The 72,089-nt window shown below is 35.2% G+C and overlaps 3 protein-coding genes and 1 long non-coding RNA gene across 11 annotated transcripts; 2 read left to right on the top strand and 2 right to left on the bottom strand.

Annotated features, from left to right (window-relative positions):
* Positions 1-10,498: 10,498 nt before the first annotated feature.
* LOC113346907 (rab9 effector protein with kelch motifs-like) lies at positions 10,499-15,567 on the bottom strand. Of its 2 annotated transcripts, none has more exons than XM_026590459.1 (9): positions 14,635-15,566; positions 13,258-13,785; positions 13,078-13,143; positions 12,824-12,990; positions 12,500-12,656; positions 12,332-12,407; positions 11,854-12,239; positions 11,649-11,753; positions 10,499-10,523 (listed from the first exon to the last, which is right to left on the bottom strand). In XM_026590459.1, the coding sequence occupies exons 1-9, from the start codon at positions 14,776-14,778 to the stop codon at positions 10,521-10,523; spliced, it is 1,632 nt and encodes a 543-aa protein (XP_026446244.1). In that variant the 5' UTR covers positions 14,779-15,566; the 3' UTR covers positions 10,499-10,520. The 2 variants fall into 2 exon arrangements, with proteins under 2 accessions (XP_026446244.1, XP_026446243.1); XM_026590458.1 differs by lacking the exon at positions 10,499-10,523 and adding an exon at positions 11,145-11,566 and having other exon boundaries at positions 14,635-15,567.
* A 28,378-nt stretch (positions 15,568-43,945) lies between these two features.
* LOC113346906 (solute carrier family 40 member 3, chloroplastic-like) lies at positions 43,946-49,686 on the bottom strand. Its single transcript, XM_026590456.1, has 14 exons — positions 49,212-49,686; positions 48,056-48,272; positions 47,867-47,930; positions 47,503-47,627; positions 47,322-47,411; positions 47,041-47,217; positions 46,881-46,955; positions 46,655-46,756; positions 46,444-46,561; positions 46,213-46,359; positions 45,795-45,901; positions 45,576-45,689; positions 45,086-45,387; positions 43,946-44,377 (listed from the first exon to the last, which is right to left on the bottom strand). Exons 1-13 carry the CDS (start codon positions 49,385-49,387, stop codon positions 45,094-45,096), a joined length of 1,806 nt encoding a protein of 601 aa, XP_026446241.1. The 5' UTR covers positions 49,388-49,686; the 3' UTR covers positions 43,946-44,377; positions 45,086-45,093.
* A 6,491-nt stretch (positions 49,687-56,177) lies between these two features.
* On the top strand, positions 56,178-58,114 carry LOC113346905 (aquaporin TIP4-1-like). 3 transcript variants are annotated; one of them, XM_026590455.1, is made up of 5 exons: positions 56,178-56,536; positions 56,790-56,962; positions 57,126-57,248; positions 57,382-57,629; positions 57,829-58,114. In XM_026590455.1, the coding sequence occupies exons 2-5, from the start codon at positions 56,860-56,862 to the stop codon at positions 57,838-57,840; spliced, it is 486 nt and encodes a 161-aa protein (XP_026446240.1). In that variant the 5' UTR covers positions 56,178-56,536; positions 56,790-56,859; the 3' UTR covers positions 57,841-58,114. The 3 variants fall into 3 exon arrangements, 2 of the variants coding, with proteins under 2 accessions (XP_026446240.1, XP_026446239.1); XM_026590454.1 differs by having other exon boundaries at positions 57,382-57,654; XR_003358672.1 differs by having other exon boundaries at positions 56,790-56,936; positions 57,382-58,114.
* Positions 58,115-65,758: 7,644 nt separating this feature from the next.
* Positions 65,759-70,356, top strand: LOC113346903. 5 transcript variants are annotated; one of them, XR_003358670.1, is made up of 5 exons: positions 65,759-65,943; positions 66,550-66,662; positions 66,773-66,937; positions 67,485-67,632; positions 70,322-70,356. It is a non-coding gene; the product is annotated as an uncharacterized LOC113346903 (long non-coding RNA). The 5 variants fall into 5 exon arrangements; XR_003358668.1 differs by lacking the exon at positions 70,322-70,356 and adding an exon at positions 68,844-69,649; XR_003358669.1 differs by lacking the exon at positions 70,322-70,356 and adding an exon at positions 68,539-68,814.
* The last annotated feature ends 1,733 nt before the right edge of the window (positions 70,357-72,089 follow it).

Raw genomic sequence — 72,089 nt, 5'->3', positions numbered from 1 at the left:
CGGACTGAAATCTAATCTTGCTAGACTTGAGGAGTCTCTAAAACATGATAATCCGAATTGCTAGGGAAACTTATAGGTGTACTATGCAACAAATCTGAATTCTTATAATGACTTTGAATATCTTGCTAGACTTGAGGAGTCTCTAAAGCATTGGTATACTATTAAACATGAGTATTATGTGCAAAGGGATAAAAAAAAAATACTTTGAACTTTGATGACAAAAATATTAAGTATTTTCATGATAAAGTCAAGTTTAGAAAAAGAACAACTCAAATTGAGCGTCTGCAAAATGGTATGTGGATCTGGTTGACTGGTAGAAGTATGATAGCTACGTATACAACTTTGAAATCATTTTAGGAAGATCAGTAGAACCACTAGCCCTCTTGGGGACACTATATATGTAAATGTCATGCAACCTTGTATTACTGAGGAGGAAAATGATTTCCTTATTCGAACTCATACTGATAAAGAAATAAGAAATGTTGTCTGGCAAATGCAACCTTGGACCATCCCTGGTCCTGATGGGTACCCACCTGGTTTTTACCATCAAATGTGGGATGTAGATTGAAGTGAATCTATAGCTATAGTTAAAAGTTTTTTCAACTCGAGATACTTACATAAACAGTTTTTGTGTCTTTAATTCCTAAGAATGAATGCCCAAAAACTGCTACAGATTATAGAACCATAAGTTTAAGCAATGTGATCTATAAAATTATATCTAAGCGCTTAGATAGTAGACTCAAAACTGTTATGGAAAAATTCATCGGCCCTTATCAAGCTGCCTTCGTCTCCTCTAGGAAAATAACAGACAATATAGTGATTGCACATGAGATGGTAGGCACTATGAGGAAAAATAGATCTGAAGCTGGTCATATATCTATAAAGTTAGACATGTCAAAGGCGTTTGATAGGATTGAGTGGAAATTCTTTATTGATATTATGAAACAACTAGGTTTTCATGAATATTTGTGCAGGTTAATTGAACAATGCATAACCACATTATCTAGCTCAATACTTTTCAATGGACCTCCAGCTGAAGTGTATTATCCTACGAGAGGTCTTAGACAGTGAGATCCTTTGTCACCCTATCTCTTTATAATTTGTAGATGTTTTATGTAAAATGCTTGTAAATGCAAAAAACTGTTAGAGCATATCTCGGTTGAACTCACCGAACGTCTGTACGTCAAGTTTGGTTGTAATATTTTAGTATCAAAACTCATCTAGAGTCGCTTGATTAAATACTAGAGTCAACTTAGTTTAGGTTAGACTACAAAGTCTAAGAATGTTAAGACATACAATTATTATTCCGTTGACCTGAAGAATGTGAAGAAGTAACTACGACGACATCATCCTTCCACTTGAGGTTAGTAATAGTAACTTGAATTGTTTCATTCCTAACATACCTTTCAAGTCGTGTTATATTGACAACATAACTGGGAAGTTGTATATACTATACATATTATATAATACTCTAGTGATATGACATGATCATAATAGTATGATCATAGTATTAGGGAATTAAACTACGAAGTATAACGCTTGTCTTTTGAACTTCGTAGAGATGACATCGACATAATCTTGTATATATTATTATGATTATGTGAATGGGTTACGGTGAAGATTTCATCATAGGAAACAATGTTTTACATTTGTTTAAAGGAAGTACATTCATGAACTTGTTTCGTGAATCGAAAGGGAAATCATTTGGCTTATTGGTCCGGCTATTCATTGCAAATCTTTGTATGACCAATATATGTGAGATGGTAGAACCGATCTTAACTTAGATTATGTATCTTGGTATAAATAATCACAATGCATGACTTATGATTTGGTATGACTAGTTTTTGTAAATTGGTATAACCAATCCTAAGTAATCACCATATTATGGTATGATCGATCCTTGTAATTGGTGTGACCGATCCTAATAATTGGTGTGACCGATCATGAGTGTATGTGTGACCGATCCTTGTAATTGGTGTAACCGGTTCTGGTAACTGGTGTGACCGGTCACAAGTAATACCATGTGTAGATGGAATTGATCCTTGTAACTGGTGTAACCGATCCTAGTGACTGGTGTGACCGATCACAAGTGTTTCCATAAATAGGTATAACTGATCCTAGTGTTTGGTAGAACCTATTGAACCCATGTATGTGATTTGGTATTTGATCAATCACATAGTAGTCTTGGAAAACAGGTGAATCAATTCTAAACTTGTTTGGAAGTGTGGTATAACCGATTCCAATAATGCAAATCCATGTAAATATGAAATAAGGACTTGTAGTGGAAAGATGTAAACATACTTTGAACATGAGCAGTAACTCGTATCATTTATGTTCAAAGAAATTCTTTACTACTCAAGGTGATCATGTGCCCAAATAAATTAAGAATCTTTTAACTAAGGTTTTTGGTTTCATATGCTTTAATTATCAGAAATCAATGCATATCTCTAGAGAATAAAAATTAGTAATGTGCATTTACTAATTGGATATTTTCTATTGAGAGACTTCGGAAATATTGGACAAGCATTTATTGGAACTAGGAAAACCGAATTTTGCCATTCATTGCAAATCTTGAGAATATTTTCGATTATGGAAATTCCTTGGTGTCCAAACATCCTTGGTCTATAAATACCTAAGTTTGCATTTCTAGAAAACTATCCTAAGAGCCAAGAAAAATTCATTTCTTGTTGTTTCTGGTGGAGTCGTCTATTCGGAGAAGAAAATATCACAACTAGGTGAAATCTCTTACGACCGCTCGTTTAAAGACTTGTGTGGGATCAAGAAGCTCTACGAGTACCGTTGGTGGGAAGCTAGATACTTTCAGTTTTATTAGTTTTTGATTTATTTGATTGACTAACGGTTATTGAAACTTTGATTGCACCTAGTTTGTTTATTCTTGAGAGGCTTCTCTTCTGATATAAGATTCATTCAAACTAGATCAAAGTATCGACGAAATATTTAGAATTGTTGTTAGATCTAAAGATATCTTGTGATAATCCATTGTTAACATACTCCGTTCTATGCGTGATTGATCAGAAGAGATTCAAGTGGTTTTGTGCAAGTTATTGAAGATTAAAGAAGATTTGAAGACGAAGAAGATGTCTTATTGGTTTTCGTATCTTGTGAATTGTGTGCACAAACCTTTATCGGTTGGGATCCAACTAGAAAACAGAATATTCGATTGATTAGTTGTGTGAGATCCTCATTATCAATATATCTTTTTGAAATCTATTTTGATTGAGTGTGAAACTATACTTGACTATTTCAGTAGTTAAAGTTAGATTGATCTAACCATACAAAGGAGTTTATTAGATTAAACGGAAGAGCCTTTGTCAACGACTCATCTAAATCTTTAGTAAGATTGATTAGAGTGGTTACCAAACAGATTCTTCGTTTGGTGTTTGGTTACGATCCAAAGGACTTTTTATTCACGTGCGTGACTCTAGAAGTCGAAGGCGCAGGGATACTGAGGGAACTAAGTATCTAGGGCTAGTCTGCTTGGTCTCAGCTATACCAAGTTGGTATTTGATTTTGTATAACGGCTTAATTCCGAGAGTATTCAAAAACTGGACTAGGTCCTGGGTTTTTTTTTTATATTTGCGGTTTCCTCGTTAACAAAATCTTGTTGTGTCTCTAACTTTGATTTCCGTATTATAATTGTTTATTATAATAAAGTAAAATACACATATACGTTAACTCCGCATTACTTAATAATGATCTTATAGACTTTGGTTATTACCTAACCTATTATCAAGAAACATACTTCGTTATTGTATTGTCTCGATCTTGTATCCATATTCAATCACACAAGTTATATTGTTGTCGTATTGTCTCGATCTCGTATCCATAGACGATCACACGAAGTGTGAACCAAATTGTCGTATTGTTTCGATTATGTCCATAGATGATCACATTCGGTAGAGGACTTATAGGTTGAAACAAAAAGATTATGGTGTATGTGGGTAACCTCGTCTTTTCAAAAACAATAATGAGATGCAAGGGATTAATGTTACCAAAGATGCTTCATCAGCGAGCCACTTATTCTTTGCTGATGACCTTTTAGTTTTTACAAAGGCTAATGTTAAAGGAGCTAGGAACCTAGACCGTATGCCAAAAATGTTCAGTAAATACTCTGGTCAAGTCATCAAATATGGAATTTACTAACAGCAGCAATTTCCCACATAGTTATATGGAATTTATCAGAAGGGCTAGTTTTGCTTTTTGGCACGTATGGAAAATAAGATGTGCAATAGTGTTTGATAATGCTACTTTTAATATTATGAGTTTTACTAGATTAGTGAACTCTGATGTAGCTGATTGGGAGAATAATATGGATATACAATCTCCTTCAGCAGGTATCCATAGTCTCCACAGAACTAGAACTCCTTTGAGTCTACCAGAAAATGGTTTCCAGAAAATCAATTTTGATGCATTTTGTTTGAAGGAAAATAACACAATGAGCAATTGACTAATAATGTTTTCTGCTGCAGGGACCCGTGGGGGAGGAGTATCAGCAGAAGGGATAGCACAAGACTGAGAGCAGGTTGGAGCATTGGAGGAAATTCAAACGGCGAAGAGAGCTGTTATACAAATAAAAGGAGAAAGTAAGAACGTAGAAGAAGCGGGTCTGTCAAATGGAATAATAACAATAGAATCAATGAATGTAAAGCCTTATTATCTAGTTTTTATTCATGGAGATGCGCATTTGTGCACAAAGAGACTAATGAGGATGCTAACAGTTTAGAAAAAAGAGCTATACTTTTTAGACTAAGTCAGTCTTGATCATTAGTTTTACCAATTTGTTTAAAATCTCTCATTAGAGAGGAAGTTGATTTTTCGGTTTAGCTATTTAAATAAAAATAATTTTCTTACTTAAAAAGAGAAATAGACAAGCAGATATTCATTTCTTTTTAATGTATGCAAGATATCTTAACAAATATTGAGGGTTTTTGCATTAGTTATTTTAGATTCAGATGGTTGCACTTAGAAAGCTTGCATGCCTTTTTATTGTTTTTAAGCTTTTAATGGTTTTTTAGCCCATTTATCTCATCTTGTAACCACTTTAGTTTTTGATAAAATTTTATGACTTATCTAGATAAAACCAATGATGTAGCAAAGCATATATGCTCCTCCATATGGAGTGCCAATACGATTCTAGTACAAAAATAAAGTTATTAGGTGATGATACAAATGATCGAAGTTCAAAAAATTTCAGCACTAGATTCTTTTTTGCGCTCTATCTAGAGTCATCGGCGGCAGCTCCGCTCCTAACTACAACTACTATTAGTATACACTTGGTTTATTCCCCTCTAAATGATTGGAAAATGCGACAACTATGGTGGGAATTCACCCGTGTATATAGTGATTTTGTATAATATTTCTAAAATATCAATATCAGATGAAAGACTTGTGTTCCTAGTTGTCTGATCACAACGATTATTGTAAGAAAACTTAGTTATTGGGGTTTCTCCATATAAAGCATCCCTTCTCAAATCCAATCAAATGAGTTTTCATTGATTTCTTCATCCTCCAATATTCAATATATTATTAATTTGTTGCAATAAATAGATTTCACTCTAGTTAGAGCAAGATTTTTCTCTTACTTAGAACAACTCTGTGTTCAGAGTCTTCTCATCTCAACGGTTATTACAAGAAAACTTAGTCATTGGGGTTTCTTTCTGTAAAGTATCATTTTTCAAACACAATATGTTCCATTCAAATAGTTTTCATTGATTTTTTCATCCTTCACAACTCAAATTACATTCAGTTGCTGCAAAAAAAAGTAAGTTTCACTCTGGAATAAGATTTTTTTCCTTCGTCAAGCGTTCACAGCGACGCACCAAGAACGACCTAATAAACGTTCCTCTATGTTTTAGCAGAGAGTTAAAGAATTCTTTGTGATGATAGAGAATCAAAAAGCGAACTATATCCATCTCCCCGTAAAAACTCTCGTAAAATGCAAATATGACAACTTTGTCATACTCAACAATTGAATTCTTCATCGTAGGCTATGATCCAGAGTTTTTGAAAATATCTTTCGCAATGTTGCATTCCTTATTTAATGGACAAGACTTCATAAGAGTTTTCGCAGCTTGACGCCTCAAAAGACATATGGCATTTTTATGATCCTAATAACAAAAACCGAAAACACGCGATTATTAAAAAGATACAAACACTTACAGTACCCGAAAAGTTCGTCTCCATCTTCGGGTAATCCAAGGAGTGGCTCACTTGGTTTTTAAGTCTTCTTCAAGTGAGGGGGTTACATGTGAAAATCAATATGTTTTTTTTTTTGTTTCTCATCCCTCTTTGAATTTGCATCTTCTTATGGAACTTTATCATTATTCAACATCAACACCATCACGTTCTCATGCGACTTTATCATTATTACCTTCTTCATCATCATCATCTTTGGCACCACCATTACCTTGTTTTGGAGCTTCATCATCTCTATCATAATGGATGTCATCATATTTATCATCTCTATGAGCTGCAAATTTTTTTCTCATCATCATTTTATCAGAATCACTTTGTTCTACTATAAGCTTTCCTTGTTTCGCAAACTCCCCTCTATGTGTTGCAGTCAAGAGCTTGTCGCCTTTGGTATGAGGTTCTGAAGGAGGAGTAACATATTTCTTTCCTTGCTTAACCTTTTGGAGCCTAAAGAGTAACACAGTACACAAGGAATCAATTAAACTTTAAATTCACAAACTACAAAATCAAGAACATTGCAAATGCAATATAATTAGTCGTCATGGTCGATAATCCAAAGCAATGATGACTAACTATCTTATAGACACGGTCGACATGTTTATAGTTTCAAAAACATGACGACTAAAAGCAAAATTGGACATGGGAAAATTGGTTTTTGACGCTTACCGTGTCAAGGTAAAAAATGCAACACAGTGACGATTGTCACCTAGTCGTCATGTTAGTTTTCCAAAAGCATGCCGACTAAGAGAAAATATATACACATGAAAATGGGTTTTTGGAAGCTATTAGTCGGCGTGATTTACATTTTTATCACATGAAGACTAATCATACTACATCACTAGTTATCAAGCTTTGGAGATAAATATCATGAGAACCATGTGAATGTTACTTTTAGAGATGAAATGTCATTAAGATACTCATACTACAAAGATGACGACTAGAAGTAAACATGAAAAATCTTCCAAGGTAGACGAAGAGATACCCTGACAAATATATAACTGCAATTCAACAAAATCAATTTTTCTAACCTAATTTGACATTAAAACGACAAAATAAAGTAGCGAATTGATTACTTTTTTCTCGTTGTATTGTTGCATAGTCTTTCCAATATTAAGGTCACCACGATTAGGTTTTATAGTACTTTGTTTCATACGATTCTACATGCCCTTTGTTTTTATCAAACTCAAATCATTTTATTCTCCTTCCCAACATAATGACCACCATTTTCCTTTCTCTTCTTCTTCATCATTATGTTGTTTGAAAAACTCGTCGATTAATTCGTCATAATCTTCGATTCGAAAAATTCTATCGTCAAATTATTTAATATCATTCATAGCATACACTTAAATTATTTATGATTTAGCGGGATAGTTTTGTAGCTTACCCATTTTTTAATATCCCCTTAGCCTCACTTGTAAGTCCACTTAATTTGCGTGTACCTCAGTTAGTTTAGGCGAGTGATTTATTAGTGTTGTTGCGAAATCGTTGGTAATGTACACATTTTAGGACCTCCTTTCGTATTAAAAATAAATAAATATATACACATTTTAGGGGAAGATATCAATAATTTCATAATGTTCCCACATTCTAAATTTTTTTTTATAACTTGTCTAGGTATGCGTCGGTGTCGCATCGAATCCGCCTTAGTGCTACCAAGTTACGGACCTTCATTGGTACCTCAATTTTTCTTTTTTTAGAACCCGTATTCAAAACCCAAAACCGAAATGTTATGGCAGACATTAGAACCCTGATTTTGGGCATACTTAAATCTTTCTAGGCATACAAAACAATAGTACCATCTTGGGTGACCTTATAAGGGTTACTCTATGGGTAGTTCAATTACCTATATACCCTTAATACAAAAATCTAAAATCAGTTTTCTAAAAAATCAAAATCAGTTTCCCTTAACATCTCTTTTTCCTCCTCCTCCTCTAGCCGAACTCTTCCCCCTCCTATGAAAAAAATTCATCATCGTGATTAATTGTCGATTCGTAAAAATTTGATGGTCGATTAAACTCAACCACATAATGACTCGTACAAAGAAAAGCAGGGACTAGGTAAACCAAATCGTCTTCTAATCCATCAATTGAAGAAGAAGAACCAATTGAAGATGAAGGTGTAGAAACTGAAAATCAACCACCAATTGAACCAGAAATTAAACCAACTGCATCTCCAACTCCGGAAATGAGGATAAGAAAGTAATTTTTACAAACCCAATCTCCTATTTGTTGTTTTTCATCGATTAAATGATGGTTACAGTGTTGGGTTCGGCTCAAAATTGAGTTGCGTTTTTAGCCGAACTGTTCTTCATAAAAGCTTCCTGTAAGTGTATATGAACAGTTCGGCATGAAATTTCATGAAATTTCAATCCGAACCTAGTCACAGATAGAGATGCATAGGGGTTCGGCGTATTCGATAATCATAATATGTGCCGAACCTAGCACATTTACGAGGTTCGGCTATTACGATATTCTCAATATCTGCCGAACCAATAACATTTTAACCCAAAAAATAACAAATTGATGTTCGGCTCATACGATTTTCGAAATATAAGTCGAACCGGTAATTTTTTTTTTTCCGGGCTATTCAGGATGTTGTTCGGCTTACTATGAAACTTTCATATAAGCCGAACTAGTGTCTAGCAAAAGGATTGGATTTGAAAATTATAGGTTCGGCGCATGCAGTAAACAGATTCAGTGAGTAGAACCGTTCATCAATTGGTAGATTCGACTCATAGATGTGAGCCGAACCTCAACTTGTTTCGCCGAACCATGATCCAAAAAATCATCTAAACAACCTTTATAATTCTGAAAATTATCTTAATCACTGAACAAAATATTTAATCACTAATCAATATTACTAAAACTAATACGTAAAGGGCAGATTTGCCATTAAAAAAATGGGTTAAGGGGTAATCTGATTTTGCTATTTCACAATCTTTTTTTGTCTTTATGCAGTATGCCTAGTAAGATTTCAATATGCCCAAAATCAGGGTTCGACATTATGGCACACAAAGCCATTTCAGGTGTAGCAACTCAGCTAAAGCCCACCAGACATTATGGCAGCCCATTTAACAATTTTTTCTGATTAAAAAACTCTAATCTATGAGAAAAAAATTAATACAACTCTTAAATCTTGAGAATTCATTTTTTTTTTTTGATAAAAGGGCAAAATTTGTTAGAGATGATGCTTCATCAAAGTGATGAAGCTGTCAACACAAAAGAGATAGCTAAGATATTACAGCTTGCCAATTACATATAAGGGTACTCAAAGAGTATCCATGAAACAAATTTGAATTCAAAAACCAATTATACAAAGAGTATTTTAAAGATATGATCATCTGATCCATATTTCTCCTTTGATTTCTGAAAGCCCGTCCATTGCGTCCATTTCATACCGTCCATCAAATAGCAAATGGCAATAAGGGTACACTAACGTGGGTTTTTGTTTCACATGTATATGCACTGAAATGCAACTCTTTTTTTTTTAATGCCAAAGAAAATTTATTATTACTTAAGAAGACTTATCAGTGTCTGATAATGCGTCATTCTCTAGTTATACCATTCTTCCTGTTGTACTTAGCTAACTCATCGACAAGTTTATTATAAAGTCTAGGAATATAGTGACATTTTCATTGCGGAATGTGTTTTAAACTTTGAATGGCATCAAGCAGGATGTCTTCATTCTCCGAAGCGATTCTTTCAGACTCATAAACCGCTCTTACACGGTAATCTCAAGAATTCAAAGTTAAAAATCATTTGGTTAAACTAGTGACATTCATGACCTTGGAATTTCGGATACAACAGCAAGTCAGAAGTTCAAACTTCAACCCCGCTAAACAAAAAGTGTATTGAAGGCAACAGAAAATATGAAAACAAGATCAAACTACTAACAGTAAGACCCACGTGGATGAACAGCAGAGAATCAAAAAAATTAATAAATAACAAGTATGACGATGATGATCATCATCCTCAACAAAACATCAAAATCAATCCAAATGAATGAATGAGAGAGAGAGAAAAGAAAGTGAAAGATGTCTTGTCTAAATTTGATGGGACAGAGTCAAGCTAACATCTACTCAAGCTCCCCACTCAAACCCTATTTTGTGACAGAATTTGTATCCAACGGTCGATAGCGACTTCTTTAAATAATCCCGCGTTAAATTCGGGAGCTCTTTTCCGTGCAATCCCACGTTTTCACCCATAAAATCTTCATCTTTTTTCTCCTGCAAGCATCTTGATTGAAACTGATAGATGGATGGATAGAGAGTGAGAAAAAGTAAAGGTCTTTTCTCGCCACAGTTTCTGTCACTAGAAAAGCAACGGGTTAGAAATATGCAATTACTAATTTTCCTGTTTAATACTACTGTTTAAGTTTTGTTACAGAAACCCTTTTATCCCTTGATTTGCTCTTCCATTGAATCTAAAATATCTATCACTGTTTTGGTCTCCTCTTTTTTGACCTCTCTCATAAATGGTTCCTGAAACTGAACAGGCTTAGTGATTATGATGCACATTATGCAGCTTCTCAACTAGTATGAAGCTATTTGTTGTTGATATTCGAAATGTACAATGCTTTGAGTTGATCCATCGATTGGAGTGGGACTCCATACACTTGCCCATATGGACCATGTGTCCCCTGCTGAACCGTGGCAAATATGGATCCATATGGGTTATATAGTACCCCATTCCTCTTTGTTGAATTATATTGATTGATCGGACTGATATTGGGTCATTATGTTTTTAAACCACGATTTATGTCATTTCAATTCTATGATGGCCTTGTTGGATGCATAATGCATAATTTGTTCTCTGATCGGTTGTTGGGATTTAAAATGCCCGAGAGATTCAAAGTGAGTATCTTCAGCCATATTTGGATATGCATGGTTCTGAAATGTGGAATTCAGGTTCATTCAGCTCTAAATCCCAAAAAGACACAATTAAAACTGGAAATGATTGATAAAAGAATGTTTGTGAACAAACATTGATCCAAGCTCGATTAATCCTAACTAATACTACTAGTAACTATTCAAGATTTACAAAACCAGGACACATTATGTTTAGAGTCTTGTTAGTTGTTACAGGCTTCCTGGACCTCCTAGCGTTAAAACTACATCTTTAAGGTCATTTCGGATACCCGAAGAACGGTTTGATGAAGGAGTTCTTCTAACTACTGAAGTTGCTTGGGTTCTTCCGAGATGATGATGATGACCTGATTCCGGCATTCCAAATGCCATTGGTTGTTGACACGGTCTGACATTCGGATTTGTGTATGGCTGAATGACGGGAACTGAATTACCTAAAGCTGGTGAACTTGAAGAAAGAACAACACCCCTTGATACAAACCCGTTTCCCTAAATAAAATTACACCACTGTCCTTAATAATATTTTTAATACATTACGCAAGGAAACCTTTGAATTATTGATAATACTTACAGGAGCAAATAAGATTCCTCTAAGGATCTTGCCGTTAACATTTGCAGTCATTAGGAATCCTGAATCGAATGCTCCATCCACTTTACCTCGAACATCAGCACCAATCTAAGAACATATAACAAATGAGGATGGATGGTTCAATTAAAAAAGGCTAAAGCGATAAAAATGTGAATCTTGGTAAATGTTTTTAGTAATGAAATTTTACCAAGGAATGCACTGGCATAGCTTCAATTGGTTTGCGTTCCATGGAAAATTGTCCTTCTGGCCGGCCTACGTTCATATGTAGAAACTGTTCTTGCTTTGGGGGGTGTCTAGGATTTTCTCCAGACACGAAATGAAAATCTTGTGGGCTTCTTCGAATGCTACTAATCTGATCCGGTTGAGTCTCTACGACATTGTTTACATTTGGATTCTGAAAACGTTGCTTCAACAAACATAATGGACGAGGTGTTGCTTTAATCGGTGTCTGCTCTTGGTCAGATTGGGAAGGAGATGAATGCTGCGACAATGAAAGGGAGTGTTCTTCTTGTTCGGATTCCACTTCGCATGGCTTAGAATCACTTGTTTTCCGTTTCTTTGCGTGTACAACATCTGAAGAATATTTAGGAAAAGTTGCAAAATCAGTTTTATGTAATGTTGAGTTCGATTCTAATCAAACCTTCAAAATAATCAAGAGAACGAACCTGAGTTGCGCAACACAGCTTGCTTTGGTTCGGTTTCACTAGCTCTCTTATGTTGCTCTCCTTTATTCACATAGACCTGCCAAGAGGTAAATGATAAGTGTTGTTAGTTTTCTGGCGAATTCAAAAGAAAAGTTGAATAAATCTAATTTCATTAACAGCATAGCATACCAATTCAGTCTCTGCTCCTTGTGGAAACCTTCTTTTCTCATGGTTCCAATGACTACCAAAAATCTTACATAAAGAAATGTTGTAACGGCCATTGGGGTGCTCGGATCCGAGCTGCAAGATGATTAACTCATTTAATGGACGCTCGTCCTCACCACAGCTGCAATTAGACCCAAAAGAGTTACATTAGACACGAGAGAAGGCAGACAGGGACGCAATATATACTTCTCCAGCTTGGTCCTCATAATGACTGACAAATTATGCAACAATGTCACAAGAAATTCTAACAAGAACCGAAAGGTACCAAATATATTCCAAGTAACATACCCGCCATATATAGCAATATCTGAATCTGTAAGCACAGCTGTATGAGAAAATCGACCTTGTGGTTTATGACCTCGCGTGTCAAGTTGGGTCCATGAACAAGTGTTCACGTCGAGGATCCAAACATCATTGTAGTAATGCTTATCTCCTACACCGCCAATGACATAAACCTGCAAAGCACATTTAAATTTGGTTACCCGTTATTACTTTAACTCTAAATAGTCCACTATTTTTAACCAATTGAAGAATCATCCCACCTTGGTACCGATATTTACAGATGCATGACCTGCCCTAACACCAGGTGAACTTCCTTGAACAGACAACTGCAATAAAAACCAAACATTGTAAGATGAAATGCACTTGGACTTAAACCTTGAAAAGTTATTACTCCGTAGATGCGAGAGACAAATACAGGCTTCCAAATAGGTAGGTCATACCTTAGACCAAGTCATCGTGTCCATGTCGAGAACATCAACCTCACCGTGATATCGATCACCACAGTCACCCCCATATACAAGAAGTTTGTTATGGATTGCAACCGCGATATGACTATCTCTTGGAGCAGGAAGCCCACCCTTAATCTTCAAAGGAATCCATTTCATGGTTTTAAGGTCTAAAACGTGTGAATCGTTCAGGTAATTTGATTCTCCTTCTCCACTGCCACCAAATATGACTAGTTTATCATCGCCAACAACAGTAGCAGTGTGACTTTCACGTGGGGACGGAGGAATCCCTTCACAATTAGGAATGCTCCATTCGTTTGTTTTAAGATCCAGTATGTGAAGATCATTTACTTTTTTGGAACCATTTGTACCACCAAAAACAATCATCTGATGCCCCACAAGTACGGCACTATGGCTGTCTCTTGTTCCCGGTCGTTTTCCCGTTGTTTCGAGTGTGTTCCAAGCCATTGTTTCCAGATTCAAAGTAAGAACATCGCTGAAATGCAATCCACCACAACATCCCTGAAAAATAGCCATAGAAATCATGAGATACAAATAAAGCCGATATGGTGCATCTACTAACTCGATGAACCTTAAGCGAGATACAAAATCGAACTTTTATCTAACCACGACAACCCGGAGTTCTTTCACAACAAATGTAAAAGGTTCTTTAATGTAAAAGGCAATCAAGTTTTGGCATAGAAAATCACCCCTAAATGAAAGCATACATCATAAAATACATACAGTGCTATGTACAAGTGAGGGGCATATTGGTCTTAACTAGACACTATCAAAAATTAAAATAAAGCCCATTTTTGTTCCATTTAACTTAATTGAAGAACCTTAAGCTGTACTGGTTCATGGCCTAGATTTACAATGGGAAAAATATATAAACTACTCAAGAAAAAGGGAGACTGAAAATAAATTATTGCTGAATTCCACTAACTTAATATACGTTAACTTTTCATTATGTTTGTGTCTGTATGGGTGAAAACTAATACATACAACAATAGTAGGTGTTAACTTAAAAACCAAAAAGAACATAAAACAACCATAAAAATGGCAAAAGCAAAAACAAAGAAAAGCAAAAGAGGAAGAAAAGAAGTCAGGAAATAGAATTTTTTTGAGTAAACCCTTTGTAACACATATTCTCATGATAAAACAAGAATTTTTAGTCATGTAAATAAGAGCAAACAGAAAGAAAATTCATTTGAAGGAAAAAAGAGAAACCAAACTTATCTATTAGTAGTATAGTCTTACCAAAACAAAAAAAATCTAACCTGCAAATTAGTCAAGAACAACAACAAACACAGATATATCAAATGATAGAAAGAAAATGAAAACATGGTGAGTGTTTTTCAGTGGACGTACCCCAAAGATGTAAACAACTCCATTAGAGCTACAAGCTGAGTGACCCCATCTTTCAGAAGGATTGAAACCTAAAACCTTTGGATATAACCACATTGCTTTCTTCCCAACTTCACTGCCTACTACTTCACCTCCTAAGAGTCTCATAAACTCCTTTTCTCCTGAAGCTTAAAAAGGTTCAGATGAGCTCCGATATTGCTACCCTCACTCTCTTTGAGGCTTGATAATGAGTAGATATATAAAAAAGAAGAGAAGTAAGATGTATATAGAGAGAGTTAAAAGAACAGATGAACAGGTTAATAAGGTAAGAAGTTAACACTCTTCCATGGACAAGAAAAGATGGGTGCTTTCAAGTCCAAATTACTGTGTCAACCAACGAAAACAAAGATGAAAAAGAAAAGGAAAACAGAAGAAGGTGGTGGTAATGTTTATGGTTTATGTTTAGTTTGGGGTAGTGAAAGAAAAAAAGTGAAGACTCAAATCAATACCACATGTATTAAAAGCAAAACTTATGAAAGAAGTACCCAAACAAAACACAAAACAAGAAAATCAGATCAACACAAATATAGTTATACAGATAGAAAGTAAGATAATAAAGAGAGGACAAAGAAAAACTTGCAGAATATATATAGAAGTGATGTAAAATCATAAGAGTTTTGACTGTTAAAAAAGACTGTATATACATGAGAGACAGTCATAGAAATAGGATAGAGTCCAAACAGAGTGTTGTGTGTGCATGGAAATGTGTGTGATACACCAAACATCTCATGTTTCTTCTGTTTACTCTTTTGGGAAATGGTATACTTTCATCTTTCATGAGGGGGAAAACTTAGTATCCATTAGATTTTTCCTAGGAAGAAGAAAAACCAAGATCAGATTCAAACCCTTCATGAGGGAGTTGTATTTTGTTTTGTTTAATATTTTTTGTTTTGCTTTATAACTTGTCCAACTGAAAATGATGTAGGGGAGGAGCATTGGGCTGTGGCAAATGATGGGAAGTGTTTCTAGAGAGGGAAAATGTCAAGTGTCAAAGGGAGACTGTTTTTTCATTGGCATCTCTATGGGATTCTCTCCATTGAATACATTTTTCTTAATTCTTTTCTTTTTAGTGTTTTTCCATGGATTTTAAATCTTGGGATTGATGGATGGGAAGTTCTTGCTTGTTTTATTTATTATATTATTATTAAGATATGGATATAGATATATAAAATCTCTTTCTTTCTTTCAGTTCAATTCTCAAGGAGTGGTTTATTGATGTGTATCAAGAAAGGTGTCTTCTCAAGGTGATTTTGGGAAGTGTGTGTTGAAGAAGACTAGTAGCTTAGAGGAGGTGGTCTTTAGTAGAAATATATTTCTAGGATTTGGGAAATTGAAAAGAACTTACCCCAAAAATTGATTCTATCAAAAAAGGGTTTACTGATTGAGGTTTTCCACACAAAATGTGTTTGGTTATACAGGATATACAACGACAACAAAATTGGTTTATTTGTTTGTTGGTTTCTATCATGCCTAAGTTTGTGCTTTTTTGTTTAGGATTAGTCGGATAATAACAGAACTCAGATGATTAGCTACTTATGTAATTGGTTTTAACATAATCGAGAGGAATCTTGTTATATGTAATGCAATAAAAAACTTGTTTAGATTTCTTAAAGAAAACAGACGTAGTAGTACTACGAAACTTGTGCATTCCTAGCATGGGTTTGTAGTTATACCCTACCCAAATGGCCGGGAGACTAAGAGCACCTCTAATGAGAGGGATCAAGGACATTCTATGTAGATTTTATTAGTATCTTTTGGTTATGGGTCATTTAATTGTATGATGAAAATAAATAAGTGTAAGACTTTCTAGCTAAATTTCATCTCTGAATCTCCAAGATGGTTGGATCATTATAACTTTTCCAGCTATAGACAAAGTAGTTTTTCAAACAGCAAGTTTGTGCTTCAGTTTGTCTACATAAGGTTTGAAAGCTTGAATTTTACTTCTGTTGATGAAGAGAGGAGAGCCCAATCAGGTATCCTTCATATTGATTCTTTGAACCTGGAGAGAGTTATTTATGCTGGTAGCAATATCTGGATCAACATTCTTGCTGAAGAAGATGCCAGATTTAGTGAAGTTTATCAACTTCCCAGAAGATTGACTAAAATCTTGGAAAATCTTAATGAGATTATTGCATTCTTCCTTGTTAACCTTGCAGAAAATCATGCAGTCATCTGCAAATAGGAGGTGGCTAATGGATGGAGCATCTGTACAAATTTTGTACCATGTATGAGACCCTTGGATTCTGCAGAAATAAGATATCTGAATAGAGCTTCCATGCAGAATAAGAAAAGATAAGGGGATAGAGTGTCTCCTTGTCTGAGACCTCTAGAAGGAAAGAAAAAAGCTCCAAGAGAACTATTCACTAACACAGCAAGGTTGGTGGTGGAGATACATTGATGTATTAAGTTCCAAACTGTCACATCCACCTCCAATATTTATCAAATGAATTGCTTTAAGATCCCAAAGGGTACCTGTAAAGAGATAAATGTTATACAAAGAGACTTCTTCTGGAACAAAGAACAAGATAAGCCAAAAAGATTATTCTACATAGCATGGGATGCTGTCAACAAACCAAAGGAAATTGAAAGTCTGGGATTCAAGAATATGGAATACTTCAATATGATAAGATCACAAAAAAAAATTGGAGACTGATTGAAGATCCCAACTCTCTCTGGAGCACCACCATGAAGGCAACACACTTTCCTAACCAAAAAGTCATAAGGATGAACATCAACCCAAAGGCTACTGATTCTTGGATATGGAAAGGAATTTTGGAAGGCATAGCTTGTATTTAAAAATACTATATCTGGCATATAGGAAAATGCACCAACATTCATATTTGGGAAGATAGATGGATAGAAAATTACCTTGAAATAGTTCAAAAACCTCCTAATTGCCCTTCAAACCTCACTACTGTCAATCAAATTTTCAATACCCATGGAAAATGAGACTTAAATCTCCTAGCTCTCTGGTTTACTCAAGACATTCAAAACCTGATAATCCATACCCACCACAATAAAAACACTGAAGACACTATGAGATGGAGCTTAACTCATAATAGGAAATTCACTGTCAAATCTTTATATGATAAGAAAATCACTAATAAGTATGCTAATGATGCCTTGATATCTCATTGAAAGGATATATGGAAGGTAGACAGTACTCCATCAATCCACCTTTTCATATGGAAATGTGCTCATGGCATTCTCCCAACTAATGCCAAAATTGCCAGTATACTAAATTATATTGATCCCATATGCACTATCTGCAAAAATGCTCATGAAGATATTACTCATGTCCTACTGACATGCCCAGCTGCTTCAAATTTTTGGGAGAAACTCTTTGGAGCTTCTCATCAATTATTCACTGCTTTTGGATCCTTCCATGATTGGTTCAACAGTTGGTTCCACAATAATAACCGTCGTACAAGTTGGAATGCTACTTTTGATACTATATGTTGGTTCATTTGGAAAGCTAGGTGTAATATGGTCTTCAGAAACATTATCCCTTCAGCTGAGAGCACTGCCCCGAGCATTACTCAACATCTATGCTCCTTTAACAGAGTGATTCATAAACCAGGGCACATTCTGAAAAACCTCCATTATCAGATTTCTGATAATGATCAGAATTTGAGAACTGATACTTTGGTCAGACAGCGTAAAGAAAAATTTGGAATCACTACTAGCATGCATATCATGGAAGTGAATAATAACATGTTTAATAGTGACTTACCATCCTTTACTAACTTTGCTCTTGTTGCAATGTCCTTCTCAGATCAGTGTGTGGGAGCTAGAAACTACAAAGACCCTACAATTGGACTCAGCAGAACAGACAAAGCAAGCAGAGGAGCAAATCTAGCTCTGGAATAGGGCAAGGAGATGCACAAATCCAACATTGATTTTGAGGCAGAAGTTGAGGTAATTCTACAAGAAATTCAGAAGCAATATCAAATACAAGTGCAGGAAAGATTTCAAGGTCACTCAACTATCAATTATGGAGGAAATTTTGAAGCCATTGATTTTGATTTAGGCAATCTTATCAAGCTAGCTCCACAACAAAACACCAATGTTGTTAGATTAGCTCAGTTATCTAGCTATTCTACCTTGTTGTAGGACTTAAATTGGAAAGGACCCAATCTCCAATTGTTTTTGTCAGCTTTACAATCTACTCAAAACTCTTATGTTAAGGATAACTGTAATGTATTGTCAAAACCTGATGGACCATCCTGGTGCTAGATATATCCCAGATGGCCATCTGCTGTACCAATGAGTCTGTAGCTCTTTCGAGCTTCAACTCTGTTTTATTATATATAAAAAAATGAATCCCCAAGATGTTATCGAACAAATTTTGTTTTAATTTAGAAACAAAAGATGATGTAGACTTAAAAACTGTGGTCATGAAGAAAGTTCTATTTAGACTTTCTCCTTTACCCCCACTCAGTCATGTCATCTTTATTTATGACCTCCACCGTTATATTAGAGATGAAAATTTGGTGGACAAAGTCTTAAATCTTAAGTATCATTTAATTTTATGACCTTGACTCCTTGCATTGGAGATGCTCTAAAGCCGAGTCTAATGGTGTCCTATTTACCTTTGGACTCACCCATTCACGTCAGTTTGATCGGGAAAATCTCTGATTATCTAGAGTTACCTTTGGACTCACCCATTCATGTATGTTTGATCGGGAAACTCTCTGATTATCTTGAGAGATACAAAATAAATGCACTAAATGACCGAAATTCGTTTGTTTTGAACGGTGCGCAAAATTTTTGATTCAAGCTTTAGTTCAAGCTACCTTTTGAAGTTGAATTCAAGAGTAAATGACCACTAAACTCGGTCCAAGAGAAACATATTACCTAAAAAAACGTTTCTTATGCATTTTGCATTTTTTGTGGATTTCATAGCGATTACGTAAGACTTCCTTTTCCCAAAAAGACTCATTGTAGTTCACATCAGAATATATAAGTGTTATATTTTAGGTTTTTTGATTTGCCAGTCGATGCAGACTCATCCTATAATAGTATGTCATGTTGTTGATTTCTGAGTGCAAGGAATACATATACACTTGAGAATGGAGAGTGTACGCATTATTTTGGTATATTCATCGGATTGTGATATAAATTTATCGACCTTTTTGAAAATTTAAATTTAAAAAATTGTTATAGAGACGATCCGTCAATAAAAAATGGTGTCAGAAACAACAAAACCAGATGTAAAAATTAATCTCGTATATTATTTATAAAAACTTATTTAAATTATTTCAAGATTAGGTGTGCAACTTAACTCGTGCCTTTCCAGTTATATAAGCCGAAAATAACTTGTAAAATATATTCAAACATTCTATAAAAACACAACTTACAGGTTGTTTGGATATCAGAAACAAAAATTAGAAGCCAAAACATTTTTTAAAAAAAATTATTTATTTATTTTCAAAAATTATTTTTCAGATTTTGTTCCCAACCGAACATTTTGACTTTTTGCGGTTAGAAGTACGACAAGTTACTTCTCATATAAGAGAAATATATTATCAAAATTTTATACTTAATTCATTGTCATTTAGGTTTTGTGGAGAAAATGATACAAATCATATCCGATCCTGTCCATCTAAAAGTGTTCAAGGATCCTACCTCTTACGTATCCAAGCATGCTATTAGTTAGTTGATTAGATAAGGTAAAACTTCCAAATTCCTAGTGTTATATGCGGGCACTGTCAAATGATTCCTAGTATTATATGCGGACACTGTACTAAAGAAAAAAAAACAAGTTGTCAACAGAACAAGCCACTCCAGCTGCACAGCACAGCTCTCTTCGAGACTTAAACTAGTCCAACTACCTCACTAGCTAAAACACTTAATTACGTTTGAAATTTGTTTGCGATAGAGAAACTGTCACACTAATCAAGTTGGCACTCGAGATTTAAAGTACCTAAACCTGACTTGGGTCAAATGGTAAGACAAGGACCATTCGTACTTAGACATTCATCACCCGTAATTCATGGGGGTGAAATCAAATACTACTGCATTATTTCTAGAGCAATAGACAAAAGTAACCTTACGGGATCAACCCAAAACGGTAATGTAGTAATCAATAGTAGTTTGTTAACTTGGTTTAGGTGGAAGTTAAAGGTGGTAGGTACGGTGGCCATCGGTATAAGTCTGTATGTGAGAATGAAGCAACAAAAATTTAATGGAAAGACAGGAAGAAATGGCTTAATGACAAGTTAATCAATGAGGTGCCTAGGCTATACGGGACGGCACGGCAGCAGATGGATGGATGGGATGTTTGGGGAGTTGGGAGAATACATTGGCGGTGGTAATAGCTGTTAGTACATGTCGAATTAAGTGAAGTTCAGATAAAGAGAGAGAACAAAAATCGAGAAGATTTTATTTATAAAACGAAATACCAACGAACCTCAAGATTTATCATTCTTCCCAAAAATTCAAATTAGTTGTAGAAATCTAAATATCCATTTTTGTCCAGTACCAGTGACTTCAGTCGAAGCGGGGCAGCAGTTTCAAAACTCGTCAACACTGTTGTCAAGAAAACAAAAAATAAATAGTATAGAAAACTTGTCAACACTAGAATATGTAATGACCGGTCAAATAAAAGAGATTGGCTCAGAGTCAAAAATGGGATGAAGTTCATATCTTTTCTATTCTTAAGTAGGGGTGCACATACCCTACCCATAACCGCCAACCCTATCTTACATGCCAGTTTTTTAACCGTATCCTATCCTATCCACTATTTGGCGGGTAGGGTGGCGGGTGAAGATTTTCTTAACCGCCAATAAACGGGTAGGGTGACGGGTAAAGCTCGAAATTATCCTACCCTACTGGTCTTCGAGCAATTCCTATTAGGGGTGCACATACCCTACCCATACCCGCCAATCCTACCCTACCCGCCAGTTTTTTAACCGTATCCTACCCTATCCACTATTTGGCGGGTAGGATGACGGGTAAAGATTTTCTTAACCGCCAATAAACGGGTAGGGTGGCGGGTATAGGCCATATCCTACCCACCCTACCCGTTGTGCAGCCCTATTCTTAACTCTACGAGGGAGGATTCATGGACACTCTTAAATGAACAAGGTTGGACAAAATTTGCGTTATTTTATCTGCAAAATCCAAAAAATAATGAATTTAAGTCTAATATTTTGATGGTATATTCTTCATATAAGACTCTATATTCCTACAAAAAATGAGCATAATTCGAGATGTATAAAACCACCATCTACCCCTTTGAATATCAGCCGTTTAAAATTAACAGTTGAAATTAAGATCGGTAGATAGTCAGATTTGCTATCTCGAATTGCATCCATTTTTGATAGGTGTATAACATCAATGAAATTTGGATGTCCATATGGAATGGAAACAATGAGAAGAAAGCAATAAGCATGTCGCTCAGATACGAAACAAATTGAAACAAATAGGATTGCGCGAAGAAGAAAGTAAGATATTATGTTTAGTTTCAATATCTTACTTTCCTTTTGTAACAAAGGCTCACTTTGAGCCTTAATCTGAGTCTTAACTTGAAACAATACTCGACATTAAGCATGAAATAACCTACTTAATAACTAACTAAAGAAATAAAGAGTTTAAATAAACTATCTTCGGTAAATAAGTGTCTAACTAAAAATAGAATTTTCAAGAAAAAACTAGAATTCAGAATTAAGCAGTTGTGTATGGGGTACTGCATTAGCCCCTCTTCTTGCACACATTGGATATGTTCCACTCAGCAGTAAGGTCTATGATGTATGCATTATCATTGATGTGTTTCATTACTTTAAATGAACCATATTTTTTCATCTTGGTTTCGTGTAAGTACCCACTGGAAATTTCTCATTACGTAAATGAATCATAACCATTTCTCCCTATTTGAACGCTTTAATACGTTTGTGTTTGTCTGTAATTGCTTTATAATTTGCATTAGATTCTTCAAACAAAATTTGACTTCCTGGTGAAGTTGAGAGGCTCGTTCCACCGTAGTGTCAGCTTTGGCATTGGAATTTTATAATTTAGGAAGCTCCACTAGGTCCAAAACGTGATTAGGAACTTTAAAATATAGAATCTCAAAAGGAGTCTAACAAGTAGATCGATTCACATAGGTGTTGAACGAAAATTCCATATGAGGTAAAAGGCCATCCCACTTCTTGTTATTGTCCATAAATTATTAAATTTCCCAAAGACTGATTAAGTACTTTTGTTTGATCATATGTTTATGGATGGGAAGTAGTCCTAAATTTTAGCGCAGTTCCAAGAGCATCCATAAGGATTTTGAAAAATAACTCAAAATTTCGTATCATGGTCTGAAGTGATTGATTTTGAAACTCCATGAAGACGAACCACTTCTCTAAAGAATAAAGAAGCTATATTAGATGCATCTATAGTTTTTTTGCAGGCACTAAAATGTGTCATCTTTGAGTATCTATCTACCACCACCATGACTCGCGGTAAACCCAAAATAAGATCCATACTTACATCTACCCAAGGTGCATTAGGTACTGGTAAAGGAGTATATAAACCAGTATTTTGAATTGTACCTTTAGATTTTTGGCAAACCATGCACTTCAAGAAATATTTTTGTACATCACGTTTGAGTGTAGGCTATAAATAGCGTTCCTCTACAAGAAATAAATTTTTGTCACGACCAAAATGTCCATCAAGTCCACTTCCATGTAGTTCTCTAATAAGATGAAGAATCCTTGAGGTATGCAAATACGGTTTCCTTTGAATTGAAAACCATCTTGAATGAGAAAATCATCAAAACTATGAGTTAAAGAACCACATTGTTCCCATATTAATTTAATATCTTCATCTTCAATATACGCGTTGAATAGTTGCAAGTAGATGTGTAAGACCCGAAGTTTCAGATCTGGGTCAAACCTATATGGAGACTCGAACTCGAAGCGTTACTGGTCGAAAAGAGGCTTATGCATATATTTCTCTTACTTAAATGTTTTCCAAACATAATTGAAACTTTATGAAACATAAATTGATGCATATGCATTTACTAAACATATTTAACAACATTTAAGTTCAAATTTACATTTCAAGCAATACAATAAAACAATACAGTACAATGATTAAACTAACTTCTTAGTTCCACTTCCAACTTCTATACATCTGCAAGGAATGTCAATTAGATGACAGCTCGGTAGAATGCATTCTCAATCTCAAACAATGCATAACAATGTCAATGGGTAAAATAACATACAACATGAGAATACGACATAATTTAGAGCAATCGCTGATATATATTCAACCAACAAGATTACTACACAAGTATTATTTTCCTCAAATGATCTAATTATTTGTTCAATCATAAATTGACAATGCCAACATTGTTTCGAACAAATCATTTAATTAAGATTTCAAAACAATACTTCACAATATTAATAATATTTCAAAAAATCATCCAATTTCAGTTGTTTAATGATGAGTTCATAATACCAATAATATTTTCAATAATTCATCCAGTTAGATTTCACACATGAGTTCACGACACGAATGTCCTTGGTTAGTACACCCGCCTATCGTTTAACATGTACGAACAGCTTCCATCAATGGCCAGGAACATATGTTCCTACATGGGGATCATTACCCATTTAAATCTCGGGGATCATTACTCGTTTCATTCTCGGGAGTCATTACCTGCCATCAACAGAAAAACGTGACCTCATTTCCTTTTGTAAATTATTTTTATTTTTATAAAAAAAAATATTATAAAAACATGTGATAAACAAGTGATAATATATTTCACTCAAGCATATATGCAAACAGGAATACATTTTATAAATTGCAGACATTTTACGCAAACCAAATTAATGACTCCCGAACGTACACGAATCAATAATCTACAACATATCAAAACATCACAGAAAACCAACGGTTCAAACAAAAGATATTGAATTTATAATTACATCCTAAAAACTGGACATATTACATGTTATATCCGAACAATTCATGAAAAATTCATAATAACTTGAAATTGAGAAATTTCAAAGCACAATGAAAGATATCATACATGTCTATAATTATTTTTTCAATATTTAAATTATTTTAACATCATTAAGATTTCCTAAACACATCAATACCATAGCAAAGTGAAACTGTGCAGAATTTTAGAAATCATCATCCAAATTACATGAAACACTTAACGAAAAATTTACATTAGAAAATTCTCAAATTTTAACCAGAGGCAGAGATACCTAAGCATATTATATATTAGTAAGATAAATTTGATCATGAATTGGATGCATAAATTTATATATATAAATTAGTGAATTCCAACAATGCAAAAATATGTGAAATTAAATTCAAGCAAACCACCCAAAGAGAAAGGGATCTAGCATTCTACCTTAATTAGATTGACTTTCTACTGATTTTCATAGTCTTATCCTCTAAAATAAATCCTAGCTTCATCTCCTTCTTCTCCCTCGCCTTTGGTTTCTTAACCTCTAGCTTTCTCCCTTGATTTTATTTTATTAAACCTACATTAACATTAACACTAATAATTATCATTATTATTAATTCACCTATTTATTATGTTATTCAATTTATTCTAATTGTCCTTTCATTTTTAGTACGTAAAAATAAATAATAATAATGCTAATTCACAAGTATGGATCTATCGACCTTTGGTTGGCAACCTGGCAACAAGCTGAGCACCAACACCTTTTTGAATATATAGCAATACCTAATCTGTAAAAAATAAAACTGCCCAAACCACTACTGACATCATTACTAACTAAACAATTTTTCAGACGTTTAAAAAAACATAAAGTATCCTCACTAAGTTTTCCTAAAGTAGTGAACGCAAGAACATCCAACCCATAACCGCGCAAGACACACTTGTCCAGGTATTTAGTGCATTTACGCGAAACAACACTCGAAATGGCTTTGCCTAGGACGAAAGCACGAGTACCTTCACCAGTGAAAGGTGAGACGCATGTGAAATCCATACAAACATCTTGACCATTCTCCCAGTTTAAAACAAGGATGCCGGCAGGTCGTAAATCCTTGTCATCATTAGAAAAAAACCCAAGAACAACTTCCTTACGCACCGACACACCATCTTTGTAGCAAATGTCAACAATTACATCGGTACAAGGTCATGCTGAAACTTGAGACCAACATCTTTAGCATAATGGAGCACGTGATCACCAAAGATATATATGGATTTATTACAACTAGAGCACAAACCATTCTCGACAAACAAAGGGATGCCAAGACGATAGCAAAGAACAACTGTGAACTGCCTTGGTCCGTATTGATTAATACCACTAATCGGAACGGCTAATAGATAATCTTGTGCATGTTTGACACGGTTACACTGCCACAGAATGTAATCTCTTGTGGACATGGAAAATTGGTTGGGGATTTGCTTCTTAACTGCATCAAAATAAGTGATTTCCAGGGAATGCATAGAAGGGGGGAAGTATCATCGACGCAATAATTAGAAAGTAACCCACATACCTGAATGAAGTTCTGAAGAACTAACTGATAGGCAGAACCTTTGTCTGATGGGAATAAGTTTCCAAGTATCGCCTTTTACACAGAAGCAGTCTGACTCTGAGAGGCAAGAAAATAGTAGGTACGTGTGTCCACCATAGTGTAAATGCCAAGACCACCATCTTTGATACGTAAGGTAGCTAATCTCTGTTGTAATGGCCCAAAACCCGCACCATCTCCAGTGACTAAGAGTCTCAAATACTTGAATAAATGGTCATCAAAAAGATCAGTGGCTTGCTGAAGAGCTACCGGATTGGTAGTAATCATTGAAAAATATAACATGGACACACCGGTGCAATTGCGAAGTAATAACATATCACTTTGAGGGTCCTTGAGTTTCTTGATAGCAGACATTAGTTGAACGATCTTGTTCACCCTGCTCACCATCATGTCACTAATAAAATTTGGATCCAAACTCACTGGTCCCCCCAAAAGTTTAACGCCATTAGTAGGTATACCAATATCAAGGGGGAGTACACCATCAGCAGTGCTTCTGGGATCAATAGAAGTCTTCTTGATGTTGAAATGTAAACCCCTACTCGGTCATTCGGTTTCTATTATACTCAAAGCCTTGGCCACTTCAAGTGTATCACCAATAATCATACCATCATCAAGATACCAGGCGTGCAAATAAAGCTTGCAACGGGAAGCAATATACTTCACAAGAGGGTGAAGAGTCAAGGAAAACAACAGAGGACTAAGAGGATCACCTTGTTGAACAACGAGTGCAGAAGACAAAAATACTGGTCATAATAGTATCTAGCAGGCCTTATGTAACAAAACACTACCCAGCGAGAAATACTTGGACAATGAATCCGAACCTCCTTAAGGAAACGTGATTTTTACACCATATTGAACGCATTAGAGAAGTCAACGAGCAGCATTGACATCTTGTTTGGGTGCCCTTTCAACTCCAAAAGGCCATTTACAGCATGTAAAATGCTTTCCCCCTGCTGGCGCTCCGAAACCAAATTGGTGGTCCCCTAAATAAGATGTCATATCCTTGCCGACGGAGAAAGCAACCACCATAGAGACTAATCTTTTCCAAATCGTGCCAACTGCAATTGGCCATGTCCCGCCATCGGGTTTAAGTAACATTGTTAGGGGTGGACTAGCTATGAACTCTCCTAAACCGCCGGGGCATTTACATGCCAACCAAAGATTGACCACCCCTGTGATGGAAGAAACTAAGTCATCCGTAACTGCATCTGCTACCCCACCCAAAACGTCAATTAAATGTTGTGCATGTAACCCATCTCGGCCGCACGATGTGCATTTTGGGAAGATCTTGATAGCACCAAGAACTGCCATGGAATCCACAACAGTAGGATCAACAACAACTGGTTCACAAGGAATGGCAAGTGGAGGTACATCCGGGTGGGGCAGCAACCCAATGATTAAGGAATAAGACACAATAACCTAAGCTAACTCGGTTAATATCCGACCCGTAATGGTAACTAAAAATTCAGGGTATTACAAGATGAGCTCTCCTACTTGATTCATCAACAACTTGATTAGTTTTTCCACTTTTGTGCTTTACATAAAATGTATATTTGTTGATAGTAGATAAACAACGATCATGCATTATGTTTATCTTAGCAGATGTTTGTAAAAACTTAAAAGCATGGTTGTCAGTATTGACAACAAGTTCTCTGTGTATCAAATATGTATGTCATTGTTTCAGAGCTCGAACTAGAGAAAGTAATTCTAGTTCATAAGTAAACCATTTCTTTTGAGTATCATAATTCTTCCCACTGTGGAAAGCAACATGATGGTTTTCTTGACATAACACTGCACCAATGCCATGGAAGCATTGCAACCTATCTCAAATATTTTATAAAAATCATGCATAACTAGAACTAGAGTTATACATAACTTTTGTTTGAGAGTATGAAAACTCTTATCAGCTTCTTCTGTCCAAATAAAACTTATTTGTTTGAGATATTCAGTAAGGGGTGTTGCAATAGTACCGAAGTTTCTTATAAATCTTCTATAGGATGAAATTAATTAATCCATGAATACTTATAGCATCTCGAATAAAAGTAGGAATAGGCCTTTCCTGTATAGCTTTAATTTTGGAAGGATCAACATGTATACCCTCGTCAGAGACCACATATCTTAAAAATGCAACTATAGAAGACATGAAAGTACACTTCTTCAAAGTCACAAAAAAGTATGATCTTGTAACACCTTAAACACTTTTGCAATATGAATTGGATGTTCTTTTTCACTCTAACCGTGAATCAAAATATCATCGAAATAAAAAATGACAAGTTGATTTAGGAAGGGTTGTAAAACCTGATTCATAAAGGTGCATGCAGGTGCTAGGAACATTAGATAATCCAAAAATCATAACAATCCACTCATACAAACCTTCACGTGTTTTAAAAAATTTATTCCATTCATCTGCTTCTCATATACGTATTTGGTGATAACCACTACGTAAATCCAGTTTTGAAAAGACAAAAGAACCAGACAACAAATCTATCATGTCATCAATACGAGGAATAAGAAACTTGTAAGTAATAGTGATTTGATTCAAAGCTCTACAATCTATATATATTCTCAATCCATTGTCTTTCTTGGGCATGTCTAGCACGAGGACTGTTGTTAGGCCTAATCAATATTAACTTGGACTTGTAAAATTTCATGTTCACTTGGGATTAACCGATAATGTGCTTGATTTGGAAGAGGTACACCGAGTGTGAAATCGATACATTATTACAGGTCCCTTAATGGAGGTAAAGTAAAACAAAGAATGGAATCGAGATAATAACGGTTGAACTTTAGCTGCAGTATCAATCATTGGTTTAGATTCTTCATGTGAACTCAAAGTATGAGTTTTATGTAAATAATGAGCAATAGTAGCTACCAAAGCGCTAGTTTTCCCATCACAATTTTCTTTAACCGTGGTACAAGAATTTGAAGACCATGACATCTTTAATTTGCTTTGATGATTAAAAGTGTAAGTATTCTCAAAGAAGTTGTGTACTGCTTAAATTTCATATTTATAAGGTCTTCCTAGTAGAAGGTGGGTAGCAGACATATAAATAAGAGCATACAATATTGAGTCTTCAAATCCTGGGAAAGATAAATTCACACATATTGGTGAATAATCTCTTGAGTAGAATAACCATTAACCCAACCAACTGTATAGGGATGTGGATATGGAGTAACATGTAATTCCAACTTTTTAACTACATGAGCAGCAATATAGTTTTCCTCAATCATACTATCAATAATCAAATCACATACTTTACTCAAACTGTACACTTTGCTCTGAAAAATAATATGTCTTTGTGAATGACAAGGTTGATTCAACAAAAGTGAACGAATTATTCCTACAAAATATTCACCATATGAATCATGTATCGTATTAGGTTCCCCTGTATCAAATTCATCATTATCCCACTTATCATCTTGATATTCTTTATTATTTTCAGTATCTCCAATAAACCCATTAAACTTACGACAATCTCCAAAAGTATGGCCAACTTGGTTACACTTATTGCACTTGTCACCTCTAAATGTTGAGTAGATATTTTGCGGTTTAGGTTGAGGTGGAAAATATTGTTGGTTCTTATTAGAAATCTTAGTATTAGCTATTGTTGAATGACGAGAAGTATAAGGTTGTTGTAATTGTGGAATTTCAGTGAGTGTTGGAAGAACGGGTGAATTATTTAATAGAAGAGGTGATTGTGAGTACGTAAAGTTGGTTGTGGACTGTTGTTGATGAAACACATATAGTGTTAGATCATAGCTCGGTTGATCCCACCAAGCGTTGGTATGTCAAGTTTGGTTGTCATATTTTAGTGAACCAAAACTCATTTAAAGAGTCGCTTGATTATATACTATAGCCAACTTCGTATAGGTTAGCTTGAAAGTATTAGGATATGAGACATTACAGGTATTACGTGAAGACTTGAAGAATGTGAAGAAGTAAGGATATACAACGAAGATATCATCCTTCCACTTGAGGTTAGTAATATTTGACTTGAAATGTTTCATTCCCTAACGTATCTTTCAAGTCGTGCATATTTTAAAAAAAACTGTGAAGCTATGAATAATTATACTCTAGTTAGACATAGTATTAAGGAATGCAATGCGAACTATAGCTCTTATCTTTTGAACCTCGTATATAAGACATCGACATAATCGTGTGAATGCTATTGTAATTATGTATGAGTACGAGGTGAAGATTTCATCCTAGGAAACAATGTTTTACATTCGTTTAAAGGAAGTACATTCATAAACTTGTTTTGTGAATCGAAAGGGAAATCACTAGGCTTATTGGTATTTGTTATTCATTGCATATATTTTGAATTACCAATATGCGTGATTAGTATAACCGCTCATGACTTGCTTATGTTCTTGGTAAAACTATTCACAAGGCCCGACTTCTGTATTGGTATGACTTTTATTAGTGAAACAGATATTAAGTAATCACCTGAGATGGTATGATTGATTTGTTGTAGTTGGTATGACCAACTCTAGGCAAAGGGGAACCGATCCCAGTAAGACGTGAAACGGATCCTAAGGGAATCGATCCTTGTAATAGGCGCAACAAGTTTCTAGTTATTGGGAACCGATCCTATGAACATGTGCAACACGTTTTTAGACATTTGGAACCGATCCTATGGACATGTGCACCAAATACAAGTTAGATACCATATATATGTGGGAACCGATCCTAGTATCTAGTCAACCAAGTTTTGGTAACTGGCGTGACTAATTCTAGTACCCACATGGAGGTAGAACCAAAACTTGTTTTGGTAGAACCGTAAAACCCTGGTGATTTGATAGGATAATCAATCACATAGTTCTTGGAAGTCAGATGAACCAATTCTAAACTTGTTTGGCAGTGTGGCAAATCGATTCCAAGATTGTAAGTATGAAAAGGGACTTACAAAGTAAAGATGTCGACATACTTTGAACATGTGCAGTAACGCTTATCCTTTATTGTTCAAAGATATTCCTTAATAGCTAAAGGAGAATCCCAGATCAAAAATAAATTGAGAATCTTTTAATTAAGGTTTTTAATTTTATATTTGGAAAATAAAAATTAGTAATGTGCATTTACTAGTTGGAGATTTTCTAAGAGATTTCGGTCAATATTTGGACAAAGCATTTCCAGGAATTATGGAAACCGAATTTGGTAATATAATATATTGCATATCTTGAGAATATTTTCTGTTTTGGAAATTCCTTGGTGTCCAAACTTCATTGATCTATAAATATTGAAGTTTGCATTTCGAGCAAACTAATCCTCAGAGCCACCAAAACTACCTAGTTGTGTTGTTACTAGTGGAGCCGCCTATTTGGAGAGGAAAGTAACCTAATTAGGCGAAATCTCTTACGGCCGCTCGGTTTAAAGACTTCTTTGGTACTGAGAAGCATTATTAGTACCGTTGGTGGGAAACTAGATAATTGCAGTTTATCTTTTGTTTTCGATTGATTTGATTGACTAACGGTTGTTGAAATTTGATTGCACCTAGTTTGTTTATGCTTGGGAATCTTTTCTTTTGATATAAGATTCATTCAAACTAGATCGAAGTTTCGACGGGGATCTTTAGACTGTTTGTAGATCTAAAGACGTCTTGTGATAATCCATTATTAACAGAATCCGTTCTGTGTGTGATTGATCACAAGATATTCAAGTTGATTGTGTGCATGTGTTTATTTTAGATCTAAGAAGATACGAAGAAGATTTCTGATTTGGGTTCATAATCTTTGATGTGCACAATACTTATTTCGGGTAAAGAGGATTCAACTATAATCGGTTTATTTTTATGATAGATTGGATTGATTAGTTGAGTAGATTGGCATTAATACAATTCTTTGTGATTAAAAGTATTGATTGCAAAATCTTGACAATTACTTTGGTAATTGTTATTGGATAGATCTAAGGACCTGATAAAGGAATTTATTGGGATAAACGGAAGAGCCTTTTGTCGAACTCATATCACTTGGTTGAAAAGAGTTGTTACCGGACAGATTTGTTGTTCCTTTACTGTTTGGAATACGAACCAAAGGAATTGTTCCAAGTGCGTGAATTAATGCAAGCTGGAGGTGCAGGGATACAACGAAACTAGGTGAACTACAGGTTTAGTTGCTTGGTCTCAATTATACGAAGTTGGTTTGATTTTGTATAGCGGCTTAATCCTGAGAGTATTCAATTCTGGACAAGGTCCCGGGGTTTTTCTGAATTTGTGTTTTCCTCGTTAACAAAATCTTGCCGTGTCTTTTACTTTTCTATTTCCGCAATTATAATTGTTTTATTATAATTTAAAGTAAATTACACAAACGTTAATTCCTATTTTACTTGATAGCAATCCTATCGTGTTTGGTTAAGTCCGAACCTTTTATCAAGTAAACATACTTCGTTGTTGTATTGTCTCGATCCCGTATCCATAGATGATCACACGAAGTGTGAACCTATTAGTTGTATTGTCTCGACTCAGTCCATAGACAATCAATTTCGGAGAAAGGACTTATAGGTGGAAAAGATTTAGATTGAAGTATATTTGGGTACCCTCGTCTTTTCATATAGAAAAATATCATCTTTATGAAAAGAATTTGAATGAATTGGCACTGTGTTATCCATGTAGTAAATAGAAGATGGAGATGAATATTTGTAATTACCTTGAAAACGGTTGTGATAAACTGGTATAACTTTTGAATAACAAATGATACGACGTTCAACTTAATAGCCTGTTGAATTGATTCAACCATAGTAAACACATATCGAGTTATCCCTTGTTGAATAAATCAATTCAATCCTTCAGTAAATCTAGCAACTAGATGTTCATCAGTTTTGTGTAGTTGATTGCGAGCTACTAAATTGTAGAATTCGGTTACACAATCTTCTACTACATGTGCACCTTGTTGACAACTTTGAAGTTTCACAAAAAAATTGTTGTATGTAATCTTGAGGTAAGAACTTATCTCGAAGTAATTTTATCATTCATTCCCATGTACGAACTGGAGGTCTGTTATATTTAAAATGATCTTCACACAGTTTTTTCCAACATGTAGCAACTCCTCCTTTGAGTTTTTAAGAAACAAGTTTAACTTTAGAATGGTCAGGAACTTCCATGAATTGAAATAATGCTTCAACTTCATAAAACCCGTCGAACAACTCTTCTATTTTGAAACTTCCATTGAAGGTTGGTATGTCAGTTCAACTTATATTCAGATAAGAAACTATAAAGATTGTGTCCAATTTTGAGTCTCCTATCTTCCGTCCAAATCCTCTCTTGTTCGTCTTCAAGAGTATCATCAGAATCACTGTCTAACTGTAACATTGAAACTTTTTTTTTTAATTGTGAAGAAAAGTTTCATCATGTTTCTTTTTATTCGATGCTTCTAAAGCTTTCTCAAGAATATCATCAGTGTATACGAAAGCAGGTTTCTTAGAAGAAGATTCTCATTGTTGTTTGAAAAATCAATCGAACGTTTTCTTTGGAGATTCATAGATTCTTCTGTTTGGATGCTAAGATCAATAATTTTGGCTAACTGTAAATACATATCATCTAGTTTTTCTAGTTTACCGTTTATGTTTATAATATCACCCTTCATGGTGTCAACTTCAAAATATAATTTAGTGAACCTAGTTTCTAAGGAATCAACCATTGAAAAGTCATCTGAAAAGGTAGGGGTTTTTTTAAAAGACAAAAGCGAAAATTAAAAAAAAAAAAAAAAAAAAAAAAAAAAAAAAAAAAAAAACTAGGGTTGTAGAAGCGAATTAAACATGATCTAAGAAAAGATAAAAATCTCAACTACTGTGGAATGATACCAACTAATGGAGAACAATGAGAAAAAAACAATAAGGATATTGCTGAGATACGAAAAGGACGAAAGAGATACGATTTTTTTTTATTGAAACAAATAGCGTTGCAGGAAGAACAAGAGGTTGAAAGTAAGATATTTTATTTAGTTTCAATAATAATAACGTGTGTCTTAACTTGAAACAATACTCGACCTTATATAGGCATGAAATAACCGACTTAATAACTAACTAAAGAAATAAAAAGTTTAACTAAACTATCTTAGGTAATTAAGTGTGTAACTAAAAATTGAACTTAAATAATGATATTAGGAAATAAAGAGAAAACCATAATTCAGAATCAAGAGGTTGTGTATGTTGTACTGCATCAATATGTTTAATATATATCGAATATTATTTGGGTAACAATAATTAACTATACGATCAAACCGCTTTATGTGACTCGAATTTTTATCGGCCTTTTTAAGTTAGATATGAGACGATTGGTAACAGAATATTGTTAATCGAATATGATGTTATTGTCATGTGAGAGTTTGAGCTTGAGTGTATTGTTCACACGTGTGAGACTAGTGCTAAGAGAAAAAAGAGCCGAGTATATATACTCAGTAGTCCCCTGTAATCAAAATAATATTTCTTTCTTTTTAGAAAAATGAAATTGAGTAAATCTCATCAATGCGGACATCATGATTTCCTGTGTTACTATGGTATCATGTAGGAAAGAGCCTCACGACGTCGATCCTTAGGGATAATCTCAGATTTCACTATTAAATTCATTTATGTTGTTGTTGTTCTTCTTTCTCTTTTATTTTTGTTAGAATAAAAATTGGATGATGATTTTCTAACATCTAAATCATAATTAGGTGTAACTTGTTATGAGTTTACTAGCTGTAAAAGACAGATTCATCTTCATTAACGATTTCTAGATTTGTATCAGCAACAATTGATTTGATTATTGTTTATGTAGTTTTTAGTGAAGTTTCATGGATTTTCTAGTATGAAGTTTATTGCTGGAGGTTTTGGTAGAAATTAGGGTTTCGTTTCTGTACCTGCTGTGTCAACAAACAGAATCAAGCATGATTCTCATATCTGAAATTTGGTTTTCTAGTTTGTGAGTCTTGTGTACAATATGGAATTCAATTGGTATTTTAACTTCAACTTGGATTTGGATTAGTTCCTGATTCCTCAATCCCAACTGTTAAATCGAATAAATGCTGGTAATCTCCATTTACATCTCCCGATTACTTTAAATTTGATTTCATGTGTTCAATTTCTGATTCACTACCTCAAAAAGATTTAGTTTCCTCTTCATAATTTGGTTATTCATATGTTTTTTTTATCAAGATTTATTGTACTTGATTCCTGATGCTATATGGGATATGAGCAGTTCCAATAGCAATGGGAAAACTTTCCCAGCCACTTGTATGGAAAAACTCGATTTCCATTAAGAAAAATCGGAGCAATTTGGTTATTAAGGTCCCACCAACCATATTTAAATCATTAACAAACAAAAGCATGGTCTCAAGCCAACAATTTTCAAAATATTAATAAACAAAACCAACTAATAATATGGTATAATAAAAATAAAGTTAATACATTGATTAAAAATTATAAGTTATATAAGTCCAAGTTTGTGCACCCTTCAAAACCGGGGTATACATTGCGGCTTGGTTATTCTTCAAAATCACTTCATTTTCTATCTTAAAACCACTTCGTTTCTAGTTTTTCGTTTTATTTTTTATTTTTGTATTGATTACATTTATATCGGATAATTAAGTTAAAGTCTACTCCATTAAGAGTTTCACTTTTATCTTTCAGAAATGACGAAGGTACCAAGTACACCACAAAATTTTTGATATCAACCTATGCAGACACATCTTGTGTAATACAAATAAAAACTCTCAAGAAGTTTACTTAAACAATATGTACACTTAGTATATAGTGTAAGTTTATAACCGAACTAAACAATGGGATTAAACCAAGTGTTTGATTAACGTACAAGTATATTTACTATAATTAGAAAGACAAAATAATATAACGCAGAAGTAAATTAAATCACACGACACACAAGATTTTGTTAAAGAGAAAAACTCCAAGGTAGAAAAACCCCAGGACCTAGTCGAGTTCAGAGTACTCTCAAAATTAAGCCGTTATAAAACTTCGTATAGCGGAGACCAAGTAAACTAACTCCAAGTTACTCAGTTCCTTCAGTATCATTCGCCTACAATCAATCAGGTATATGTACGTGAATCCTAAGATAGAGTTCACTATCTTAAGTCGCTCACGTGCTATGAAGTATGCATCAACTCAATTCCTTTTGATCGTAATCCGAAATTGTAAATGACTAATCAGTTTTAGTTACCTATTTATCAATCTCCTAGATCAACAAGTTAATCGGAGATATAGTTGAGTACAAAGGTTCTTTCGTTTAGTCAATATAAACACCTTTGTTCGGTAAGATCAACCAAGATACGATTACCAAAATAATCAATCTTAGTTCACAAACTATCAAATTGAATCTCAATAAGAAACACAAGTATATATTGTGGATCTATACAACAAGCTATAAAGTCTATTCAATATAAGCAACTTGTCAGATCCCTGTCTGTTAGAGCACTGCTCTGTTGGACCCACCATGCATTGGTATGTCAAGGTTGGTTGTCATATTTTAGTATCAAACTCATACGCCGCTTGATTAGATTACTAGAGTCAACTTCGTTAGGATAGACTAGGAAGTTTAAATTTTGAGACATACAAGTATTACTCTGAAGACCTGAAGATTCCGAAAACATATCGGCAATGAGGATAGCATCATACTTCCACTTGAGGTTAGTAATACATTGGTTGACTTATTTACATTTCTATATTGTTTGCTTTTAAGTCGTTTCTGATTGAAAACATAACATACGAAGTTATATATGTAAAACACTAATATAATAGATTTGATCATCATATTGTGATCAAAGTTTCAAGGAACAATACATCAATAAGTAATAAGCGCTTTATATTGGTATATTGATTTACGAAGTATAAGGATTATCTTTTGAACTTCGTAATTGCGACATCGACATAAAATCTTTGTAACTTGTTACTAGATTGTGTAGTGAACATAGGTTTGTTTTCATACCTAGAAAATTGTGTTTAATTACGTAAGTTTAAGGAAGTATACGTATGAACTTGTTTTACAGTCGAAATAAAATCAAAAGAATTATGGTCTTGGTTTTCATTGAAGATCTTAACTATGGACCGATCCTAACCTATATAGGGAATCAAGGACGAACCGGTCGTAGTTTATGTTGGGAGTCAAGGTAGAACCGATCCCTAGCTATATTGGGAGTCAATGTAAAACCGATCTTAACTTGATTTAGGTATCATGGTAGAACCGGTCCCAATAGGCAAAACCAATTTTTATAAGTCATGTACACTATAGGGTTTGTGTGATGTGAAAATTGGGTTTACAAAATAGGAAAGTTCAAGATGTCAACATACTGAGTAATTTGAACATATGCTAAAATATTATTTCTTAATTGTTCAAAGATATTACTTGATACTCAAGGTGAGATCCCAAAACGAAATTAGTAGAGAATCTTTTTGAGATTTTCGAAATTAATATGTTTTGTTTTACCAGCAATCAAAACATATCTCTGGAAGTATATATTAGTTAATTGCCAGCTAATATTGAGTTGTCCATTGAGATTTCAATTATATAGTTGGATATTGGTTGGAATTCATAAAACCGAATATAGGTGCTTTATTGCATATCCTTTGAATATCTTCGATTATGGAAATTCCTTGGTGTCCAAACTATATTGATATATAAATAGTGAAGTTTGTTCTTCTTACAAACTTATCCTGAACCAGGAAAACTTCATCTTTGTTGTTTCAAGTGTAGCCGACTAATAGTATTCTCGTAATATTTTCTTGGAGGGGAGAGTAACCTAATTAGGTGAAATCTCTTACGTCCGATAGTTTAAAAAATTCTTTGAAATCAATAAGCGTTTACTAGTATCTTGGTGAGAAACTAGAATCATATTATTATTTTAGTTTTCAATTATTGATTTGATTGCTAACGATAGTTATCTCTTGATTTGCACCTAGTTTGATTATTCTTAAGAGAATTCTCTTCTGATATAAGGCCACTTTAACTGGATCAAGAGTATAACACTGACTTGTGATCATCCATTGTTAACAGACTCTGTTTTGTGCGTGATCGATCATAAGTCAGGAATCAAGTTTGTTATTGTGTAGGTACAAAAGACTATTGAAGATTGAACACAAGAAGATTTTTCTTATTGGATTTGTATCTTCGTGATTTGCTTCATGCACAAACCTGGTCGTCCGAGATCCGACTAGACTTGGTTTATCTTTTGATAGACTGATTATTGACTAGTCATATTTAGATTGACAATCTATCATTTGGTGGTACTCTTCAGTATCTGAATCTGGTAGTTCTGTTTTATTTGATCTGGTTAACTTGTTTAATCCAGATCTTGGAAGATCTAAAACACGATAAAGTAGTTTAATCTATTTTAAACAGAAAATCCTTTGTCAAACTCAACTTCATATATCTTTGATTGACTTCTAGAGATAGAAGAGTGGTTACCAAATAGATTAGTTTTTTACTGTTTGGAAGACGATCCAAAGAGTTGAGTGCTTGAAGTCTTCAAAGAGACTGAAGCAACTTAAGATAATGGACTTCATCTTAGGTTTTCACGTGCGTTGGTCAGATTGGTTGTAGGCGCAGGAATACTAAGGAGACTAGGTAACTAGGGGTAGTTTAGTTGGTCTCAACTACACGAAGTTGATAGTGTCTTTGTATAGCGGCTTAATTCAAAGAGTATTCAAAACTGGACTAGGTCCCGGGATTTTTTTGCATTTATGATTTTATCGTTAACAAAATCTTGTTGTGTCTTTACTTTTACATTCCGCGATTATAATTATTGGTTTAGTTATTATTAAAAGTAAAAACATTGTACGTTAATCCAAAGTACTTGATATTGATCCTAATAGTATACCAGTCTTGTACCACAACTATTATCAAGTGATTTCCTTGTTGTTGTATTATCTCGACTTTGTCCATAGCGATCACATAAGGTATCATACTTATAGGTTGATATCAAATATATTGTAGTGTACTTGGTACCCTCGTCATTCCACAGTCATCCAAGTATGAACCAAGTTTTCACAAATATCAGAATACCAAAAGGAAAATCTTTAAGTCTTCAATCTCCAGTATTCAAATTACCTGCACAAATAACTTGATTCCACTAATGATCGATCACACTCAAAACCGGAGTCTATTAATAATGGATGATCAAAAGTATTATCTTTAGATCTAGATGCAATAAAGAAGATCTAAAATCGTTGATCCTTGATCTAGTTTGAGTGGCCTCATATCAGAAGAGAAAGATCACACAATAAACGAACTAGATCTATCAAGGTTCAATTTTACCATTGGTCAATCAAATCAATAATAGAAAACTAAATTAACAATAAAATTCTTAGTTTCCCACCAACAATACTACTAGAGCTTTTTTTATCCTACAAAAGTCTTTAAGAGATTCAACCTAATTAGGATACTCTCCTTCGAACGAGTATTACAAGAATACTCCAGTGGAATTACCACACAAACGCTTAGTTCAGTGTGTCCAGGGGATAAGTTTGTAAGAATTACAAGATTCATTATTTATAATGACCAAGGTAGTTTGGAAAATGGATAATTTCCAAATTCGAAAATACTTGAAGATGTTCAATAAATGTTTATTTCGGTTTTGTTAAAATTTCAATTGTAATTCAACTCATGTACTGAAATATCTTTTGGATGAAAACTAATATTAGCTAGCACATAACATATATTTACTAATATAAAAAACATAGATATGCTTATCCATTGGCGTGTGAGACCCCTTTATAATTTTTTGTTTGATAGCGTACGAAGGTTCAAGCCACAACACCATCCACTTTTTTGATTGATTAAAAACTAACAGACCATAGCAGGCTTGTACATGCCCAGGCCATGGTAGGCTAACATGTCGAAAAGTTCAACCCAACCTCTGCCTGCTTTGAGCCTAGGCTGAACCTGACCTACTTAGTAACGGGCCAGTCCAGGCCAGACGTGTGCCGACCTGACCTTTTTGACACCCTTAGTTGAGGCTCACATTTATAGAACATTAAACTTCATCTTTAATTTTTTGTAGTCCTTTCATAAATTTGCAGGGTGTTTTTCTCATATTATAGGTTAAAATTATTTAGTTTTGTTGTTGATAAAATTACCTTTTTATGAGACACTGACACCACCATGCTACTTTCATTTTCTAGTTCGTCTTTTCAAGATTCAAATCTTTACTATTTTATTTTATTTTATTTCATCTGTTAAATTCAAATTCGGGATATCTCGATATTCTAATGACTTATTAATTTTTCTATAATAATATTTAGTAGTTCCAAGACTATATATTTTATCAAAGTTTTACGAATTTAAAATTAGGTGTGCTGTCTTCCTGCAACCATATTTTACTTCCTTTGCACTTAGTCTGGGATTTCACATTGGTACACTCTACATGAACCTTGTTTTAGGGCATATATGAAAATTTCTAGGCATACATAATTGTTTTCATCTAGGGTGACTTTATAAGGGGTGTCTAATGGTACTGCAATTACCTGTATACCCTTACACAATGTATATTACCAATTTATCCCTACCTTAATATAAAAAATTTAAAATTTAAAATCAAAATCAGTTGTGTATCCTAAACATCTCTTCTTATTCCTTCTGCCCAACCCTCGCGAATCGTCTAACTTTTTTTTTCTTTTCATCTCCAGAATTAGTCGTCGATTAGTAAAAATTTGATCGTCGATTAAACTCAACTATATAATGACTCGCACGGTGCAAATAGTAGGAAGTAGGCGTTTTGAATCCTGTTCTAATCCATCGATTGGAGAACAAATAGAAGATAAAGGTGCATAAACTGAAATTGAACCAGAAATTCAATCGACTGAAGAACCAACTCCTGAAATGAGAATTAAAAAGTTTTTATTACAAACCCATCTCTTATTTTATTGTTTATGATTGATAGAATAAGTTTAATTTGAGAAAAAGTTGGGTTTTAACGATCACAGATTGATGTTCGGATAATAATTGAATTGTTCATTGTTTTTCACCCTGAAAGTGCTTATGAACAGTTCGGTTTATAAGTTCATATCAATTATCAGCCGAACCTGGCACCTTTTTCTCAGAGTTATATTAATAAGACAGGTTTGGCTGATTCGGTAGTTGTTTGTAAGCGGAACTTGTAATTTAAAATGGTTTAACTAGTTTGTTATTCGGTTTATAAGTCGCAATTCTAACTTGGATTTTCTTCTCAAAATTGATATGTGTCGTTTTAGGCTTTGGATGTCTTATTTATGATGTGGAAGATGATATAAATGATAGAATGTGGTGTAGAGAGATGATAAATATTGAAAGCAAGGCTGCATTGGGGGCCCTGGAAAAATAATTGGGGACCCTAGCTACAGGACAAAAAAGGTCATGAAATAGTAATTGGGAGTCATCCCTTATCCCCAACTTTTTTAAATGGCTAAACTACCCCCAAATCATTAGTGGTAATTAAGTTAATTAATTTTTAATTAGTTTAATTAGATTAAAATCAGATTTAGGGATAAAATTTTGATAAAAAAAAATTGTGTTTTTGTGTTGTGGAGAGGAAGAAGTTGAGTTTTGGGGGGATTCCAGTAGAGGAATCATATTGCTCAAAATGAAGGAACCAATCCTCAAAATGAAGAACCCGAAGCTCAAAACAATCAGGTAAACTTCCTATACTCTTCAAATTGTATGAATGATTCCCCAAGTGGTCGACTCATGTACACTATGAAACTACTCAGAGTGAGGGTCGTTAAGTCGAGAGGGTAATAAACGAACGACTCTAAGGAGTCGTCAATTACTTGACACAACCTTTGACGACTCAAACCTGCAACTTTTGCAGGTTATGAAAAATCGTCAACCAAGTGTGATATAATTGACGACTCCAGTTAGTTAGGTCGTATAGAGTCGTTAACTTAATATGTTTAGAACCCAACGACTCTAAAACTTTTTACTCTCTGAAGATGTTACTCTTAGGGTCGTTAATTAGGCATTCTTATATACTGACGATCCTAGCGAGCCATATAGAATCGTTAGCGATTTAGAAATCCGTAGACGACACTATTCTAGGACATAAAACCAGGTTTAGGGTCGTTATCTACTACACCCTAATGGTTAACGTTTTTTTATCAATTCAACATGCATATCAAAAATCGTTAAGCAATAAAAAACCGTGGTTAACGACCCTGGAACTGTAACTGCAATTTTGCAGTTGAAAACCTAATATTTTTTTTTTAGTTCACTTACAACGATGAATCGGTGAGAATTTTTTTTCCTCAGAAGTCGTTAATGGAATGGGAAACAGTGGGAGAGAGGGAGCGGAGGAGAAGAAGAATGGGAGGAGAAGAAGTTATTAGAGAAGGGTAAAATAGTTATTTCACCATCATTTTGGAAGCCCCATATATCTTTTGGTGTGGGTATGAAATGTGTCCTTGCCCCCAATTCAGCCTTGATTGAAAGATCTCTTCTAAAAGCTTTGGATGTCTTCTTATATAAAGTTCTCAAATTTATGCTTTATAATCCTCCCGGGACCGTAATTCCTTGAGATAGAAGTCAATTTCGCGTCCAAATATGTCCCGGAACAGTATTAGGTTCGGCTAATGCCTTGCCAACCTTTCTCGGGCGAACTTAGGAAGTAAAATTTACCCTAGGTGGTTGTCAGGTCCGTCTGAATCGATTAGATCACTTTTAAGCCAAACATTTCTCTGTAAACACTTCGAAAATCTTGATTTGTAGGCTTCAGGTTTGGCTGGCTCATGCTGATGAATTATTATCCGAACTTCTCTCTGCAGACTCAATTTTTTTTATCTTGTTTTGGCCATAACTTCTCGGTGCGATGTCGAATTGACCTCATTCATTTTGTGTTGTCTTGGTATCCTAAGGAACAAATTTGTTAATACATTGAACACTCTTGCCCCGCATAGTAATTCCGTTATAAATTTCACCTTAGATTTCCGTTTCTTTTTCATGTACAACCTTAAAAGGCTTCCTTGGAGATGAGGAAAGAGGAAAACATTGATTTGAAGTTGAAAAGACGTGGATTTTGTATTTGTTTTTGACATGATGGACATTTGACAACAAGGCGATGTGTCCCCATTCAAATCCTCCGAACAATTATGATAAATATAAAAATTAGAAAAGAGAAAAGATCTTTTATCTTAGGCGTATGAAATTTTGCTCGCGATATTTGAAGGGAAAGGATAGAAATCTAGATGTGAATAATGATGGGAGAAGACAGACAAAGAAGAGATAATCTCATTGACATGACAAACACTTTGTCATTTATTAACATTCAATCCTGCCCCTAAAAACAGTGTATTTAATGACAAAAGCAAAATGTAAGCAAGTGTAAGCTAACTTAACTTCACCTAATCTAAATACTGTTTTCTAAAATGTCTTGGTCATGATTTTGTCTGTTTTCAAATTACTCATTTAATGGTGAAATGGACTTGTCAATCTATTTACATAAACTTACAACCAGCTTGCAATGGTAAACATGACAACTCAGAACTAGAACTAGAACTTCAATGCTCTGTATCCCCTCTGGTCGGGTGAACCTCTTGTTCTGTCCTCTAAACAGTTTGCCACATTATGGACCATTGATGGGTTGGAGATGATATTTACAAGATATTACACTTTCAATCAGACCATTGTTCTGTCTATGAATCTTGTTGATCAGACCTGAATCCGGCCCATGCCTTCTTACCTACAATACCAGTATACTGGTAATAAACCTCAAATGAAAAAACAAGAACAGTTGATCTGTTGGTCAGACAAGGAACGCGCACTGTACAGTGTAGCCAGTAGTTGAAGATCATGATGGGAATTTTATTCAACACAGATACTGATGAACAATTATAATATTATAAGCAAATAATTTACAAATTTCAATTGTCAGTTATATACCCCACAAAGTAGGGGTGGAGGTTCAAAACCAAGACTGTTTATATATAAACATGTAGAAAAAGAATCGTGAATGCATTCAATGGGTATAATACAATAGGCTCCACCTTGATGTGATTATCTCTACTGATCTTAGTTTCAGTTTGTAGTCACATGTCCGTATGTGGTTTTGGTTTCGATCTTGTCATCTCAACGTGCATCTTAGGGTAAATGGTTTGTCAAATGTTTAACTTCATGGTAAAAACAATCCACTTCACTTCTCTTAAACCCGCAACAAAGTGGTGAATCGGTGAGGTGGAAGGTACACCTCACAGGTTAGTGTCAAGCCGATAAATACATGAGTATTGTCTGGACATTGCTAGTCAACAGCTCTGCAGTACATAACCATCATTATCAAGTGATATACAAGAAGAAAATCTGTTTACGATGTAAAAAAGACTAATATCACATGGCAGGTTGGCGTAATAATAAAATGATATCAAAATCTTAGAGCTAGGAGCCTAGGACAAGAACCAGAGGCTCTGACGCTATAAATATACCTCAATTACCCAGTGGACTAAGTGACATACACCAAAACCTGAGACTGGGTAAACCAAATAGTAACCGGTCTGAAACTTATAGCTACCAGGTACATGATATATTTACAGTGACTATCAACATATTGTAGGATGTGAAGGCATTTTCTTATAACATATTGTAGGATGAATAAGGCATTTTCTTATGCGGGCTATTAACAATGGGGATTTGTGGGCACCAGCGATTCATCTGGTAACTGTCTAACTGGTTAAACTTATAAGAATGATCGGGGATTTGGGGTAAATCTACAGTTCCGCATTCCCTTCCTAAATTTGGAACTAACACAACATCGACCTTGCATAACTAGACAAGGTTTAGTTCTGTGGATTAGATTGGTGGCTTTGAATCACCAAAGAAAGAGGTGTGCCAGTGACTACATTGATAGGCCAGTGTATGTCAAACTAAGCGTTCACTATCTAGCACCTCTTAGCTACAAATGCCTGTCACCAAAATTTGACTGTAGCAACAAACTCAGCAAGGTAAGAGAAGGGAAGAGTGCGTACTTGGAGAATTAAAACTGAGGATCGAAGGAGAACAGCTTTTTTTGTTCATCAGTTGGATTGACTAACCATCGGCAGAAAAGCCACGCTGCCCCAACAACAGCAGAGAGGGAAAGCATTGCTATAAAACCAAAATGAGAAACATCATTCGCAATTATTGCAACTCCCAACATCACAAACTCTGCTAGACTTGCCACCGAGAGCTCTGTAGTTCCAATAATGTTTGCTTTTGAAGCTGGTATGCCAGTCTGAAGAATCTGGGCCCCAAGAACATGATATGACATGTGGCCTAACCTTGATAATACCTACATGAACAAGAAATACAACAACCTCAAGTGTTAAGACATTGAATTCTAAGGCGATTAACTTCCTCAATCCCCATTTAGAGTGTTCAGCTTTCCAGAAACTTAAATCACGTCTGGCGAACGGTTTTCTCTTCAAAAGAAAGCGTAAATACTAATTGGTAAATTGAAAGTCGATAAATTACACTTACAATCAAGGAAAGGAAGAAAATTAAGGGTGTTTTCTGAGAAAGAGAACAGCTCCAATACACAGCAACAGCTACCGTTAGAAGGAATGCCTGAAAGATAAGTCCAGCTGCCCCAGCCTGGAACCATGAGGCTAAATTTGTCAGACTTTTAAGTTTCCAAGTCAGCTTTGAAAACAACTAACTTTCCTCAAAAAAAGAAAAAAATCAAAGCAACAAAAAAACCTTTAGAATGCCAAGCCGCTTCACGAGACTTGCAGAAATGAATGTTGCAGCAACACCCATAAAAGCACATAATCCACTAAACCCGCCAATGATAGAGGGGTTTAGACCTGTTAAACAATCCACACAACAATTTGCACTTAGAGCCTGAAACTGGTTGCCCAACGACATACATGAGCAACCATTGGAACGTCAAGTTTGTAACTGGGTCAACAACTGAATTCTGGAATCTTGCATGAGACTCCTCAACAGGAGAATCAGAGCCCCATTAGCATGTATACGTATAACGCATAATGATGGGATTTTGCATTCATGCCTTAGTCAGCACTGAAGTTAGTAATGCTTGAATTTTGTCAAATCGTAAGCTAAGCTGAATTCTCTTCACAAAGATTAACTAAAGAAGTAGAGTTTAGAAAAATACCACGCTGCGTCAAAAATGCTGTCATTAAGCCACCAGGAGTAAGAACTATATTGAAGTAGAGGAGTACATAAGCTAGGCTTGCAGGAAGAACTGGTTGCTGCTTGTATTCCATCCACCCATGCTTGATGGCATCCACACCAATTTCAACTATTTATTCCAATAAAATATATTTACTCACAAGATTCAAAAAAAAAAGGTAGGAAGGTGCACTGGGAACCAAAGATAATTCACCTAAATTTCCATGAACATGCGAAGGAACTTCTGACAAACTTATATTCCAAGCCTGGGGGGATTTTGAGAGATCAAGAACACCAGCTGACAGCTTATTGCTTAGCCACATTAGAGATACCTTCAAGATAGCACATGATACACGAAACGATCAAGCTTGCTAGAAGAATAGACGCAGAGAACCATAAACCAGTTAATATGGTAAAGTAATTACCACCACAGGCACGCTGCATATCATCGAGCCAGCAGCAAGTTTCAAGCATGTCACTGGTTCATACTTGGATAACGAAATACCAAAAAGGGATGCTCCAGCTATCTGTGAACACGAAATCCATGAAATCACACAACACTTGCTATAACTATTTGTTATCAAACAAACCACACAATCAGATAATGTGTTCCATCAATTATGTTATGTCCAGTCTGTTATTAATGTGTACCTCACAGAGAAGATCGATTCGACTGATAATAGCATTTGCTTGAGCCAGTGCGATTGGCCTGTTCGTGCCTGCTAACTGTAGAAATGAGTGATAGCCCTATTAGAAGATCCATCCATAAAAATTAAAGGGACAGGATGTACATATTCGGCCGTGAAATTACCCGCACAACCCAATCGCGTTCCATGGCGACCCCCAGTGCCAATCCTGTAAGCCTCTCCACAGCACCAGCTAGTACTAGCACACAGAACCAAGGCTTAAGCAATACGGATGCAGCAGGGATAGAGGTAACTGTATGAGCACGAATTATCATTGCAACAGATAGCAACTGAGCAGCTGCCTGACAGAAATCAAAGAATTAGGGCACCTCTGATGTTTGAAGAACAATAATATGAACAAATATTATATCCTTGATGGTGAAGAAATCTAAAGTGGAAGAGCTACCTGGACAGTGGTCAAACAGTTATACGCTGGTACCCTAGGAAAGTGATCCATAAGTTTGCCAACTAAAGGGCCTGCGACAAAAATTGCAAGCTGTTTGCCATGAAATTCGTTAGAATCTTCTGAATCCATGTATTATCCTTGCCGCAATCAGCATCCATTATCCGTATTTTAAATTGTATACCTTTGTAAAGAAACCAACAACAGCCACTGGTAGAAGACTTGGATGAATCATTGCTACAGCAGCAGGCCAAGCAAAGTTCCACAGTTGCTCCACCAAGTTACCAGCTAAGCAACTAGCATATAAAGCTGAAAGTAATGTTTATCGTGTCAGCAGGTATACCCTATAAACTAGTAATCCAGTACACACCATAACTGTTTCAATAAGTAAAAGTCCATCAGCTCTGATTTCAAGCCCTTTCATGTTGCTAAATCAACGGTGCAGGGTAATGAAGAGACATATACGAAGTTATCAACCAATTTCACCAGTCCTCGATCTTCAAGGTTACATTGATCTAGTAGATCATTTGACAAGAAAAAAATCTCACCGTATAGTCCTGCAGGATGGGCTGGAGTGGCTGCTAAGGTTCTCTGCTCCTCTTCTGAAAGAACCTGAAGCGCAGCACTCAAATAATGACAAGACGATCACAATTTGAAGAGAAAAAAGTAAACTCTTTAAGAATTTCCATAATACTGTAAAATATGAAGTAGTAAGACACGGTTGATGGTATTCATACAGGCAAAGTGGTAATAATATCATCTACGCAACTATCTTCAGTTAGTAAACTCAGGGACTCTGTCTCCAGAATCTCCGGACAAAAGCTAACAATTGGTATCGACAACCCAGATTGGATTGATGACGACGAATCATCTTGAGCCTCATCTTCTGCCACAACATGATTGATCTGTACATCAGCGTTCGCCGTCGAACACCTTGTTGAGAAATTCTTTACCCTGAGTACAACAATAAACCGATAAAATACACTGGAAGTAACACCTAAAATCTTCGCTAAAAAGGAACACAATGTTGTCCAAATTTATTTACATAGCACTCCCGTTCTCGAACTGTGAAGATAAACCAGGAAGGAACGGGATGATCTTATAAAATCTACATGCACAATTTTTTTTCACATCGGAAACAAAATTTTATTCAAACACACTACGAAGGGTCTCAAACCAGTTAGTAAGTTTTATCGTTGCCTGATCAATTACGTGGGCCCAGTTGCATCTCAATAGTGATAGTGGTGGTTACTCCACCACCACCAGCATCACACACCACCACACAAACACACACAAGAATTACGTTGCTTAAGATGGTTAACCACAGTTAGTCAACATGTCCCACTTCAGTTACAAATTCTGTTTGGCACTCTTCAAAAATTCATCCTCTTTACTGTTTAGACATCACAAACTTAAAAATATAGACGAGTATCAATTGCCAAGCAAACGTTCCAGTAGAGAAACATCTATGATGACCACCCTTATTTGATTGATGTCCATTGTCTATGTTCTCCAATCTAATAAAGCGCCAAGGCTCAAAGGTGAACACATTAAGTATGTAAACTACATGATGTCGATGTTGTTCACAAACAACTATAGCACGAGGACGTTCTACCCATTACCAATATCCTAAAAGTAATGGCGTCTTAATGAATAGAAGACGGATATATCAAATTTAAAGAGGAAAAAACACCCCCATTGTTTTTTTGTTTACCATGAACGAATATATATGAATCTAATATATATCCTTTGAAACGCTATAAACGGATAATGAGTTCAGTAAGTGTTTATTTATCTAAATGAACTTCATTTATTCACCAACACCAAAAATAAACTGCTAATCTAATACGGGTTTTATCGATAAAATCAATAGAGAAACATAAAATTGAATACCTGGTAGTAGTATAAGTACACGAAGAAGAAGATTGATTTAACCATTGAAGAGAAGAAATACTGGTACGGCGGGAGAATCGAGAAGAAGAAGAAAGAAAACTTGATGTTCTGAGAAACGAAGGGGATATAAGATGAGAAGAGATAGAAGATGGGTGAGAAATAGTAACCAAATCCATGGATGCTTTAGATACCACTTTGGTTTGAAGGATATCTTGTCCTCTTCTTGCCTACTCATGCAGTGAGACTATACTACCAATGCGGATGAAGTGAAAATTTTAGAGAGAAGAAGATGAAGGGATTCAATTGGTTCAAAATAATTAGCGTTTGGGGTTTAACAGTCATGCCATTTGTGTAGAGGATAAGTAGAAATTTGTGTGTAGAGAGAGAAGCAGAGAATATCATCCTTATCTGCTTCTGCCTTCTTGAACCACCATTTTCCTCTACTTGCAGCTACAGACTACGGTGTTGAACGCAACTATGGATATTGCGTGTAATCCTTAACCAGATAACCTTACCTCTTATTAATCTCAGGCCAGGCCCAACATTGAAGCCTTACCTCTTTTTACGGTTGTTTCTACCTAAATGGATTTTTTTTGTGTGTGATTGTTATAATTGCCCTTTATTTTCCACGCGTTTTTAGGGGCCACTCAAAAGGATTTAGGGGCCAACAATAAAACAAAAAAGGTCACCCAAAGGGAAAATGTAGCCAGCCCTTATCTCGCGTAATTCGTAATGGCAAAATTATCCTTATATATTCGGAGGATATGATAACATTTTTATCCTCCGATTTCAATCAGAAGACAAAAATTTACCCAGACTTCCGATTGTAGTCGGTGCAGTATTATAATGATTTATGTTTCATTTTTTCCATTTCTTTTTCATTTTTGAGTTGTTAGAGTTATAGAGAAGAAGGTGAAGGAAAAAAGGGAAAACCCATTTTATCACTACAAAAATGGATGGATATGAAGAAGAAGGTGAGAATCATGGCGAAGACGATTTGGGGTATATGTTGAATGATCCAAACTTTTGTGGAGAGGAAAACCTAGACGACCCTTTCATGGAAGAAAATGGAGAATCGCCTGATATTGAAGCTAACGATGCATGTAAAACACAGGTATTGTGTTAAGAAACTCAAATACTCGATTTGCATGCGTTTGTGTGCTTTTATAAACAAGAAAAACCGATTATTGCATGCATTGAATGCCATGAACTACCCAGATTCGGTAGATAATTTCTCGAATAAACTTACGAATATAACACACTGAGTACCAAATATGTATATTCGGTAGTTCCAAGATAGTAGTTTACTGCCGAATATGAGAAAAAACCCCAAACTGGTTTTCCAAAAAAATCTACATTCGGTAGTTATGTAGAGTTATTTACCTCCGAATGGCCCCAAAAACGAATTCCTCAAAAAATTTCAAAACTCAGTATTCTTATCCTTTACAATCGGTAATAGTTTAACATTATTTGACTGCCGAATATAACAGTGGCCTCAAAATAAAATTTCCGAAAACTTGAAAATCGAATGTTTATCGATTAAAGTTATCTCCCAGTTATTTATATTCGGATGTTTTACTATATATTTTAGATTCCGATTATATCATTTTTTGCACTCAGTAAACTGTGTACATTCATTTGCATAAATCGGGTGTTTTGGGTAACCGATAGGATTCCGAATATAGTATATTCGGAAGTTTGACTTATTTAATAACCTCCGACTATTGTATAATAATTTGTTGCTTTCACATGCAGGCCGTTGAAGAGCTTGTTGATGATTTCTATTTGAGGCCCGACACTTCACTATACTATGCAAACGATTTGGTATACTAATTACTACTTTTATTTTTTTTCAAAATTTATATGTTAAATGGTTATGCTTATTAGATTTGTTTTGTTTTATGCACGTTTAGACATTTGGAAGTAAGAAGGAGGCAAAGGAATGGCTTATGAACAAGGCAAAAGATAACATGTGTGTGGTAGTTCAAAATAATCATGTTAGTGACACTCGATTTGAAATGATTTGTGAGCGAGTTGGGACGCGAAAGAGTCACGAGGGAAAGAATAGTAAGTATGTACGGAAGACGAATAGGAAATACCGAAGCAATACCAAGAAGATAGGATGCCCATTTAAGATTGTCTTCTATAAGCCCGATGGTATTAAAGGTAAAGAGTATAAAATGTATAAAGTTGATAACGGTTGTCACAACCATGATGATCCGTTGGATTTAATTGGACATGTAATGGTTGCCAAGTTAAAACCACATCAAATGCAGACGGTGAGGTCTATGCGGATCCAAAAAGCGAGTGCGATCTTAAGTAAAATAAAGGCGGACGACCCCGACAACTTGTCTTCTTTGTCTACAATTAAGTTGGCCCTAGTTACGATCAAAAGGATTGAATGGGATGGTAGAACGGTCATGCAACAATCGTAGTGGTTAGAGGAGTTACACGGCTACACCTTGAGAAGGGAAGAAAAGGATGGTATAGTGGTTCGTATTTTCTTGGCACATCCCGAAATGATCCAATTGGCTCAATGCTTTCATCAAATTTTGTTGATAGATGCTACTTATAAGACAAACAAGTATAACATGCCGTTGTTGAACATTGCTTGCCATACTTCGTACAAAAACACGTTTACGATTGCATGGGGTTTAATGGATCATGAGAACAATGTGAGTTTCATTTGGATGTTGGAGACGTTGAGGTCCATTTATAACGGTGATAATTTTCCAAGGGTTATTGTAACGGATAACGATCAAGCCTTAATGCATGCAATAGCGGTAGTGTTTCCGGAAGCCCAAAACTTGCAATGTACGTGGCACATTCAATGCAATCTCAAAACCAATTGCCATCATCATTTCCAAGCTAAAAGACCAAGGAAGGGTACCAAGAGGTCAAAGGAAGAGGAGGATCGCATTAGTAAATTAACCGTGGAAGAACGTAAGGAAGATGATAGGTTATTTGAAGAAAAGTGGAAGGAGGATGGAATTATTTGGAAAATGTTCATGAAAGCATGGGACAAAATCGTTTGGTCGATGACCGAGGAAATTTACGAATGTAACTTGAAGAAATTTGAGTATGAATACGGCACAGACTACCCAAAACCTGTTGAGTATTGTAAAAAACAATGGGTAACGATTAAGGAGAGGTTTGTGTTTGCATGGACATATGAATATCGTAACTTCAAGAACGAGGCGACAAGCATTGCGGAGGGGTCTCATGGTCGACTAAAGAAAATACTAATTGGTAGTCAAAATGGAGTTGTGTCGATCCAAGAAGCAATCCATGAATTCACCAATCGTGATCTCGTAAAGATTAGGAAATGTATGCAATTTAGTGTACACCAATTCCCGATGGAACATATTAAGAAAAAATTGCTTCTAAGGGGAGTTGTTCATAAAGTTTCAAGATGGGAAATAAATCGCATGATGAAACAATTGAAGTTATATAAAACTTATGATGACGAGAATACGGTTTGTGTTTCCAAGGATATGATAGGTATTGGACTCCCGTGTCGTCATAAGTTGGGTAGGTATGTTGAAGTGATTGACATCAATGATATTCATCCATTTTGGAAGCAATTAAATTTCACTCCGAACACCCCGGTAGTTGATGGTCCGTCTTTCTTGGAGTCGCAATTGTGTGCACGAATAGCCGAGCGTTACGCTACATCAAACGACACCAAAAAGCAAATATTGATGCATAATTTGGAGGAAGCCCTTCACCCTTGTTTAAGGGAGGTTGATAAACCTATTAAGCAAAAGAACACCGGTAGGCCGAACACCGAAGTGTCGAGGACCATCCAAAGAAAAGAGTTGAAGGAATATTTGTCTAATAAAAGAATATTGTCTAGGCACGAGCGTTCGGAAGCCGAATTTGAAGATGAGCCCGAACCTAATAAAATAGGTCGTCCAAGAAATGATCAAAGTGGACCAACCACCCGACAAGTAAGGCCAAAGATCTCTACAGAGCCTTCTCAAGTAAGTCAACCCAATGTTGTCGAAGAAGTTGTTGAGCAAATGAACGCCTCGCAACAAACCCAACCAATGGAAATTCTTACTATAAAAGAGGAAAAAGGTACTCTTCGTTGCCCTAGAGATCTTAATGGAAGACCAAATCGATCCACATATACAATATACAAAGAGTATTTGGAACAACTCCCTCCACTTATCATTCAATTTGTTTTGTCGACCGACGAGGTTGATGGGGATGTAAATTGTGGGTTTCACGTTGCTACGGAACAAATGAGTTACTTTAGAGAGGCGGATATCGAAGATGTCACCCAATGCCAATATTTAGGAAATAAGATGGCGGTACAACTAGTGAAGGACAAGGGTTTTTATATGGAGATGATGAGGCGAGGAGATAGATACGACAAAGAACAAGAGTTCAAAGACTTAGTTGCGCGTGTGAAGTGCCGAAAGGGATTGAAGACAATCGGATCCAAGTATTGGATGACAATGCCTAAATTTGGATATCTCCTAGCGGACGTTTTGAATTGCGTGGTACATTTATTTGTTCCTCCTATGTATGGACTTAGCATGACGTTTGCACCCACAAGAACGGCTTGCGACGAGTCGATAAAGATAGAAGAATCGTTCACTTGCTCATCAGTTAACGTTCCATTCTTTTCCTTCTCCAAGGTGCCTCGGAACATATTCATCAAAGCTGTAATGTTGATCTGTCTTGTTCTGTAACTTGCATGCCTCCTAAACTCTGCTGTTGTTGTCTCTTCATCCCAACCTAAGCACTTTTTAGTTAGAGCATAAAGTTGTGCCCAACTTAACTGCTTTGTGTAGTTAAACTTCACAGCTGTGCCTTGGTCGGGAAGGTTAAGAATCTGCACAACATCATCCGGAGTAATCGTCATCTCCCCAAACGGCATATGGAAAGTATCGGTCTCAAGATATATTCTCTCCACGAACGCCGATATGGCCACACGATCTTGTTCCAACAATGAATTCTCGGCGGCATTAGCTAACCCCGAGTTGGCAACAATTGACTTGAACCTTTCACATTCACCGGATAAAGGCCACGCAAGCATTTTTGTTGGTGCGGCGGTAGGTTTGAGTAGACGGACCGCATCTTGATGATCCTATTAAAGTACATAAAAAAAATCCTTAATACAAATATTACGATATAACACATAGACAATACATTAATAAAAAATAGTAATTTTATTACCTCGGTTTTGTATATTTCTCTGGCCCATGAGTCTTTGTATCCAAATAGCAATTTTCCTCCATCCGCCGGTAGCCCAAGGATTGTGCCTGATGGAATACCCTTCTTCTTCAAGTGCTGAGGGACAAGATGTGATGCTTTCTTAGCAATATCCTTCTTTACACCATCTTTTCCTTTTTTGGCTTTTTGGGTACCACTTGGTTGTCCTTCTTCTTCTACTCTTGGCACTGGATCAACTGGTTCAATTTCATGGTGGGGTGTAACTTGTGGAGCAGTTGGTTCTGCACTTTGTTGAGCGGCTTGTTCAACACTTGGTTGCACCCCTTGTTCACTGCCTTGTTGTTCTACACTTTGTTCAGCACTTGGTTGCACTCCTTGTTGACTGCTTTGTTCTTGTAAGCTTTGTTGAGCACTTGAATTATCTTTGGCACTCCTTTCCCTCCTAGCACTAGCTATCACTTTCTTCCTTCTTTCTCGACTTTGTCTAAACAACAAAGAAAGGAACAATATTTACAAACTATACAATCGGAAGACAAAGTATGGAAATATAACCCGAATGTACACATTCGGACGTAAAAAGACACATACTGTTCCCGAATACAAAACAATCGAAAGCTAACTGAACATATTTACAACCGAATATGCATCAATTGGAGTTCAGAAGCTCTAAATTTTTCATCATACACAATCGGAAGAAAAAGTACAAAACTATAACCCGAATAAACAAATTCGGAAGTAAGAAGACACATATTTTTCCCGAATAAAAAACAATCGGAATATAACTAAACATGTTTACAATCGAATATTCATCAACTGGAGTTCAGAAACTCTAAAATTTTATCCTACACAATCGGAGGTATAAAACATTATATTGTAGTGGGTGTACTTCTGAATACTGTGTGTCTACTTAAATATATTCGGGAGCCAAAATATTCATTAAACTACCAATTATTACCAGTTTGTATCCAGGAAGATATGGCCAACAATATTCGGCCGATAACCATCAAATATTTCTCCTGAATACTGTCGATGTTCTTGAGAAATGAAGAACACGACTACATTCGGAAGTAAATAAGCATGAATATCGCCCGAATCTGGATAAATAACCAAAAACCCTTGAATTTTTTTTCTCGATTCGTCGAATTAAAGCGAAATAAACCCCAAAAATGATAGATTCTTACCTAATTGAGGCCATTTGAAGTTGACGAAGTGTTTGACTATCGGAATCGCAACCACCGACTACATCGACGGGTACTTCTTCTTCGCGTTCTTCTTCATTTGCAGCAACAATTTCTTTATTTCTTGCTAAAATCCCAATCTTTGGATCGATACCCCGAGCAACGTTTTTGGTTCTAGGTCTGTGGGTTTCATTTCCCTTATCCATTGTTTTATAAACGAATCGACGATGTTTTGATTTTACGATTCGCGGCGATGTTTCGGTTGAACACAAGAACGAGGGAAAGTTTTTTTTTCTTCCACAATCGGAAGATAATATGAAACTGGAAGAAGAATAGTTGAAATGAGTAGAATTCTTTTTGATTTGGTTTTTATACAATTTTACCAGAAGGGCATTTATGTAACTTCAATATCATATAGGGTACCCCTTAACTAGAGTCTTTGGCTGGGTATAAATTGATGGCCCCTAAATCCTTTCGGGTGGCCCCTAAAAACGCGAGGTTTATTTTGACTGGCTTAGGACAAATACCCCTAACAAACTTTACAAACGCCCCTGATGGCATAATTGAAATTTGATTTAAGAACATAATATTGATAATTCCATATTTCGCCTTCTTCTTTCACTTTCGTTCTTCTTCACTGTTATACAGAAAAAAAATCTCATTTCTCCCACCACCGTTATCTCCCTCGCTTCCACCACCATCACCACAATTTTTATCGCCGCACCACAACTAGTACCACCACCTCTGTCACGTTCGCTACTAATATCAGCAGATCTATCATGATTTATGTTCGATTTCAATTGATTTTTAAATGAGATCCATAGATTGATTTGTCTTTAGGTTTCGATTTCGAGTTGCCGATTCAGATTTGTTCTTTTTTATGTTTTCAATTTCAACTAATTCATGAACCAGATTCACAGATCGATTCGAGTTGTAAATTCAGATTTCAGAGAGATCAATTTGGTATGTATGATTTTCAATTTTGGTTGCAGAGTTTTCTGAAAGTTTGATTTTTGTTGATTCAATTAAATTTGTAGAAAATTTAGATTCAATTGAGATCTAGATTATTGATTCAGAAATTGATAGAATAGATCGATGTTTTGGTGATGTTTCTGAGTTGAATCTCATGATTCTTAGAAAATGGGTTTGAGGTGAATTTATGTTTGGCAGAGAGATGACTCAAAATTGGAGTTGTTTTTGTGGGATATGTTCATAGGTTTAGCAATTGAAGATGGTGGTATTTGAGAAGAAACTGTGAATGGGAAGTGAAGCTGTAATTGTTGTTGATGTACAGTCCTTGCGGATGTTGCAGTAGTGGTGGTGCTGGCGGTGGTGGTGAAGGATATATATCAAATCTCTATTGGTTAGTTTATTCAACAGGTCTTTTAGGTCAGTTTCGTGTTATTAATATTAATTTGTCATGCAAAATGGTTGCTTTACAATCTGGAAGTGTTTTCTTTACTGTAATTTGTACATTGTATGGTATATTAATTTCATGTTCTATATATTTGATTTTTAATGTATATTCTTGATGTTATGGTGGTGGCGACAGGTGTTATTGGTGGTGGATGTTGCGGCAATGGTGATGGATGTTTGTTGCACCTGAGGTGGTGGAGATGGAGAATCTGTGTGATTGTTGTTGTGGTGGTAGTGGTAGTGTGCCTATTTTCATTTGGTAAATCAAAATAATATGAAAGTGAATCTGCCGTGAAAAGTTGTTGATTAAATGATCTTATGTATTTTCATTTTCCTTTTGCTATTATCTAGAGTTTCTCTTGAATTTACAGTTATGTTTTTGTTTGTTTCAGTTTCAGGGAAGTTGCTTGGGGATTCGTTAGTTGTCCAGTTATTGGTTGCTATGACTCATGCATTAGTAGTTGTCGTTATGATCTCCGCTGGTCAACAAACCTCTATTGCTCATCTTAACCTTGCTCTCACTCTTGGTCTTACGGCCAGTGGACATATGACTATTCTTAGATCCATCCTTTATGTTGTCGATCAATTATTAGCCTCTGCATTAGCATGTGCTCTTGTCAAGTATCTTACAGGTGGATTGGTAAGGAATTTATCTCTAACGCGAGGTAATGATTTAGTATATGCACATTAAATCTATGGGTATATTTGTTACGTGAGTGATGAAAATGTGTAGTTCCTCGATGTTTAGTTACTTTAGCGATGAGAATGTGAATATGCACTAAAATTGGTGTAGACAAAATGGTAGCTGAGTTGATGGATTATTGTTTAATGTAATACAGGTCGAGAAATGATTAAGAAGGGACAAGGACAGGACATAGTTGCTCATTACATGCACTTAGGAATTGAGAATAAATTATTGCAGTCTTATCTGTCAGTTTATCTTGTATGTTGTTGCCATTAGTTTATCTTGTAAGATGTTGCCATTTGTTTATGCAAATTTATATGTATGATACCATAACATTTATTTCTTATTGGAACTGTTGCTACAGTGCCTCGGCTAAAGATGTGTAATACCAGACCTAGATGTATAATACCAGACCTAAAGGAAAGATTTCAGGTTATGAATGAGATAGTCTTAGTTGCTTGTTGGTTGACATGTTTGGTGTGTATTATTATTTATTTGTCTATTGGTCGTGATTTTGATATGTTGTTTTGTTTTGACGAATCTATGGTGCAATGGTAGCATGACTGACTATACGTCAGAAGATATGTGTTCGACTCACGCTAGGTTCATTCATTTGTGTATAATTTTTATTTTTTGGAGACAACTTGTGCCACTTTCTTCCATATTTGGAGACAACTAGGCTAGTTGCTTTCACTTTTGGAAACAACTTTGGCTAGTTGCCTCCATATTTGGAGACAGCTTGGGCTAGTTGATTTCACTTTCAGAGACAGCTTGGGCTAGTTGCTTTCACTTTCGGAGACAGCTTGGGCTAGTTGCTTTCAAGTTGTCGCCATTCTATTGGAGACAACTTGTGCTAGTTGCCTCATATTTGAACACAACTTCAGCAAGTTGACTCCACATGGTGGTGGTGGCGATGACAGCGGCGGTGGTTGCTAGTGGTTGGCGGTGGCGGTTGTGGTGGTCGGCGGTGGTGGTGGGCGGCAGCTGTGGTGGACGACAGCGGTGGTGGTTGTTGGTGGCTGTGGTGGTTGTCGGCAACGGTGGTATTTGGCGGTAGTGGTGGACGGCGGCGGTGGTAGAGAGTGGTGGTTCTTGGTGGCGATGGTGGTTGTCGGCAACGGTGGTGGTGGTGGTGGTGGTGGGTGGTGGTGGTGGTGGTGGATGACGGTGGTGGTGGTGGTAGGCGGCGGTGGTGGTGGACAATGGTGCTAGTTGTTGTTGGTGGTGGTCAGTGGTGGTACGTAGTAGAGGTAGTGGTGTTTTTTTGTTAAATAGTGGCTAGTGGTAGTGGTTTTGTATATCAAGAATATAAACCACAGTTTGGTTAACTTTGCCTATGTAAGTAGTGGTTCAGATTTGTCCTCACAAGAGACAAATCTAGGGATGTAATTATTTGTCATAAGTGATGGTTGTGATTAGGATTAAAAATGCATCAAGGTTCCATAATTCTTCATAATAAATATTCTATTAATTTTCCGTGATAATATTTTATTAAATGATAATATATAAATTATTTTAGAAGGTACAATTGGGAGTCACCTCCACAAATTGTGGGATACTCAAAACAAAAAAAAAACATTATGAAGTAATTGAAGTACCCCTTATCCAAGTGTGTTTGTGGGAATACTTCAAATAATATATTTTGATTAAATGAAAAAGAAGAAGGATTTTGGAAGATTTTTGTGATATGAGAATGTGCTTAAATTGATTTTAATAATTCCTAACTGCAACCTTTTGTAAAAAATCAAACTTTCATCCATGTAAAAACCCCAAACCAATTCCCAATTCAAACACTTAGCCAATCAAGTTTTGCATTTATAGAGTCACAGTCGGTATTTTATTCATCCGTTAAAACAATACCGACTGAGATGTCGGTATTGTATTCATCCGACAATACAATACTGGGTGAACTATCAGTATTGTATTCATCCGACAAAACAATACGATCGTAGTGTCAGTATTGTATTCATCCAACAAAGCAATATCGGTTGTTAACTTACAACTGAAATTCAAATTCGATTTTTTTTTTATTTAGATACAATTTCAACTTTTTTTTTATAACCCAAATGGTTTTGATTCAAATCATTTTGATTATCATAATTTGCGTCGCTACTCAAAATAATTTCTCTGATAACCTAAATCAAAAATCATTCATCACGATTTCTTTGATTTTTTTGATGGAAAAGAAAAGTGAAGGGGGGATATTATAAAAAATACATTTTTAGTTTTTCTTTTTAATTTTTATTACGGTAAGGATAATATGGTAATTTCACACCTAAAAAAAGGACCCCTTAGACAAAATACAACCTCAATTAACTTTGAATACCCCCAATTTGTGGAGGTATCCCCCAATTGTGCCTTCTTATTCTACTAATGATTATAATAAATATAATTTTAATAATTAGGTTTAGTTTGGTATTGCTGTGAGCTTTAGAAAAGTGCTTTTTCGGTGTACAAAATTGTGCCGAGCTATGTAAAAAAAACAATTAAATGGTTGACGATGTACCTTACTGTGCCGAGCTCTGTAAAAAAAAAGCAATTGAATGGTTGCAAATTATAAACTAAAGCGAAAACTATTTTCAAAAGCGATCAAATTGTGTATGGGAAAATATCATGTTCATCTATAATTAGTGAGAAAATGACAAAAGCAGACACATCTTTGAAGATTGTTTATTCTATTTTATTGTGCTTAAAATAAATTAATTTTTCTACTATTAGAGTACATATATGTAATATTAAATTTACTAATTAGTATTATTGCTAACAAGTATTATTTTTCTTAACCACTTTTTAAAAATCAATAATTGCTTAACATTTATTGTTGATAAATTAAATTCATGCAACCCAAAAGATAAAAATATCGGGTTGCATAATTGTGAAAAACTTATACCAAAATGTTGCTTGAAAATAAAAAATAATTATCTTTAAAGAATAGAATATAACGAATAAAATATAAAGGATAATTTTTGTTAGTCTTAAAAAGAGATAGGATATAGTTGGAAAATAAAATATAAAATTAGGGTGAACTATAGCATTTGCTTTTGAAGCTTTTAAAAGCTCCTTCTCCTCCGCTTTTAAAATTGATAGATTTTATAAGTGTTTTGCACAAAAAAACGCTTTATGAAATCTTTACCAAACATTAGGATGAAAAAAATATTGCTATAAATATGTTTTCAAAGTACTTTTTTTTTTAAAATAAAAAAAGCGATAAGAAACTTAGATAGATTGGATAATAATTATAAGTGGACCATAATCAGGGTGGCAAGTATTGGTGCCCAGTGAGTAATTTCGAACCGTCTCACGTATTTCTTGATAAATAGTTTAACGTTATTTTTATTCAATGATGATGGATAATAAAAATTTATTGTTAGTATAGCGTATTGTTATTAGGTTAAGTACCTAACGATTTGACATACTAATTAATCATGGTTTTATTATTTTTATGTAACGAATAACCTCACATTTGGAAGCGTAATGTCGTAGAATGTAATGGCCTGACCTTCTACCGATAATGTCCTCACCTAGCCACTCCGATCGTCTGACAGCATGGGGATTTCAATGGTTACCGCTACGGTCATCCAACAATAGCTTCTCAGGAGGTCACCCATCCAAGGATTACTCAATATATCAAGCCAATTATGAAGATTTTTCGCCAACTATAAAGCCAATTATGCTGAAAAGGTCTCGGTGTTAGGAAAGGAAAAACCATTACCTATATTTCATTTGACGGATCCTACCTGCCGAGTCGGAGTACTATAATACCACCAACTTAATTTGGAGACGTCCTCGGCTCCGGAATATGTTCAATCCTAGACTCTGGCATTTTTTCTCACTCATGAGACCCTTTCCCGACACAATCCGTCAAGCATACTCTTTCACCCTCGACAGGCAACTCGTGGTCGAATCTAATACAATTTGTAAGGACATGTTCCTCCGCCAATACTGTCCCCACATAGTCACTGCGGTTATCCGATAGTGTGACATTTTCAACTGACACTAATACGGTCATTAATCAGCAGTTTTCTGGGAGGTAGTCCATCCCTAGATTACTCTCGCCCAACAACACATAAATTCAGTGCTTTTTACCAACTATGGATCCAACTATGTTGAAAAGGCCACAATGTTACGAAAGGACAATCCATTACCTATATCTCACTCGGTGAACTCTTCATGCTTAATTGAATTACGTACATAATACGTTTTGGAGTTTTGAAAAACTAGAACTACATCGTATGTGAGTAAATGGTTGCCATCGAAAATGAGTTATTTTAGAATATAATAGCTTAAGTGAATGAATTAGTTTTTCATCATGTAATTGAAATAGTAAGAACATATAATACGATATGTACTGCTGAGTCAATTCTGAGTTTTACTCTTTTTAGACTATTCTTAAAGGGGAAAAAAGCAACAAGAATATGAACACTGTTAATATTTACAAAATTATTCTTGAGACGAATGAGTTCAGGTGTTGTAATTTTGTTACAACTTACATAGTTTAATTTTTTGTGTATAGCTAGGGAGAGTCCCTCATGAAATAAAGAGGAATACATGTGGAGCTTAATAAGCTTGGGCATCTCCATGCATAGCACCGAGGTCTTTTAGTTAAAAACCCCACACCTCTTATCCCAATGTGGTCAAGTGGGGTTCAGGTTTATGTGGTCGGGCCCTGAGTATGAAGTGTCTGGTGGTCCGTGAAGATCCTAACAATTGGTATCAGATGCGCCCATGGTTGTGGCTACTGTCCGAACGTAAAAGTGATTGTGGATGTCACCCGGTTTAGGGCGCAAGTGAAGTCAGACTCGAGGTGGAGCAGTCAAGGCCCAAAGTTGAACTTGCTCTCAAGGTGGAGTTAGTGTCTCACCCATTAACTCAGGTGGTGCATGGTTCTAGATTGGAAAGGAAATGCTCAAGGTGGAATTGGCGCTCAAGGTGGAGTTAGTGTCTCACACATTAACTCTCAAGTGGATCGGGGTTCTAGGTGGGCAAGGAAATTCTCAAGGTGGATTTAACACTTTCCTTCTCATTAACTCAAGGTGGAGTAGGATTCCAGGGCGCATAGTGACAATAATCATGATCGATGGGTAGCATATACCGATAGTAATCGTATGGTGTAGAGTCTGATTGGACTGGTGAAGTGGTTTAATCTCGCCAAGGTGGAGATTTTTGGAGTATGTGGCGCGATAAACCACATATGTATAGCTAGGGATAGTCCCACATCGAAGAAAGAGGAGTACATGTGGAGTTTAATAAGCTTGGACATCTCCTTACGTAGCACTGAGGACTTTTAAATTAAAACCGCACACCTTTTATCCCAAGGTGGTCAAGTAGGGACAACACCAGTGCTATGTGGTCGAGACCATAGAAGGTTCCTATGGTCCATGAAGATCCCAACATCGTTCACTCAAATAACGAAGATGCAGAAAGGTAATACCGTTTCAAAGGATCGATTTATAAACTAAAAGAACATATTAAATAATGTTTTTGTTGGCGACAAAATAAGTAAAAATTAATTCCGATACAATTTCATGGATGGCTTGAGGATACAACTCGAGAAAGGAGGGGCATCGTATGGGAGAATGTCAAGGAGAAAAATGTTAGAAAGGATTTGTGGAGTGAAGAATAAAAATATCTAACGGGTTTTCTTTATTTTTGTGATGATAAGAAGCGTAAACTTGATATTAATGAATACTATATTTAATATTCATATGTTGGAAAATGTATAACTAAATACAAATTATGCCCGTGACGTTACGGCACGAGAAAGGATATGTGTTTCAAATGTATCTATCGGTTCATACATGTCGTAATTGTCTGAGAAGAATCGAATCGATCGATCCAGGTCTAAATGTTTTGAGGAGTTGGTTAGTAAACATGTTCTTATCCTCGAATCTTTTAGTACTACGTATGTAAGTCATATAACCCTTTGGGACAAACATACTTAATCGTTAGAGCAAATCCTATGGGCAGTAGAACATTACTTCGTTCACTACTTCAAAAAAATATCATCAAAGGTCATTCACCAAACTTGTAACAAAACTAAAAACACCTAAAATCAATTTAAAATCAATTAGATTAATCTTGCAAAATCTCTTAGCATTAGAATTTAATTTTTCTCTTTGATATAAATTGTTCGGTTCCCAATCTACATAGATTTGTGTTTATTCATTTTCCTAAAATTTATGATAATATTTAATTCTTGATCCATTTCTTTTCTTGTCTCTTTACCTATTATCACGAACTATTTCTCAAGCATGTATAGTTAGACGAAGTTGGGGAGAAATGACAAAAACAGAAATCATGAAAAAAAAGGGAAATAAAGAGAAATGTGGGAAACTGAATCGATTATATTAATTCATGCATAGCCTTGCATAATACCATTTAGTAGGGGAGAAATAATGACAGAAACAGAAACCATGACAAAAAAGAGGAAAAAAGAGGAATATAAGAAACTGAACCAATTACAATTAATTCTCAAATCTTAATTTGGTCAATTTTTTTATAGGTTTCATTTTTTTTCTGTCCCCTACCCGGCAAATCTTAAAATCACAACATCTTTTTTTTTTTTGAAAAATATGGCCTTTAAAAACTGTTTTAATTTTAAAAAATAAAATAAAAAGGTAATTTGAAAACTAAAATCAAACTAAAACAAAACAAAACAAAATTAACCAAGGGTGACTAAATAATTTACCTGCCCCACCGCCGATCCACCACCACAGTCCACCATCACAACCACCATTAGTACTTAATTTACCTATCTTATGACCCCTTTTCTCACCCTACTACCACTACTTCTTCCATCACCATATTATCGTCACCACTCCACCAGTCTCAACATAGTGGTCCCCCTGCCACCAAAGAGAGAAGTTTATGGGAAGAATGGAAGGATAATTGACATCACTCATGAAATAAGGTCTCATTTACCAATTTTTGGTTCACCAGAAGGTGTGGGTCAGCTGGTGCGGCTTGCAGTAAGTTTGAAAAATGGTTCTTTGTATAACATCTCTGAGTTGAAGTTGATAACCCATACTGGTACTCATGTTGATGAGACTACAACCATAGAAATAACTATCAGGCAGTTGAAAATGGAAATTCATGTATCCAAACATAATGTCTCGAAATATTAAAATCGAAAACTATGCAAGCAGTTGGTGATGGTCAGTTGCAAGCAAGTCAAACATTACACTTACAACATTCACTTAAAAACGCAGATCTTGTCTTTTAAATTATCATAATATGAAAAACCTGACTATGTCTACCACTTAAAAACGCAGATCCTGTCTTTTAGATTATCATAATATGAAAACCCTAACTATGTCTACGAAATTGAAATATGAGAACAAAATAATACCACCTTGGGTTCCTTCAAGTTACAAAAGAAAAAGGAAGCGACTCTGGAAGAATAGAGAAGTGAGTGTAACATCAAATCAGGAATGGAGAAAAAAAGCCTTTTCATTGTAGCGATTTTTAACCCAATTTTGGTTTAATTTTCACCCACTTACAACAAAATCATAGAGGTCATATCGAACCAAAAATTAAAGAAATTCAGAAAAATAACGACAATTTTATCAATAAACAAAAATAACAGTGAATCGTACCCAGGATAATAGAGTTGTGCAATGGATGAGTGCCTGAGAGGGATTTTGATTATGCGATGCATTAGGGCTAAAGGCGTTTCATTTTGAATAAAAGAAGAAAAGAAACCGTTTCACAACGAATTAGAAGAATTAATCTCGGATAAATAGTACTAATATATTTCATGAGTAATTAGGCCATTGGGCTGCCAATAGAGGGAATTTGTAACCGTTGTGCTTTGATATGGGGAATCTGTAACCGTATGTAAAAGCACATATTAAGTGGTTCGATCATGACCGTCCTTTATGTGCCTAAACTGCATATCTAAACACATATTATTGTCTCCATCTGGGCCATTCTTTATGTGTCTAAATTGTGGAGGACCATCTGGGCCATCCTTTTGATTGGTATCCTTACATGACACGGTTTGGATAACTTTACCTATGTAAAGAGTGGTCAGGATCTATTCTTCGCAAAGATAAATCCTTGGTTGTGGTTGTCCAAGCCGGACCCTTTTTCCGCACGTTTGCCATAGTTTGAGAATGAGAAATGAGTAACCGTATACAGACCAATCGTTCTCTCTCCCATCTCAATGCCAAAATCTCCACCCTCAAAATTATTCGTTATCCACTGCTGCCTGCCTGATATTCAATTTCTTCGTCTTCCTTCCTTTAATCATTAAACATGCAACACACAGGTACCATTTTGAGGTTTATTTTGTTAATCATGGGTTGTCCTTCATTATTTTGAGTTTTGTTAGTTCTCAAGGAAGATCGATCAGAATTTTTTTTCTGGAACAAAAATCAAATTACGGGTATGATTTTGTGAGTCTTAGTTCTCTGATTCCCTGAGGCTCAAAATTTTGGTTCATTTTGATTAATTTCAGATTTACTTTCCAGAAAGACAAATCTACAGCTATTATTATTATCCTCTTAACCATCCCTAACCCTCTTACCTTCCGTAATAAAAACCTCATGAATTACAGACCGACGAATTAAGAGAGTGACGGTAACCAGATTAGTATTCCTTTGTGGTTTTGTTCCATCCCACTGTCTTTTTGCAGTTTTCGACTTGGTGACTGAAGCAGCAACGATTTAGGTTTCAATTTCTTTATCTCACACTCACCATTTTTTTTTTTTAAGCTTCAGCTCGAATACCCAACAGTTTTGTTGAATTCTTGAAATTTTATAGTATTGCAGAGTTTGAAACAGTAGTAAAGAGCCATAGGACATGAATTATTTTTGATGTGAATCTCCTCTTAAAATTTTCTTACCAATTAGATTTTTTATTTCTCTTATTGCAGGTAAACATCATCCTTTCAATTGACAATAGAAGGAAATCAAACGCAATCTTTTGTGGGTCTCGATGCACCAAGAAGAGGAAGGCAGGCAGGATTCTCCACCAACAGATCCTAAGGTGATGGCATCCTGAGTCCCAAGTATTTTCATGGTGTTTTTATTTATTTCAATTTGGTTTTTCTACAAATGATTCTTAATTTGGGAACCTCAATACTTGGTGAATATCAGAGTTGGTATCTATTTTGATTGAACGGGAATAACGATAGAGATAATAGTGGTCGTGTAATTATACTTCAAATCAAGGGATTCGCACACGGTGCAAAGTGCTGCTGATATCAGTCTACATTTTAATAATCAAATAGTCAAAATATGGAGCGTTCCAGGAATTTAGAGGTTAGTGATATAATCTAGAAACAAATTTGAGTTATTCATTAAAGTATTTGTCTAGAAATTTCTATTATTTGGGTTTTTTGTTTGCACGAAGAGGGTGTTAGTACTGAAAACTAAACCATAATGTGTATAGCGTATAAAAATGCTTAAACTACGATATGACGACATAGTAATAGCTTCTAATAAAGATGTTGATAGGAATGAGACATCACATTCAATACGGGTACCGTTCATATAGTAACTGATTACTTTTGTGCAAAAGGAATCACTTTCGTGGTAATATTCTTCACCCATTTTGTTTGGATGAATGAGGCGTAACTTAAATAGTTGTGGAGAGTTAAATAAGGTTATACGATGGTTACAAAATACAGTAGTTTCAGTTCTGGGAGGACAAGGAATGCGAGCAGTCGCATCGAAAGTTGCAGAAGATAAAGTTATGTTCTCTAGGGTTAATATATTAGGTTCATACGATACTTTGTTAGACTTGAGTAGATCACATTTCTTTTATCAATGTTATATCCAAGGATTAAAAGTGGGCATTTGGAAGCAGGATTGTGTTCGTCATTCAAGTGATGGAAGCGCGAGGATGTGGTTGAAGCTCAACATAGGAATTCAGCCAGTGAAGATTCAACATTTTTGTTTATGAAAGACAAACATTGCAATTTGTACAGATACAAAGAAAATTGCCAACTAAATTGGTGAGTTATGTTAACATTAGTAGTATTTCACTATATTGGATATGCCAGAGAAAAAGTCTAAAATATATATTTGTTCGGTATTGATTTCACCATTCAGTTATTAAACTTGGTTATCGGATACCTTAGCATTTGGCTACTAGAAGATATGTTTTGTTGTGCAATTGTACACACTTGTGGATTCTATGTTTCTTTATGTTCAGCGCAAATCGAATTTCACTTTTGATATGCAATAAAACCTTTGTTAAACATATCCTCAGGCATGTAGCTTTAATAACCATCAAATTCAGATTATTTGAAAAATAAATGGGTAGCTTTTCGTATGTGCAGCTCGAAAACACACTATAGAGGTAACCATTTGCTAACTTAATGGATAGGATTTTGCTTTTTCTTCTTCTATCTAGATAGATGTACACATACTGCACATATTCATATCTTTGTGGACTCTTATTTGAAACTTTCTGGACCTGAAATGCATGAAAAGCGACATATAAGTCATTAAAAAAGATGTGATTGTGATTCATTCACCCAGTATCTTTAAATAGCTAATTGTCTTTACATGGGGTGGTGATACTAATTTGAAACATGGACGAGACTTTTATTTTTTTCCAAATCTGAAAATTCAATCAAACATTTCTTTTATAAAGAAAGCTCTTGGAAATATGTATGGAAAGGCAGTTGTTTTATAAAGTGTCAATGGGTATCAAGTATCCTACTATATTTATGTAAACAAGCTTGCACCTATGCTTTTTTATCTTACAAATTATTTTTAGCAATGACTATGATTTCGGTAACACTACAAATTTAGTTATAGAATGATCAAAAGTTTCCCATTGACGGGTAAATAGTTTTAATCAAATTCCAAGTGCATCTCGATGTTACTAATATTATAGGTATGTCTCATTGCAGTAACTGTTCCACAATGGGACAATGGGTGTATGCATTTTTTGGTTTCTTAATCTTGACCGTGCAATTTTAGTTTGAAGCTTCTAGATATCAGGAAGTTATATTTTCACTAAAGTGTAAGATAACTGTAGTACATAACTGTATTTGTTTAGTTCTTTTTCTTTAGGAAATGCTTGCCTATTTTCTTCTTTATTTCTGCCGTGTTGGACTCTTAATTATCACCCACCCAAGACGAACTGCCCTACACGGGTTATGTGAATTATCTTACTTACAGTTCGAGCTACTAACATTTTTGAAAATTTTATAAGGGCGGTGGATTTATGAGAGACAGGAGCAACATTCTTAGTCAGATGGTAGATTTTTCTTTCACAAGAACAATTCACTTAATATAAGCACCGTGTCTGATGCTAAACCTATTTTTAGCTCACATCAGTAAATTATGTACAAACCCTCCCGATTCATATATCGAACCTGTTTTTGGTGGAGTTGCTCCTTAGTTTCTAGCTGATTCCTACCAACCGAAAGAATACTATCATGTAAATTTTTCTGACAAGCGAGATCTAGATTCATCTACAATCCTTTAAATACCAAATTATATACTAGGAATTTAAAATACAGAAGAACGAGAAGAATCAGATAATGGTTGGTGTTTCTTACACTATGTTTGGTGTGCTATGGTGGATTTTTTTCCTTGGTAAAAGGTGGCTTCAGATGGAGTTCAGCAAAGGAACACTCTTTTAAGGGTAAATACTTTGTTCTAGGGGTTTGGCACACCATTGTTAAAATTTTAAAGAATCCATCCTTGAAGCTAAGGCGTAGAGAAAAAAATTTAGATATGAAACGAAGTGGCAAGAATGAAACCTTGCGGAGACTTCGAAATTGGGAATTGAAATGCAGTCGTTGGCTGAGATTTTGTTTGTTCGCCTAGATTTTTCTTTCACAGTTGAAAGCACTATTTGACTTTTCCTTGGTAAAAGGTGGTTTCAGATGGAGTTCAGCAAAGGAACACTCTTGTAAGTGTAAATACTTTGTTCTAGGGGTTTGGCATACCATTGTTAAAATACTTTTAAGGGTAAATACTTTTTCGTACATGGTTATCGTTTTTTTGAAGTTTTATTAGATTGATTTTTGTATGAATATTTATTTGTCATATGAAAGAGAAGAAGTTGTGCCTGAGTAATCTGTATCAAATGCGTATGGCGCGAATTATACGACCTATGATGATGTGTAACTTAGTATCAATGCACGGCTTAAACCACAGTTTGGCTAAGTTAGCCTATGTAAATGGTGGTTGAGATTTACTCTCCCAATACATAAATCTATGGTTGTAATTCCTCCCATTAAACTATCATTTAATGACCCATTAAGAAAAATCTAATATAATAAATGATTAAAATCTAATAAATTCCTAACTAATTAGTGTTTCACACTAATTGGTGATAATTAATAAATAATTAATTCCTCATAATAATGTTTTTCACTAATTACTCATAATAAATGATATATTAATTTTTTTCATTATAAATTTTCTATTAATTAAACTAATAAATTTGTATCTCCATTAATAAATAATTTTAGATTAAGGATCTAGAATTTAAAATTGAAGATTTTGAGTAAGAAAATTTTAAGTATTTGTGGTTCAGAATGGCATAAGTACTGTTGTGAACTTCCATGCATGGTTTAATTATTGTATTTGATACATTTGTTTGTTTTTCATGCACTCTATTATTTTTGGAAACTTCCTACTGGGCTGTGGTTGCTCACCCTTTTTCCTCCCTTTCCACAGAGAACGTGAAGAAAGACTATCAGATAAGAAATTATTATACACCACAGAGATTTGGGTATCACGTTTTAAATTTAATCGAAGCGTTATTTTATTTTAATTTGATACTTTTTATTTTATAATTATTATTTGAAAGTTTTCTAATTTTAAAAGTAAGATTACATTTCATTTAGTAAACTTAATTGAACTTGAATCATTGAAATTTTTTAAAACGAAAAACTGGTCCTACATGAGTGGCGGTCCGAAAATTTGGACTTGCTAGCTGGATCGGACCGACCCACAAGGTCGAACATGTGTCTGCTAGAAGTTCGGAAATCCGGGTTGTTACACGCCACCACTACAAAATCACATGATACCACTGTTGCCACCCCCCGCAGTTGCGCGTGCTTTTAATTTTAATCACAAATGTCATGTATAAAGCTTAGATTGAACAAACTTAAGTCTGCAATTAATTTTTTCTATTTTTTTTGTTATTATATTCTCTTTTATATTTAAATCTAATATATTTTATTTTAATATACTAAAACCATTATTTGGCTAACTTTGCATGTGTTAGTGGTGGTCCAAATTTGTCTTGGGAAAGATAAATCAATGGCCATGATTATCCAGAACATACCCATTTTATGCACGTGTGTGTTAGGTTTTAGGGAGATGGATGAGTCACCGTGGGTTCTCAATCGTTTTGTACAGGTACCCAAAATCCTTTATCCTAGAAATCTTGATACCCCAAGCTTCACTGTAGCAAAGATGCCTTTGCTCCCTGCAGCGTCAACTCCAACCATATCTGCCCAGAATACTGGAATCATCTGCGCTGAAGATGAGACTGTGGCCGATAATAATCCACCTCGCAAGAAACCCTGAGTTCAGAAGATTCCCGAAGGTTTCTCGGCATATACCATTGCCGAAGATTAAGCATTATTAAGCCTTACACCAAATAAAACAATACATGAGAATAGTATATCATGTATCTTTGTATGTGTGCCCTTAATGCATTTTGTTGACGCGTAATTTTCTTTTCTTTTTTTTGCATTTCAGTATTAGTCCCTTTGGTCATGATCTACAATGGCATTGGTGGATCTGATTTATCTCGTGCGCAACCGTGATGATATGATAATCTAATTTATGTTCCCAATCTTAAACTGGATCTATAGTGGTTCTGAAGATGGCATTACCAAGCTAACGTATTTAAACTTCCTAAGCAGATGATTTCACTTTTGGAAAAAATTAAATCAAGAAGGTTACACTTTTGGAAAATAAATAAATCAATCAAATACGCCAACAAATGTTATGGTTTTGGATAATGCACCCTGAATTATGTGTTTTACTCTATAATTGTTTGGTTTTCTTGAATAGGTTATAACGTCTTCGTGCTCTACTCTTCTTATTGATTGCAATTCTCCGGATTGATACGCGGTAAAGAATGAAAAATTAAACAATGTCATTACGATGACCATCACGAACGCTGGAAGATCAGGTTATTTATAATTTGTTCTTTCCGAGTGTACAAAAATACCGGAGGTAGTAAAAGAATCGAAACCGCACCAATTGGTCACCTGACTACTTCACATTGAAAAAATAGAAGAAGATTGTTATACCATATGCCTACCAAAGAGGTTGACGATTCTAAAGGAGATGATGGGCACCTATATTCAAGTGTAAGAGATGACCGGATTGTATGAGCGACATTGCAAGGTAAGTATATGGTCTTATTAAACATCTCAGTGACAAAAAATATGTACTCGATCATTGAAAGATGCAATGAAAATAAGGG

The sequence above is a fragment of the Papaver somniferum genome, chromosome 2 (genome assembly GCF_003573695.1).
Source record: "Papaver somniferum cultivar HN1 chromosome 2, ASM357369v1, whole genome shotgun sequence".
NCBI lineage: Eukaryota > Viridiplantae > Streptophyta > Magnoliopsida > Ranunculales > Papaveraceae > Papaver > Papaver somniferum.
The sequence above is the reverse complement of the archived record's forward strand: the minus strand, read 5'-3'. Positions and strand labels throughout refer to the sequence as shown.

Coding starts and splice junctions, on each gene's coding strand:
- LOC113346907 (XM_026590458.1), bottom strand. CDS start 14,778: ATGAGACTCTTAGGAGGTGAAGTAGTAGGCAGTGAAGTTGGGAAGAAA. Junction 13,144..13,257: donor ACACGATGACTTGGTCTAAG/GTATGACCTACC, acceptor TTTTTATTGCAG/TTGTCTGTTCAAGGAAGTTC. Junction 12,657..12,823: donor GATATTGCTATATATGGCGG/GTATGTTACTTG, acceptor GTCTAATTGCAG/CTGTGGTGAGGACGAGCGTC.
- LOC113346906 (XM_026590456.1), bottom strand. CDS start 49,387: ATGGATTTGGTTACTATTTCTCACCCATCTTCTATCTCTTCTCATCTT. Junction 46,360..46,443: donor GCATGTTCATGGAAATTTAG/GTGAATTATCTT, acceptor TGGAATAAATAG/TTGAAATTGGTGTGGATGCC. Junction 45,902..46,212: donor AGCATTTTTGACGCAGCGTG/GTATTTTTCTAA, acceptor ATTGTTTAACAG/GTCTAAACCCCTCTATCATT.
- LOC113346905 (XM_026590454.1), top strand. CDS start 56,860: ATGTACAGTCCTTGCGGATGTTGCAGTAGTGGTGGTGCTGGCGGTGGT. Junction 57,249..57,381: donor AGTGTGCCTATTTTCATTTG/GTAAATCAAAAT, acceptor TGTTTGTTTCAG/TTTCAGGGAAGTTGCTTGGG. Junction 57,655..57,828: donor GAATTTATCTCTAACGCGAG/GTAATGATTTAG, acceptor AATGTAATACAG/GTCGAGAAATGATTAAGAAG.